The 72,089-nt window shown below is 39.4% G+C and overlaps 3 protein-coding genes across 6 annotated transcripts in view; 2 read left to right on the plus strand and 1 right to left on the minus strand.

The window, feature by feature from the left end:
* The first annotated feature begins 4,465 nt into the window (after positions 1-4,465).
* ivns1abpa (influenza virus NS1A binding protein a) lies at positions 4,466-19,895 on the plus strand. Of its 2 annotated transcripts, none has more exons than XM_020656090.3 (15): positions 4,466-4,626; positions 8,865-9,164; positions 9,323-9,458; positions 10,590-10,759; positions 10,848-10,923; positions 11,028-11,201; positions 13,066-13,191; positions 14,820-14,930; positions 15,358-15,499; positions 15,667-15,891; positions 16,260-16,381; positions 16,650-16,776; positions 17,379-17,510; positions 17,697-17,870; positions 18,654-19,895. In XM_020656090.3, exons 3-15 carry the CDS (start codon positions 9,348-9,350, stop codon positions 18,914-18,916), a joined length of 1,953 nt encoding a protein of 650 aa, XP_020511746.1. In that variant the 5' UTR covers positions 4,466-4,626; positions 8,865-9,164; positions 9,323-9,347; the 3' UTR covers positions 18,917-19,895. The 2 variants fall into 2 exon arrangements, with proteins under 2 accessions (XP_020511746.1, XP_065811648.1); XM_065955576.1 differs by lacking the exon at positions 4,466-4,626 and adding an exon at positions 8,413-8,596.
* Positions 19,896-21,538: 1,643 nt separating this feature from the next.
* Positions 21,539-48,864, minus strand: swt1 (SWT1 RNA endoribonuclease homolog). Of its 3 annotated transcripts, none has more exons than XM_020656097.3 (17): positions 48,739-48,864; positions 48,287-48,389; positions 47,500-47,573; positions 46,276-47,194; positions 46,001-46,121; positions 44,790-44,891; positions 44,117-44,308; positions 43,068-43,161; positions 42,405-42,643; positions 42,004-42,143; positions 40,838-40,976; positions 38,616-38,779; positions 38,324-38,454; positions 35,933-36,079; positions 30,208-30,262; positions 30,022-30,089; positions 21,539-23,355 (listed from the first exon to the last, which is right to left on the minus strand). In XM_020656097.3, exons 2-17 carry the CDS (start codon positions 48,353-48,355, stop codon positions 23,268-23,270), a joined length of 2,742 nt encoding a protein of 913 aa, XP_020511753.2. In that variant the 5' UTR covers positions 48,356-48,389; positions 48,739-48,864; the 3' UTR covers positions 21,539-23,267. The 3 variants fall into 3 exon arrangements, with proteins under 3 accessions (XP_020511753.2, XP_065811647.1, XP_020511751.2); XM_065955575.1 differs by having other exon boundaries at positions 46,276-47,371; positions 48,287-48,387; positions 48,738-48,824; XM_020656095.3 differs by lacking the exon at positions 21,539-23,355 and having other exon boundaries at positions 30,018-30,089; positions 46,276-47,371.
* Positions 48,865-55,935: 7,071 nt separating this feature from the next.
* The window catches only part of anos1b (anosmin 1b), a 54,111-nt gene continuing 37,957 nt past the window's right edge, over positions 55,936-72,089 (plus strand). Inside the window, exons 1-2 of the mRNA XM_065955577.1 lie at positions 55,936-56,261; positions 71,703-71,750. Coding sequence (XP_065811649.1) covers positions 55,953-56,261; positions 71,703-71,750 — 357 coding nt within the window. The 5' untranslated portion in view covers positions 55,936-55,952. The remainder of the gene's footprint in view (positions 56,262-71,702; positions 71,751-72,089) is intronic.

Consider the following 72,089-nt stretch of genomic DNA (forward strand, 5'->3'; position numbering starts at 1 on the left):
CATATAACAAATACTTCAGAGCGTTGAATTTTTTTTTTAATTACTTTTTATTGTCATCATGTCTCAACATACAGTACACATATTTTATATTCAACATAAGGATGACAATATTTTATACTTTTATAAGTGGTGTGGTGTCAAAAAGGTCGTGTCCCCCCAGTGATGTGGAAAGACTAAAAATAACACTTACAACACAGAAACATGATTTACAGTTTGTTTAAAGTAGCTTGAAGTCAAACTGAGGTAGCTTGGCTCTGTGTTACATAAATACATAAAATGTTTCCCTCCATCGAAACTGAGCACTTCAAACACACATGCTTTTTATTTATCACACTGCTTTTGTGTCCTCTCTCGTTTTCTGCTTGTTCAATTAATCCAAAAAAAAGGGGTTTATGGCAATATATCTCCTATTGGATACCGATTTGTTTTTGTTCATTTATTCAGAATTTAATTGTTCTGGTCAAGATCCAACTCCTTAAACCGCTCCTGAGGAAACTATTAAGTCTGGCTGGGTTATGTTGGCTGAACTCCATCGGCTTTAATCACCACTATCTTGTCTGAGGCCGTGCTCACTGCTTGCCAACGATCTTCACTTCATTCACTTTGCAGACAGTAAACATGATTTTAGAGGAGACAAAACTTATGATCAGTGAGACCCGATGCAAAGTGGAGGAAGTTGTCTTGTTTTGGAAAAACATATTCTGTAATTCTTAGACTCAACTCATTGCTATTGTAACAATCCTCCTGTTTTGTTATTGCAGGGATCTAACATGCAATATATATCATACTAGTATTTGTTTTGTTGAGAATGTCCTTGGTGGTGTGACCTTGAGCTGGACGCTTTCCAGGCACACGTGACCTGCAGTTACAAAAAAAAAAAACAGAAAAGAAAAGAAAAGAGAGCGATAGAGGTGAAATACGATGCAGGTGACCATGCTTGGACGGCAGCCATGTTGCATGTGAGCCAGCAATAACTTCTTTCACCTTGTCAAGAACGTTCCCCCGCCCTGCATGGATGACATCAAATCGTGCATGTGGTGGTAATAAAAAAAATACCAGCACCAAGAGCAGCTATGTAGGGATCACCTTGTTTGGATAAACCCTAATCTGTGTTGACTGGACGCCTGGCTTTGGTTGTTATCACTGTGATTTTTCAACACAATGGTGGATAAAATGCTGTGCAGCTGTCACGAGTCACATGCGGTGCCAGACGTCCACAAACAACATCACAAGAAGACAGATACAGACATGAAAACACACACACTCATCATGCAAATACAAAGGCTGGCTGACACAGTGCTATTGATACCATTCTTATCCTCTAATCTAATTACTGATGCACTGATGTAGCCTTTAGCTTCACACCATGACGGCAGGTGAATGGGTTCTTCGCCCACTAGGTGACGTCTGTGCAGTGGTAGAGAGGGATTTAGCCTGGATCTTCTTTCTTAAGCCTTTGACTTCCACACTAAGAAATCCATTTGCAAAAAAATATTTGTTGGTAAAATTGTGTTCCTGCTTCTTCATTAAGCAACATTTCAGGTTATATTTTTCAGATTACCCAATCAGGAAGCAGATATGCAGGTCAACCAGCTGGTTGACTTTAGGGTTACTTTGGGCAGGAATGTATTTCTTTCATTTCTGCAAGAAAATGTTTAGTTTTTTCATATATAAACATCACAGAGAGTAGAACTTGTCAAATTGAATGAGTAGAAAAGGTTAAAAAAGGTGAACAAAATAAGACATTAGTGACTTGAGCCAGGCCGTTTCTGAGGAATCGTAGATATATATTTTATTGTCAAATTTATTTCCTTCAACTAAAATATGATTGTTAGAGGGTCTAAAAATTATATGTGAAAAGATTTTTTACCCGGACGTTTGCTCTTGTTCTGTGAGATTTCTGAGGAGCTGTGCAGCACCGGGTCACTCCTGGTATTTTCCACAGTTGGCAAGTGAATCTGGATCAGTGACAGAATAAATCCCATGGTTAATAATGCATTCAAAAAAGAATAGACTCAATTTGTAAAACTAAAGAGAATTCAATACAGAAGTGTTTAGCAAAAGGCAAAGGAGCAATGCTAGCTAGCCCCTAGGTCAGGACAAGGAGCAGCGGGATTAAATTGAACACAGAAACTCTCTCTTTATGTAGAGTCTGTTAGCAATCTGCTGAGTCCTGCTGGCCACAGGGGGGCTGTTTCAGTCACTCATCAGCTCTCTGACATGCAGGCTCCTGGATAATCATTACCTAATGCATTTAAACCATAGATTGAAACCAGAAATCTATACTGAAGTACAAAGAATCTGTAGCCATGCATTGGTGATAACTGTGGGGCAAACATTTCATATGAATTATATTTTAATTAATTCTAATTAAACAATATATTACCATATCCATCTATCTATCTGTCTGTCTGTCTGTCTCTCTCTCACTCTCTACCTACCTATCTATCTATCTATCTATCTATCCCTAAAGAATGAAAGACACTATGAATGAACTATTTTATAGGCTTGTGAAGTTATTTACACACTGGAAATGAAAATGAAAATCACTGAGGGCAAATATGTAATAATCCACCATGATTGTTGCCATTGCCAAAGCTAAATTGAAAATGAAACACACAACTATGTACAATAAAGAGAATAACACTAATTATATATTAAAGTGAAAGAACAGTGCTTTAACTTAAAAATACAAATTGAAAATAACTACAGAAAACTTAAAAAACATAGACACCCACCCTACAAGACAGAGCGCTACCGCAGGTCGTTCATCCCATCTGCCGTCAGACTGTTTAATCGGACTCTTTAACAGCATCACCACCTCATGACTCATATCAATAATGATACACACTGTGTGTGTTTTTAATAACAACTCTTTCCACAAGTGGAAGTGTACATACCTTGTATTATTCTATTATTGTATTTTTTTCTCCCTTTATTTAACTGGTGTAAATATGTTTGATTTTTAACTTCTTCTTATTTTTAATAATTATATTCCTGTTTCCTGTTTTCTTGAGCTGTTGTAATGCAAAAATGTCCCCATGGGGGATCAATAAAGTTTATCTTTATCTTTATACAAATTGAACGTGTTTCTTCTTTTTAAAACAAAGTATATTTACAGCTCTATTGTCTGTGTGCATGAACAGCTGTGTGCAGAATAAGTAGTGTCTCTGTGTGTAGCCTACAGTTGTGTTCAGGGATAAGAAGTGTATGTACAGTTACAGAGATAGGTAGTGCAGATAATGGTGCAGTGATACACATATGTTAGAATAGAATAGAATAGAATAGAATAGAATAGAATAGAATGACTTTATCGATCCCAAACTGGGAAATTGTGGCGTTACAGCAGCAGGTTATCCAAACACACAATATGAGCAAAAAACACAATATTAGCACATTTAAACACAATATAATATTAAATACAAAGTAAATAAGCACTTAAAATATCAAAACTAAGAATGGGAATATACACAACCAGAATTTAACTAAGCATTACTTGTCTTAAATATGAAAGATTAAATGTAAATGTGCAAAAACAGAGTTGTAAATGGGCAGTATTGACAGCAGGCAGAGGAGTGTGTTCAGTGTTTCACAGACAGACTTAAGAACTCTTTTGTCCCCCTGGTCGTACGTCTGTTCAACACCTCACAGGTATGGCAGGGGAAAGCAGCACACACTTTCCATTTCCCATCGGCACAGCTGTCCCAAGAGTCAGCCTCTAGTTGGATACTTTAATGATCCGCACAATTACTTAAATAGCACCTTTAATTTAATGTTTGCTCTGCCTGGTATTTAATGTCTGTTTTTTGATAACTCTGCACTATCTGCTTTTTTTTTTTAAACATTGCTGTACATATATAAACAACACAACTTCAGAAGGTCAACACTTTTTTTATTTTTTTATTTACTAATTACAGATTTTTTTTCCTCAACTGTTTTTAGTTTCTTGTTTAAATTTCACATATATTTTTATCCCTGCACGGGTTATGTTCATTTCTTGTATAAGTCTATTTTTAATTGCACAGTTTAATTTAATTTTGTGGTTTAATTTGTAACAAATGTCTCATGTCATGTCTTTGTAACCTGCTACTGGATGCTTTGAATTTCTCTCGGGATCAATAAAGTATCTATCTATCTATCTATCTAGGGAGCTGTGCAATCAGTGATACTGTAAGTTAAAGTGCATGAGTGTAGACATATTAGGTCTAGATTAGATTGTATTGTTCCTGATGAGTTTGAGCTTTTAGACGGTCATTTCCGGTTGTTGTTTTTTTTCCACCATTTGAAGGCTGGATATAATTCCTGCCTTTGACGTGACATGCTCATATGCTTTGTACGAGTCCCTCGATTTCATCACTTTCAGAGTAAGAGAGTGGGCGTTGTAGCTCCGCCCACCAGCGATTGCGTCACAGGAGGGGGGCGTGGCGGCAGCTAACCCAGCCGTGCCGTCAGATCGAGTCCAGACTAGACGCAGAGCGGACGTGCTTCTCCTGCAGAGAGAGGAAACCGACACCCACCGACTACACCGTGCCTGAAGCCGCGTCGCGCCTTTCTTCCTCCCCGAACCAACCAAACTCTGAATTCACATTAAATATGTCTAATATCGTTTGTTGTCAAACGCCTCAGGTAAGACTTTTCTTCTTCTGTTTCTTAAACATGTAGGAGGGAAAATGTGTCTTTGTCATGTAACGTGGTTTGGTGACACGGGGAGGGACCGTTAAATCCGAGATAAAGTCATTGTCATCCTTTAGACGTCATTGTTCGTGTTTGTATTAAATGCTGGCTTTTGTCTTAACTTGATACATTTATATTGAATGTGGCTTTTTGTTCGTGGCTCCCGCATGCTCACTGAGCAGCAGCAGGTTGTGTAGTCAAGAGGAGCTAACATGCTAACACAGCTAGCCTCTCCATCTCTTATCACAGGGTTATCAGGTTGCCTTTAGCTAAACGCACATCACGCTTTAGCTCAGGTATTTCTATTATCCGTGTTAAAATCACGTTAATTGGATTTTTTTTTGATCCGGTTGCTGACCTACTTTCTGGTGGCGGGATGTGGGTATATGAATCCTGGCTCGTCGCCATATATCATGGCCCTTTGCACGGTGGAGGAGGAGGAGGAGGAGGGGGGGAGGCAAGCAGATTAATGGCATTGCTTTGCAGCGAATAAGCAATCACTACATACTGGGGTGGCCCAATTGTAAGACTTGTAAGTTGCTGGCCATGCCATGACACCCCCCACCCCTAACGTGGGTACACCCTGTCCTTTACGCGCTCTCCGGCTCCTTTACGCACCCTCCACCTCCTTTACGCACCCTCCACCTCCTTTACGCACTCTCCGGCTCCTCTTTACGCACCCTCCACCTCCTTTACGCACTCTCCGGCTCCTCTTTACGCACCCTCCACCTCCTTTACGCACTCTCCACCTCCTTTACGCACCCTCCACCTCCTTTACGCACCCTCCACCTCCTTTACGCACCCTCCACCTCCTTTACGCGCCCTCCGGCTCCTTATAGTGCCCACATTGTGTGTCAGACATTATGGGCTGTGGTGTGACCAGTCTTGGCATAATATTGAGGCCTCTCTGATGCAGTCGACGTTGCGCCTTATTGGCTTTTACTGAATTGATTATGTAGTTAAGGGAGACTAATAAGTCGATTCTTAACGTTTCAGATTTCCTGAAGTGACTTGTGGTGTCTCCTGGCTGCAAGTTGCTCTAATGCCAGGCTTTTTGTCTGATGAATGGTTAATGTTAGGTAGTCATGCTAAGACATTGTCATCCCCTTGTGTTTAATGTTCTGTAGATTCAGTTGAAATATTAGTGTTTCTAAATATTATACTGCTTTTTTTTGTATTTTTTAAATATACTCTAGCAACACAATGTCACAGCCTTCTTGTTCTATTCATAAATAATTAGATTCCTTTGCTCATGAGGTGATACATTGAAGCAGTACATTTCCACACAGCAGAAAGTGGGGTGAAACATCCAGCAATGCCTCTCTTTACCGCTAGAGGGCTGACTAACAAGCATTGATTGTTCAGCGTCAGACCTGCAATTGTGCCTGACTAATCAGATGGGGGTGGAGAGAGAGAGAGAGAGAGAGAGAGAGAGAGAAAGAAAATACATTCAGAGTTATCCCTCTGTGACAAAGTTGTGAACAATCTCACGCTTTCTCTTTTGTATTTCTCTTCTTTTGTTCTCTGGCTTTTTGAGGCGTGTGCACATTTGTCATCACACACAGCTCACCAAGTCGGCCTTGCTTTTTTTTGACTATATATTTAAATTCCTATGAGCGAAGTCACTAGGTCTAGTCACTCTGACTTCTTCTGCTACTCCATTGACCAGAAGGAATATTACTCCACTAGAACAGTATGTAACCCATGTGCACAGCTTGATATTTATAACATGCTAAATATAGGGGATCCAATATAGACCTGCTTCATCAGCATCTGATTTACTATAGGACAACCTTGGGGGTGTGCTGGCCTCACAGAGTGTGGGTCATTTTTACTCTACAGAATATACAACAAATGGCAAAGCCTAAAAGGTTTTATAAAGTAGAATTAAACTGTTTTTGACACTGACAATATTTAATAGTTCTTGCCTTGTTATTGTTTCAGTTGCATTGCTTCAACAATTAAGCTAAGAATTATTTGTCTAGATTTTTATGCATCTATCCAGCTTGAAAAGCTCAAAAGTGATTGCTTTGAATTGTGAATCTGTTGGGACACCAGCGACATTCTTAGCAGTGGAAAATACAAAAAAATATAAATGCTGTTTATGCATCTGAAGTCCTGCATAAACCTGTGTAGTATACAGTCAGAGTCAATTTATGATTAAGGGGTCTCAATTGTCTTGGAGGTATTATCAATTAAAATGTAGGTATTGAATCACTGCTGTGATTAAGGCAGCAACTCTGAATTAAAGAATCATCTAGCAAGTTGAGGGTGTGGCTTGTTGCCCTGCAGAAAAAGCTGGTTAAAGAGCAATATGAAGAAACAGGCAACAGGCAACCAACCATGTGGAGGAGTTGTGCTTTTGAGCCTTAACAAGGGGCCTTCTGCCAGATATTGCATAACCATTAAAAAAACTGGGTCAGTGTTTCCTCCGTCCACACAGACGGGATGAATTATCGCTCTCCATGCCAACTTTGCTATAAAGGCTGCTCAGTTCAATACAAGAAGTCTGTATTCTAGCATTGTGCATCTACCAATAAATACGTCTTGTACAACACCAGCATGTCGTAGCTTAACACATCCGCCTTTCACACGTCTAAACTGTAGTGTTGTTGTTTTCTTTTCTTTTTTTGCATGTTTAGCATCTTTTTAGTTAAAATACTCCCAAACAAAACTCAGTAAAACACTTTCAAATGGTGAAAGGCACTTTTTTCTCACATGCTAAGCAATTACATTTTCATGGTTTCTGTATTCCCTCTCCCCCTGCAGACCTTTACTTGTTGTTTTTTCTTTTCCATTGCACTGAGCTGTGTTTCAGTGTTGGGGTTCTTTTGCTATGTTTTGTTTTTTTATGCTTTTGCACTTTGCAAACCGATGTTTTAAAGGCACTATATAAACACATTTATTATTATTATTATGTGTGGTCATTTGATCAAATCTGAGGCTATGTAATCCAGTCACAGTATAATTGTAATGTTTTATTTCTTTTGATACCCAAATCAAATAAATAAAATGTAGAACATTGGACAAAAAGAAGAAAAAAAAGGACAAATTTAGAGAGAACAAATTATTTCAGTACAGAGGGACCTTTTTACAAGCTTGGGTTTGTAAGAATGTGTTTTTATACCTTTTCTTGAAGCTGTGTGCACAAACTAGGGGGCTTTTATTTGAAAATTCTTGTCTTATGATTCACACGCGGCCACTGAAATGTGCCACTGATGGAAGCTAGAGTAACGAGTGAATTATGTGTAGGAGCGGAGTAAATCACAGCTTTTTTTCAAATGAGTGAGAATTACATGGGAGACGATTAAACACTGTCCAGGTAAGCCTTGACACATGTGGTGCAGATAAAGTTTCAGACTCGGGTTCAGCTGCTGTGGTCAGTCTTGTCAAAATGTCTTGAGATGGGAGGGCTGGTATTGGAAGGGACACATGTGAGTTGTGGGGGGTGGGGCTTATACACCACGGTTGTAAAAGTTGATGGAGTTCCTATGGTGGCTATGAAGTCGCGATACAAAAAATAGAAACCGATGCATCTCAAAACTCAACTGGCTGTGTTAAAACTGTCACAAATTGTTCCCTCCTTCTTTTTCCTTATAAGTTGAGGCGTTCCTGTAGGGAGGAGCCAGTGAAAGGGGCTTGTCACATAAACTAGAATTAGAGGGGCCATGCTGCAGAGCTGAAGGCAAGATATGGATTAAGCAGTCATGTGTGTGGCTTAGGTTGGACATAGATACAAAGGTGTGAAGATTTAAAGCACTAAAAGTATGTTGTGTGTAAAAGGAGTGCCAAAGACAAGGACTTGGCTATCAACGCTGTATGCCTCTTGGTTTTAGGCATGTAAGGATTAAAGGCTGACTTTTCATTCTGAATTCAATGTGGATATTGTGACTGGATTGTTGACCGATGTTTCCTGAATCAGGTAGTTTTACCTCTAATTACTTTTTTATGCATGAGGGGAATTTAAAAAAAAAAAAGTCTTGTTTGAAGGATACTAAAATATTTGAAGAGTAGAGGGGCGGGCCCTGATCTTAAATGCAGGCTGCCTTCATTTACCACGTGGAGTGACTCATGTTACCATTTTTATGGTTGTCAGGAACAGAAGGCATCGATTTTCAATGTTAGGTATTTCTTTTCCTCCACTATATGATAATAAAACTAATCCTTTTTCTTTTCTGATTTTCTTCTAGGTTATAATGTATGACAAACACAGAATAAGTACAACTCTATAGCCAACGGGATCCTGAGGACTTGATTACAGTCGCTTCAAGCCTGATAGTTTGTCCTTGCGGCTGCTCCCCCTCTCCCTTCTGCTCAAGCCGGGTTTGGTCAACTGGCATTTCTTCTAACAACTTCCCCATCCCTCTCCTCGGGCGAAGAAGACTTGGAAATCTTTTGTGATCTCGGTCTGCTTTGCCTGTTGCCTACGTTAAAGTTCCTGTTCTACTCATCAGTGGCACTTCCCTGGATTTACATTATACTCCCATTAGGTAAGGCCATGACTAATGCATGTGGAGGATTATCATACACAATGCTTCTTGCAGCCACCTAATCCTATTCTGCTCTATTCAGCTTTAAAAGTGTTGCACATCTTGAAGTATTTTGTATGGCTCTCCTTTTATTTATTTTTTTTGTTTTTCCCCTGCAGACAAACCTTCAAAATTCAAAACAAGATGATTCCAAACGGCTATTTGATCTTTGAGGATGAGAGTTTCCTGGATTCCACCGTGGCCAAAATGAACGCTCTGAGAAAGAGTGGCCAGTTCTGCGATGTTAGACTGCAGGTATGTTTTATTCAACACACACACACACACACACACACACACACACACACACAATCTCACACAAGGGCTGTGGAACGTTTTTAGTCGAAGCATTGGAAAGAAAATGAAAGAAATATGACACACAGACAAAATGCACAAAGTATAAGATCAGAGGTGTGTGTTATGAGCAGAATGTTCTGTCTGACTGATGAATGGTATGTTTCTCTGGTACTCATGTTTCTCATTCCAGACAGTTTAGTTTTGACTGTTTGCTGCAGTGCTTATTGTTTTCTCATTCCTTTCATATCTCAAGTACAAGAGTCTGTTCCCACCGTCTTCAGTAGAGACTTAGTCGACTTTAAAACCACTCAAGTCTGGAACAAAGTTAAAAATGATCAGATACCGAACAGTATCCAAAAGTTTTTCCAGCAGAGGGACAGTAAACACAATCTCAGAGGAATATTTATGTTAAAAAAAACAGCAGTAAGGACCAACATGAAACTACACTGTATTACAACGAAGGGTGTTCATTTATGGAACAGCTGCAGTGATGAAATGAAAACATGTAAAACATTAAGACAGTTTAAACACATTTTCAAGAATAACATAATTAACAAATATAAAATTGAGCAGTCAATGGGAAAAATTGAATCAATATCAGTTGTAAGGTCTGTACCGTCTATCAATTAATGTGTGTGATACATTATATCTGTTGCTTTTGTTACTTTGTTATCTGTATTGTTCACCTTTATTTTTTTAAAGCTTAGTCTTGGATTAATTTATTAAGATAAAAAGATAAAAGGGGTTGGACTGGATAAGTTATTTAACTTCATCCTACACCCTTTTCCAACATGGACTGGTTAAGGAAAAATAATCGAGCCACTACAGAAAGTCTGCTTTGATTGCTGTTTGCTTTGTTTGTAATGTTTTTATTTTATTTTGTTTGAGAAATGTATGCAGTTAATCAGCAACGTGTGTTTCGATAATGCCAAGGGAAATTAAAGTCTTTAACTATTAGGTTTTCCTTTTTGCGATAAGCACATCAGTTTTGTTTCTTCAGTGTTCTGTAATGTCTCGTAGCAGTTGTTTCCACTTTAAAACAAACTCTTCCATGCACTAACTGTTTGCCTTTCTCTTGTCTCGTCATTTCAGGTGTGTGGTCATGAGCTGATGGCTCACCGTGCTGTTCTCGCCTGCTGCAGTCCCTACCTGTTTGAGATCTTTAACAGTGACAACGAGCCTCACGGAGTCTCGCATGTTACTTTTGAGGACTTGGACCCGGAGGCTGTAGAGATCTTGCTCAACTATGCCTACACTGCCCAGTAAGTAATGTAGCACCTTTTTGGCCTTTGACCTCATCACTTCAGAATTCTCAAATGTTCTGTCTCTTGTCTTCTTTGTGTGACACAGGCTTAAGGCAGATAAGGAACTGGTCAAGGAAGTTTACTCTGCTGCCAAAAGGTTCAAGATGGAACGAGTGAAACAGGTAAACACTTAACTACCCCAATAGTGCAATTTTCTCACACTTGGATTTCACAGGCTTCAAAGAACTACTCAGTGACTTCCAACAAACCCGTCTCACCTCTTTAGATATGTGGCGACTACCTGCTGTCTAAAATGGATTCCCAGAATGCCATCTCTTTCCGAAACTTTGCCAGCTCTATGGGAGATGCGAGAGTTTTGGCCAAGGTGGATGTTTTTATCCAGGACCATCTACTGGAAGTGTCCGAACAGGAGGACTTCCTCAAACTTCCCCGCCTTAAGGTATGAATTTCAAATTTGCCAAAAAAATGTCATTTATAGATAAATGGGATAAATTCAATGATCACAAAACTACCATGCAACACATGTTGAAAGATCTTGTGCATGTGCAAAACTGTAAGGGCATAGCAGAAGATGCAACTGAAAATACATGGGTGACATGTATTTTCCCCCCAGTCCTGCATTAAAGGTCTTAGGTTAAAAAAAAACAGACAGGATTATGATTTGTATTATTACTTTTCATCTTGGACAAGAGATTAACATCACTTTAGAGTATGAACATGTGCCTTTTTATAGATTTCCCTAAGTCCTGCTAAGGATGTATTTGGGGCTGGGGTTTACTGTGAGCAGCTCTATGTTCAACATGATTTAAAGGAGAGCTCTGCAGCCGAGGTTCTGCATGTGAGACAAATAAATGAGAGGGCCGTGTTGGAATACAGACGTGTGTGTGATGGTTAGCCTTGATGGTGCTTTACCCTTCTTAAGGGGAAGTGCTGAAATTATTGACTCATCATTGTGATTATTTACAAAACTGCTGTTTTTATAAACCCGGGGAGAAATTTGGTGATTTTGATAGAGCAGCATTTCCATGTTTTGAGAATTTCATTGGCTACAAGAAAACAAATGCTCTTCAGAAAAGGGAGCTGCTGCACACACCCTTTCAACAAAGGCCTCTAATTGGCTGGTGGTTTCTTTAAAAGGTCAGCGAAACAGCTGAGTTTTTTTTTTTTAAGCAGGCCGTGCATATTTATGGATTTATTGTGTTTGGATTAATACTTTCACTGGATTTGAATTGTTTTGGTGGATGACTTATGATCATGAGAGTACAGTAAATCTTCAAATGGTAAATTAAAAGGCGTTGTTTGTTAGTGGTCTGACCCGCCCGCACACACTGGGCTGTCAGTGTGTGTTCCTTCTGTATTGGACTATGTGAATATGGAACAGTCAAACCTGATTCGTCAGATTTTGTCTTTGTAAATCCTTAGGGACAGGCTCAGTAATAGGCCATATATTACTTATGAGCCACAAACCTGACCTATATTGATTATTATGAGTATTGATGACTAACTGCTATGTGGCCCATTCGCTTATTACTGCTGTTTCATCAACAATCCACAGGGTTGTTTTTATTTAATTTTTTGCTGCCAGACAAGAAATTAATTCAGTGAGGCACACTTGGCCTAAAATATTCATATTGGAACATTTAAGATGCATTTCAGTCTGTGTTTAATCCAAACCTGTTCACTGGATCAATGGGTTGTTTCGGCAGTTACCCTGGAAATGAATACAAGCGAAGATGGATGCTGTCACCATCCTGTAAAATTAAGTTATTATGGAGGTGATGAATCACATATCCTTATGTCAGGTAAATTAATAATAAGGAAGTGCTATCAAGTTTTCCAGTGAGCAATAGGACATGGTATTAACCTTCAGACTATCTATTTAAAAAGGAACGCTAAGCGTCCTCGTGGCAAAAAATGGCAGCCGTTCATGAATGGCAATAAAAATATTATACAGTGATGTTTTTTCCTACTTTGATTGACTTCATTTTTTTAACCAACTCCAGCTCTGTTGATTGATATAAAAAAAAGTATTCATTTTCAAGATTTTAACCCTTTAAATGCCAATTTGAGTACTTAGCGCCCCCTGTAAGTTTGTGTGTAAAAAAACACAAAAAATGATTATTTTTCATATACGTAATGCATATTAGATTTCTTTAAACGGGATTAAGGGAGCCATGGATATATCAAAGATGAGCAACAAATAAGATTTAAAATGCATTGTTAATTGTCTCAGTTAAGCAGTCACTTTCTTCCATTCTGTATGTGACACTGAACCCTGTTTCCTCCCCTTTGTGTGTTTACAGTTAGAAGTAATGCTAGAAGACAACCTGACTCTGCCCAGCAACGGCAAGCTCTACTCAAAGGTGCTCAACTGGGTGCAGCGTAGCCTTTGGGAGAACGGAGACCAACTGGAACGTCTTATGGAGGAGGTCAGTACTGGGGCGTGCAGTCTAAACTCTCAGGCTGATATTCCTTCCCACCCTGCCCCCATTCCCCTCCCTGTGATTCCTCCTGTGTTTGACATTAAGACGTCATGAAGGAGGCTGAAGTAGAAATGGCATACCAGTGTCATGCTGCTATGTCAGGATTGTTGTTTTTTCCCTCTGATTTGTTGAGGTTTTGCAGTAAGAAACTCTGTACCCCTGAACCATACTACAAATTAGAGGTGAGCCAAAAAAAGAGCTGCTGTTTGCTCTTGGTTTTTTTTGTTTCTCTTTTGAGTATGTGGTGGTTGGTTTTCGCACAACCCCATTTTTGAGTATTACAGTGCTCCTCTCCTCTGAAACACAAATCACAGGTTTCTCAAAGGTCCTTCAAAAGGTCTGACCCTTAATTCTACTGTTTTCAATGCCACTTTTACTATCTGAACAGGTGCGTGTTTGTCACTCCAGCACTAACAGGCACTCCTCCCCGTTGATTTATCTCTCCTGTAGGTTTATTAGCAGCAGCAGGAGACCAGACTGAGGAGCCGGGACTGAGCCACCAGGGTAATGAGTCAGAGAGAAAAGAGAGGGGAGGAGAGGAGCACTACTGCCTCTCAGCAGCTTCTCTTTGCAGCCAAGCAACACTGTGCTCCCATCTGTCCATGCCACATATACAGATGCATCCCATTTCTACATTTACCAACACCCACTTATCACCAATCTTCAGCAATAAATACACCACAGTCTCCTACTACAGGCTTACTTTACTGCACATAACATCACATTCTTACTGGCTAAATCAAGCCCAACTCACTGGCACTGGACAGAAAACGACATTGCACATAAGCATATTGGTTTGCTCAATAAAAAAAAATATTTTTTAGCCCTACTAAAAATAAATTAGTCATCTTAAATGTTATATTGGTTCCAGCAAAATCTACAATATTTTTCCCTTTTTATTTCCCCCGGTGTTGGACAACTAAAAAACTTGCGCATCCTCGTATCGTTTTTTTTTCCTCCACAAAAGAACATATTTGGTTTTCCTTTTATATCTGATTTGATCATTGGGTAAAGATGGAGAAAAGCTTGATGGTTTCTAACAACAGTATGCTGCACTAAAGTCATCTGGATATGACATCCCATTGTGGTTTACAACACAATGACCCAACTCCTTCAGCTTTGACGACCCGGTTCCAGGGCAGCAGGGCTGGAAAGAGAGCCACCACACAAGCAGCCCCTCCCTCCTCTTCCTAAACTCTTCACAGAAGATCTTTCCAGATGCAGCCTCACATTCTTCATTAGCTCCTTCTTTTTTTTGTTGTTTTTGTTTTAGATGCAAATTGAGGAGATTCTCTCTTGTCTGATACCTTTCTAAAGCGTAAAAACTTGACCCACTCTATGCAGTGGCTGCAGCGTGTGTGTCTTTTTAAAGGAAGCTTTCCATCCAAGAGGCTGAAGATACAGACCTTTGTCGTCCCCCCCCCCCCCCCTCTTCTTCCTCTTCATAGCACTGCCCCCCACCCCCTTCTTCCTCCTCCTGCTCCCTTAACTTCTTTCCCGTCCTCATACTGGGGCTCTTGGTGTGTTGCAATGGAGACAGCCACATGGGTGTGTTGTTGCTGTTTGTCTTGCAGGTGCAAACGCTGTACTACTCACCTGACCATAAGCTGGTGGATGGAGGGCTGGTGATAGAGGGGCACAGTGAGGTGTTTGGTGGCGAGGAGGACCACCTTCAGTTTGTGCAGGTACTCAACAGCTCGGGGCCTTTGTGATGAAGTGTTCATCACATTTTTACTTGGCAGTGTCTGCTACCTCAGTTACCAAAGTTTGTGCCTGGCAACAAGTAGACTCATTGAATACCACATTTCAGCTACAATGTAAAAGACTAATGGCAGTAGATTACCTACAAATTAGCCATGATGCCTGTCTGGCTATGCCTTCGAGCATATATTAAAACCATGTTTGAGTTTAAACTAATCTTAACTAGTTGTCTGTCTTGTGACTGAACTGCTTGTAATGTGGTCTGAGGCTGTAGTTTGCAGTGGTGTGTTGTTTGGATTGAAATGGCTAGGTTAAGACAGCCTGATCAAAGTGTCGTTGAGCTGGTGTTGGCCCCCCTAGTGGGCCCCGTGGTGCAAGCTTGGCTTCTGTAGCTGCACTGTGCTCTTGCAGAAAAAACCTGTGCGAGAGAGTACCCAGAGACAGATGAGCTGCAGCTCCTCAGGAAGCCTGTCGCCCTCCAACCAAGCAGCTAATGCCCCCAAACAGACGGCAAGGAGAGAATGGAAGTACATCGCCTCTGAGAAGACCACAAGTAAGTCTGTGTGTGAATGAATGGTCAAGGTACTGTTAGAAAGGAGTGTTTCTTTAAGATATATCCTTAGAATGTATGAATTATTTTAACTTCATCCAAAATCTAGAGCATAATCTCAAATCTCTCTTCCCCTGAAGCGGTGTTAACATTTACCCATTCACCCTTAGACAACACCTACCTGTGTCTGGCTGTGCTGGATGGCGTGTTGTGTGTGATCTTCTTGCACGGCCGCAGCAGCCCTCAGACTTCTCCCTCTGCCACCCCCTGCCTGATGAAGAGCCTCAGCTTCGAGGCCCAGCCCGAGGAGCTCGAGGAGCAACCGCTGTCACCCATGCATTACGCTCGCTCTGGCCTGGGCACGGCGTCTCTGAACGGAAGACTCATCGCAGCAGGTGAGCACTACAGAGGGTTAGAAGTGTTTTTTATATATATATATCTGTCATGTGTGTGTTAATGGAGCTACCAAAGAGATTGGGATGCACAGGAATAGATAAACTTACCTCAGGGTGCTCGGTCTTGATGTGTAGCTCAAGGGCCGTCAATTCCTGCAGCAGAATTGTCACCATGGTCTGTGTACTGTTCTGCTTAGGGTAAAGATGGATGCATGATTTATCTGAGCGTCAGTGCTTAAAAAAATTAGATAATTAATCATTGTTGGAAAAAAAAAAGGTAGAAGTGAGTGCTGCACCGGGTCAGAAAAATGTAGAGGGAAAAGTGGGACCACAGAGCTTTATTCCAAGTGATGTTAATGTTCCTGCAGGAGGCTACAACAGAGAGGAGTGTCTGAGGACTGTGGAGTGTTACGACCCCAAAGAGGACCGCTGGACCTTCATCGCTCCCATGCGGACTCCGAGGGCTCGATTCCAGATGGCCGTGCTCATGGTACGGTTTACGATCCGTCTTTATCTCACATTTATTATTGACTCTACAGTAAACTGACACATGTGCTTGAACAACCGTCTTGTGCAAACACTCACACACTTACCTATTATACTTAACTACCCCCCCTCCAAATATGACAGATAATTGTGTATTTACTTGTTATCAGTGTGTATGTGTGCGTGTAGTTTCAAATATACCCAGAAAACAAAAAATGAAATGAGTGAAGTGTTGCATTATCTAATCCTTTTTCGGTTTCCTCCCCTCTCAGGGTCAGCTGTACGTGATTGGAGGCTCAAATGGACATTCTGATGAGCTGAGCTGTGGGGAGAGGTACGATCCACAGGCCGATGAGTGGGCTCAAGTGCCAGAGCTCAGGACCAACCGCTGCAACGCAGGTCAGTCCCTCATGCCAGGATTCAATAACTCACTGTCAGGAGTTATTCAATTCAACATCCACTGTTAGAGCCATAGAGGACAACAGGTTAATAAAAATATAATTTCCCCATTAGTATAATTTTGTGTTTATAATTAAGAGTTTTTGCTTTTTAATTTGAGAATTAATTTACATTTTGTTATATTTATCACGTATTGAAACATTGTGTGTTCCTGCTGTAAAGCGCAGCTAATTGGCGTAAATTGCCATGTGGGGGTACAGGTGAATAAATACTCAGACGAGCAGGACGAGGAGCACCAGTTTTCTGACCGTCACGTTTTTAGTTTTTGGTCGAATCCGAGAGGTTTTCTTTTCGTAAACGCGTGATATTTATAAGAGCTTAATTCTTTTTTTGAGGAATAATTCGTCTTTAAATCTGCCTCCTTTCATTTTTGGATTACTTAAAAATTAGTATTTTGGGAAATAGCCTACGAGTCAGAAACTTCTAGTCCTGCAAGAAGTGGCAAGAGGATTTTTATGAGTTGTTACTACAGCCTCTCTGTTGCTGACTGGAGCTAGTTTACCTCTTTGGCTCATTCCTTCTCTGTCTCCTCTTGTTTGTAGGAGTCTGCTCATTAAACAACAAACTGTATGTGGTGGGAGGCTCGGACCCCTGCGGGCAGAAGGGCCTGAAGAACTGTGACGCTTTTGACCCGGTGACCAAAACGTGGTCCAACTGTGCCTCCCTTAACATCAGTACGTGTGACACACTATTTTACCTTTCATATAAATAACAACAAACATTAAGCTGAATAATGTTTTTAAGTGATGTCAATGTCTGTCTTTGGGAAACTGGGCTGTTGGAACAGAGATAACCAAAGTAGGCTAACAGTTTTATCAGAGAACCTCTCGGTGGTCTCATTCAGTGAATTTTGATTTCAGGGAGGCACCAGGCTGCGGTTTGTGAGTTGGAAGGCTTCATGTACGTGATTGGAGGGGCGGAGTCGTGGAACTGCCTGAACACTGTGGAACGCTACAACCCAGAAAACAACACCTGGACCCTGATCGCCCCCATGAACGTGGCTCGCAGGGGGGCCGCCGTTGCTATACACGAAGGTGAGACAGTAATTCAGAAGGTTTCATATCTGTGGGAGCTTCTTTAGTGTGTTTGTGTGGGACACCGACCAATCAACATGCTGACAAGATGCAAACTTAAGCCGGGCTCACACTGTGCGATTCTTCCCCGATTGTATGAAAGTTGGGGTGTCATGTCAGCTCACACTGTACGAGTGAAATCAGGACGGAGCGTTGACAATTGTTAATAAAGTTTCATTTTTAAAAAACAAAAGACGACGGTTGGTGAAAGAGAAGGAAGTGGAAGTTGTTGTAGGATATAGAAAAGTTGATACAATTGTAGATATATGGAGACAAGTTTCAGAAAAGTGCTGCACTGATGATCTGTACTGAAAAGTAAAAAAAAGAAAAAACACTGGGTTGCGTCCTGCCGCTGGTCGCCATGACGACAGTCCTCCCTTGTCTCTCATGATTATGTTGTAGTCACACACGACTTCTGCCGGACCCTTTCATGACGTAATCATCAGGATTTTAAATTCTAAATATCAAACATGTTTGAAATAAATCGGGGCATCGCCGGGCAGATCGGGGACGTTAAGATTGGATCTTTGGACCGCTCACACTACGAGATAATCTGAGCAGAGAATCGGGTCCGAGCAGCCTCGAGTCGGGAGCGACCCTGAGATTGTCGGGAAGAATCGGAGCTCAAATCAGCCCGATGATCCTGCAGAGTGAGCCGGGCTTCAGAGTCAGGATTTAACTTCTGGATGTTTTCCTCTGTGGTGTCACATGATGCTTAACCCAGCGTCTCTCCCTCCTGCGCAGGCAAAATGTTTGTCGTCGGCGGTTTCGACGGCTCTCACGCGCTCCGCTGCGTGGAGATGTACGACCCCTCCCGCAACGAGTGGAGAATGCTGGGCAGCATGACGTCATCGCGCAGCAACGCCGGGGTGGCCATGCTGGGGGAGAACATCTACGCTGTGGGCGGCTTCGACGGGAACGAGTTCCTCAACACGATGGAGGTGTACAACCCCGATACAGACGAGTGGAACGACTGCACCCAGACCCTGACTCCCCTCTCCGACTGAGGAGGGGAGAGACAGGCAGACGGGTTGGGGGGCGGGGGGGGGGGAGGGGAGTTTCACAGTGCTTCACCTTTTTCCAAACTAACAGGCTTAGTGACGTAATCGTGTTTCGTGATGTTCTGTGTGTATGAGCGGATACGTGTGGGGGGGAGGGGAGGGGGGGAGGGGATGAGGGGTCTTCAGTGAAGACTGGCTTATATTTGGCGTGCGGGGATGAATTGGGTTGCCCAAAAGCGACATTGACGCCTTTGCAAATTGCATACAATGTTTGTGTGATGTTGTACATATTTTGTTTCTTCCTCATTTTTTGTCATCTGCCAACATTTACTACACACTTAGTGCTTTTCTTTTTCCTCCTAGAGTTGAAGGTTTGTCACTTTGTCGAGGGGGTTTTCAGATGAGCTAGCTATCAGTGGTCACTTGGAAGGTAGCAGGATGGAGTGGTTACAAACTGACTTGAAGATTCAAAGTTATATTTAAAGAGTATTTCTGTGGTGGAAATGTTTTCCTCACATATTTAAAAGGTCAGCGGTTTGAAGCCTTAGTGATGAGTGCGAGTTGATTAAAAACACCTGTCATGGCTTTTTGTGTCATTTTTAAAACAAGCTGGAATTGCTTTTTTGAATCTTAAACAATGGCCTTTTTTATATTTTTTATACACTGCTGATTTACCGAAAGAAGAAAACAAAAGTAGTAGCAGACGGCTTCGGTCAGTGAATCTAACCAGTGCCAGTTTTTAGTTACGTTTTTGTGCACACACACACTACACACACATGCACAACCATGCTTCTGCTAACCAAACTTTTTTGTTATTGTGATTCAACTAATTGATGTATGTAGAGATGCAGTTTACTGAAGATCCTTTTTTTCTTTTTAGTGTTTTAAAGTGTCGGGCATTGGCAGATTCTTCTGGAAGGAATGTTAAGAGTGAGAAAAATATCACATTTGTAACATTTCTTAATTAATAAATCATTTAAATCTACTTTGTTTTGTCTTTTGCCTTCTGTCTGAAAGTCATTAAGTTTATGTCGGGCAATAACTTGGTTGTACTGTTTATCACTGCTAGTTTTTAGAGATTTGTAAAAAAAAGGGATTGAAGTTGTTAAGATGTAAAAACCTGAGATCTTTCTGGTTGGTTGTATTTTATGCTTGAGCACTTTAAAATCAGAGATCAGCAGCTGAACCAGGCGCTGCAAGCCTGAAATAAAATTCTCAACAGCTGAAATTCTGACCCTAAATTTAGTCTTTACAGCCTCCTTGTGTTACTCATAATGTTTAGGAATTACTGCGTCCTGGTCACTGCAGTAGCTCTCATTGCCACCATCTTCCTCAGGGACTACTGCACTAAGCCAGGTTTTGTTTTCTGCTCCTCTTAAGTGTCTTTTAGGAGAGATTATACTAAACTGGCTCACAGACCTCAGCAGGAACGGATGTCGCCGGTCTCTCAGAGTGTTTAAAAATAGGACCAGCTGCATCTGCACCAGCCCCGACACCGCAAACAGACAGACAGACTGCCAGTCAGTCAGTTTTTTTTCCTCAAATCCCCGACCTGCTCTCATTCACAAGTTAGCCTCTGGTAATCTCTGCTGACACACCTGAAAGTCACAACTAAAACAGGCGGGCGGCATATGGGCCACGTGCCACAGGAAGCAAGGATTTAGTACTTAGACACTGATGAGTCTGTCCGCTGAGCTTTTATTCCTGCAGTGTGTGAATGCAAATGTCCAGTAAGCCGTCTCTCACACAGGAAACAGGAAACATGATCTGCGGGCTTCCTCTTTTTAATTTAGAGTGTACAATTGCCAGAAGGCAGGAAACTAAACCAAAGACATGGTGAATTCATTAAAGCAAAGACATGTAACTGGTGGTTAGGGCTGGGCGATATGGACCAAAACTCATATCTCGATATGCCTTTTTTTTTAACAGTGAAAACACATGAAAAATAAACTTCCTGTTGTGAATTTAAAAAGTAATATAAAATAAAAATGTTACTTAAATACAATAAAAGAGAGAGAAAGGAGGAGCAGGGTGAAGAGGGACAGACAGTCAGTCATCATCAGTGAGATGAGAAAGGTGACCTGACACCTCTGTAACATTATTTTAATGAAACATAAACTATATTCATATTAACCATGTTGTCTTACCCTAGATCTTGTTTGTAAATATATCGATATATCTTAAAAACTTGATATATTGGGTCATGTAGAAAATGTAATAACACAAAGTTGTGTTGTTTATTTAGAGATGCAGTGCTCTAAAAACTTCACCACATGCTGTTATGAAATGCTTAGGTGGTTTTTTTCTGTCAGCATACGATAAACAAAAATGTTGAATTGGAGCTGCATGTTAAGTGTCCAACTCTGCATTGATTCAATGACATACAAAAGGTCGGGGACATTGCTGACCCTCATTATTCTCCCCGCGTGACATCTTTAACTCTTTTTAACTCTTAAGTGTCACAGAGGCAGAAGTTTGTAATCTCTGCCTGTCTGCTGGCGTCACTTTAGCTCTAATCCCCTTAGCTACCACACACACGCACGCACGCATGCACGCACACACACACACACACACACAGCTGAGCCTCTCCTGAAAGTCAAATGTACCACAAAGAAAGCAGGAAATAAGTCAATGCTTCAAAATATATATTTTTTTTTACAAACATTTTAACTCCTTCACATAAAATATATTTTACTCTGAAAATTATTTACATTTTCACTTTAAATAAAACACATCAACACAAGCAGAAGCTGAAAAGTTTGCTGGTTTTGCAAAGTAGACGATGTAAATGTTGTGACGATTAGCGCTGTAACACGTCTCAGGCTCACCTTTATTTAAAACAAATAAGAGCCAATCAGTTGCAGCTTCAGAGACACATGGACAATCCAGCTTGTTGTTATACTGGCTATGAAGTTAGCTTAGCTTAGCTTAGACTGGAAACTAAAAGTCTTTAAAAAAGTTTTTTTCCCATGTGTCACTACCCTTTAGCAATCTGTAAACACAACATCATCATCACCCTTTGTGGAAAACGGACATTTCAATGCAGCAGGCAAAAAGTAGAATACATCTACAAAGTTATTTTATGATTAAAATTAAATCAATTATTAATTTTTATCCTCAGGCCAGACCATTTTTAAATCAAACATTTACACAGACTGTGATCGTCGGTGCATTTTAATATTCTGTAGAAATCCATCCATGCAAACTCCACACAGAAAGGCCCTGTCCCATGGGGATTAGAACCAGGAACCGGCAGTCACAAACTGGGAAAATGTCGTCACAGTTATATAAAGAATTACTGAGAGGGTGAGTGGGATCATTAAAATACAAATGTATTTATGACACAATAATAAAATCAAAACTTCAAACTTCTATGAAAAATAAAACGTTTATTACCCCTAAGATTTGAATAGTGTAAGCTATAAAACAAAGTCACTGGTTGTCTAACAGCCTCACAGAGACAACAAGATGATCACAGCCAGGAAACAGTCAGCACATATTTATTTACCAAAGCTAGAAAAATATGGCGGCAGTTCATGTCAATAATTGAGCTGCTAGGTGGTCTTCTGTTTCCTTTAAACAGAGTTTAGTGGTTTCAACCTGCCTCCAGTGTTTATGCTTAACTAAACAAGAAAACGAAGCTAACCGTCCCTTAGCTCTAGCTTTATATTTAACAGACTGTCATCAAAGATCATCTATTTCTCAGCAAAAAAACCATCAGTACCAAAATCTGTATTTACCAAAAAGGCCAACCTACTAACTTAAGCCTAAAGGTTTTGCTGAAGTATAAGAACCATCACTTTAAAGAAACAAGTGTTTATTAGTCCGGGTTGAAAAGTAGTGAACACAAAATATAGAAACTCAAATAGTTTAAAAGCTGATTGTCAGAAATCGTTGCCTACTGCACATTCAGGAGACTCACTTTTAGCTCATGTTACAGTTTTACATGAACAAAATGTTTCATGAACAAAATGAACACAATAAATTAAAATACAGCATTATGAACACTTGAAATATAAAAATACTGTTTTATATGTACAGATATGCTTCTAGACTAACTGAACTGAATGACATGAAGCCCTGTGACGTTTCTATTGGAGAACCTGATACAGTTGAATTCTACAGCCAGATACAGAAGATAGCGCTCTAGCTAACAAAAGCATTCAACCCTATAGGAGCGGTTGTATCACCTCGTCGGCAAAAACATTTCTATGGCTGGAAAATGAAAAACAAAATGTTTCAGCACTGGTGAAACAGAATCGTCTGAGGTCCATTGAATTTACAGTTCAAGTTTAGGATATCAGTCTCAGAAGGCACCTGTGTGGTTTTATGTGCAGACTCACTGATTCTGGTCCAATCAGGACCGAGAGGTGAAGGTCCAAACACACTGATCCAGGGCCCCTTTCAGCTCCATTAACAGGTTTCCTCCAGTTCTCAGCTTGTCCCTGAGAAGACATGTGAAGAGGCATGAGATACAGGGACATCAGCTGACTCCCGGATCTCACTGGTTCTAGATGATCTAATAGATCAAATGTAATGTCTGTAAATTGTTCTGTGTCTTTCTTTGTGTCTCTGTCTGTAACTCTTGCTGCTGCCTGTCTTGACCAGGTCTCCCTTGAAAAAGAGGTTTTTAATTCCAATGGGAGCAATCTATGGAAGCCCATTTCCGCCAGTTAAAAAAATAAAAATGAAAACTTGGCTTTGTTGAGATTTGAGATGTTGGAAATAATTAAATAAAAAGTGGAAATAATGACATTCAAGGATGCATCGCAGTCACATTGAAGACTACATTCAACGACTGTACATACAGGCTCCTGGAGCAGAAGTCACAGAATAAACCACTTGAGCATGGGACACGATAAACAGAGAACATTTTGATCTTTATCTCATTATTATGACTTTATTATCTCAGAATTTCAACAACAAAAGAAAATCTCAACGAAGCCAAAATTTAAATTTTTATTTTTTTAACTGGCAGAAATGGGCTTCCATAGAAATCTGGTTAAATAAAGGTTAAATTAAGAAAAAATCTAACTCTTTCCCCCTCAATCATCGTGTTTCTCAGGGTGAATCACTCCTGAATGAACACAACAATTCCTGAAAAAGATTGGATGTTTTTTTTTGGTTATTTCTCATAACAAAGTTTTAGATAGGGGTGTTATTTTTTGGTTGGGGGTGGGGGGTTAAATTGGATGGGGCTCTGGTTGAAAACTGTGATGCTTTGAATCAACAGTCAAACTCTGTGGAGAATAGTGGAACTGCTGATCACTTTCTATGTGCTGACCATGTTCAGCACGGAGTGTCCATGACAGACAAAGAGCCTCTTTGTACGCTGCAGCATCCAGAAGCTCCGGCTCACACTCCCTGTTCTCCAGTTGAATCACATGTTTCTGGTAACGACCACATCACAGAAATGCATGTTTAACACACATCTACGCAGTTACAAGTGCACCAACTTAACACACTTAACAGTCTTTGAGCACAAACACAAATGGGACACTACTGTCTTGGTAACGGCTGCTTAGCAGCAGAGACACTGAGGGAGCTTGTTCCTTGTTTGTTTCCTCCTCTGCTTTGTTTCCATTGGTGCGTTACATAACCTCCAGCAGAAAGACGGAGGAGAGAAAGAGCAGAATGTGCTGGATGTTGAGGCCCTCTTTTTTTTTCCTTTTCACTCTACATCCACTCCAACAGTGCAGCTCCCCACAGCCATCAAACAGCCCAGCTATGTGTTTTCATAGCCCGGGGAAACGGCAGGTCGAGTGTCGTCTGTTCACTCTTCCTGGGTTTATTTTACTCCCAAAAAAGTGCTGCTGGTCTGTCACTCATGACCCACCTCAGATTCCAGCGTGTTCCATGCACAAAGGGACCGTGTGACATGTGTTTGCATTGACAACTATGGAGTCATGAGTGAGACACACAGGTCATGTGGAAGAGCATCAGAACCTCTGAACGCATTCACACAAAGCGAGTGACGCACAGAGCCACTGACCCACATCCACAACGTATACACAAAGAGGCAGCGCTGTGTGTGATATAACAGCCTACATGTGTGTGTCAGGTAATTAATGGATGTCCACAGGAGAGAGACAACGATTTGGACTGAATTGAACAGAGAACCACATGATGCTCTGAGATGACACAACTGATAACTGATGTCCAACAAGCCATTCCTCAATCACATGATCACAATCTACTCTTTAATTTGATTTACTCCTCTATCTCCCCCGTGACGCCGCCATGGACTCGTGGGTCATCTCCACTGCAACTAATCATAGGTGTCTGAATCTACTGTTTGACATCAGAGGAAAAAAGAAATACAGAAGTGGGAGAAATGTGCAGGAAGGTGTTGTTGGCTTTCTTAAAAATATTGGAGTTCAATTCTTGAACATGCTTGGATACATTTTTTAAATATATTTTCACCCATTATGCCACGTCTTCTTTTGTTGAAATCTTCATTCACACTTTGATTCCACAGTTGACATAAAATCACTTGTTTCATTAGATGTGGATTTTAAAGCTGATTAGTGATCTTCAGAGTGTCTCACTGAAAGGATTGTGAAGTAAAGACAGTTAATGAGGCACAGGGTTGGCTTGTAAGATGTTTAATGTAGAAAGACTTTAAAGACTTTATATGCGATTTTTTGATCCAGCAGATGTCGCCCTTGAGCACCAGCATGAAACCAAAACAACTCGCGCTGCATTGTTGTGTTAGCATGCTAATGCTAGCGATCTTTATTATGCTCGTATCTTCACACTGCATGTAAATTTACCTGAAATGAGCGTGATCTAGAAACACAGTTAAGCAGTGAGTACAGTATGTTATTCTTCTTTTCTCTAGTCCCTCAATTAAACAACTTTTATACATGAGGGGAGGAGTCAGCCGGCCGTCCGGGCGATGTAAACAAACTGAGGATAGGACTCTGAAAACTCTGAAAGCATCACAGACAGTGGGACTCGGGTGTTACACCCATTGTAGACAGTCATGACTCACAGAGTTATTTTCAGAGGATAAACTTGATTTCTACATTTAAGTGTGAAAAATCACAGATAAAGACTTTTGGTGCCTAATTAGCGAATGATAAAAAAAAATATTTCAGTATTATAATAGAATAAATGATTGGAGAGGACCTTCTATCTTGGTTTCCATTGAGTTTAAACCCATATCCATTTTCCTTTTAACTGACTTTTGAATATATTTAAAGATAAAATTAAAAGACTGATATGAGAAACAGCAGAGTGTGAAGAATGATCTGTTTCTCATTAATGTGGAACAGAAAAAATGATTTTCAGGCTTTGGGGATTTTGTTATTCAACTAATCTTTCTCCCTAAAGGACGGTGAGTTCCACGAAACAGTGACACAGTGTTTTCTTGGTCCTTCAGTTTGTTACATAAAGATAATGTGCAAACCGTGTGATCATTGCTGACAGGGGCTAAAAATAATCTGGTGTTTAATATTGAAGGCTGCAGGCATTAATTGTGTAAGAAGGAGACACGCAAGCTAAATAATGATGCTAACACCAAGACTTGAATTCACATGATTTCAATAGAAGAGGTTATATGCTTGTTTAACCTGCAGATGAGCCACCATGCATAAACCCTAATCACACATCCACGGGTGAAAAGAACTCAGAAAACCACAGACACTTGTGAAAACAGCACAAGTACGGTAGGTCATAAGAGATGCATGTCTGATTATAATTAAATATTGGACCTGAGTGTTTTCTAGAAGAAGGCCAACGGAGCAGAGAAACAGAAATTGAATCATTTAACATTTTTTCACTTCCTCCCCCTCACCTAAAAAAACAAAAACGTAAAATTGAAATATCATTCAGAAATGAGCTCAATGTAGATGCATGTCGAAAGTTGTGTACTGTAAACAAGGCATTTCTAAGTGTTCATGTACTGAACCCTACCCTGTAAAAACACATTATTGGGTCTCTTCTGTATGCTTGGACCTTTCAGAATTCAGGAGTAAGTAAACGGCTACAAAAAACAAACATTAAAGGCTTTATATGCGATTTTTTTGATCCAGCAGATGTCGCCCTTGAGCACCAGCATGAAACCAAAACAACTCGCGCTGCATTGTTGTGCTAGCATGCTAATGCTAGCGATCTTTATTATGCTGGTATCTTCACACTGCATGTAAATTTACCTGAAATGAGCGTGATCTAGAAACACAGTTAAGCAGTGAGTACAGTATGTTATTCTTCTTTTCTCTAGTCCCTCAATTAAACAACTTTTATACACGAGGGGAGGAGTCAGCCGGCCGTCCTGGCGATGTAAACAAACTGAAGATAGGACTCTGAAAACATCACAGACAGTGGGACTCGGGTGTTACACCCATTGTAGACAGTCATGACTCACAGAGTTATTTTCAGATAGACTTGATCATACACCAACATGTGTCTCTAGTCCGTCTACAAACCCTCCAATGATGAGAAAAGTCTTCGGTCTTAAGCCTGCTCCACTTTTCAGAAAATGTGTGCTCAAACAGGCCGTTTGGTGATTTTCCCTTTGTGACATCACAAAGGGCAGTAAAATATCTTAATACTGACAGTCAATACATTTTTTTTTTTTACTTTAAGCCAACATGTCTGTGTGTTATTAGAAATGTTTAACAAACACAGAATGCTCTTTATTGACATGACATTATTAATTTGATTAATTTCTGTTGAGGCTGCTTCAACCAAACGCTCGCCCATCAGTGAGCGCACTCGCTGCTGAAACCTCCTTAAGGCTTTATATAACTAATGACATCATACCAGGGCACTGAACACAGGAATCAAATATTTAACATGCGGATAATGCTCTCACTAAGTAACGGCCTGCACAGTGAATGTAGCAAATAAAACATTTACAGTCACAACACAGCCAGATGAACGCCATCTCTCAGTGGCGACCTGATGTAACAAAAGCTGGAGTGACGTGCGCTCTGAGTGCCCACAAAGCTCTCCCGCAAAGTGACACAGCAGATGTTGTGTTTAATACTATATAAACCCCTTTGGTTCCATTATTCAACAGGAAGAAAAGAAGAGCAGTACAAATAACTCTGTTTATCTGCTTTCTGATGTTCATACTTGGTCGCTATGACGATGTTTTAATTCAGAGTAATCTTTGCTGAAAGAGATATTAAATTAGATCTAAAAATCATATCGTATTGTATCTTATCAAGAGTTAACAGCTGAATTAGAGGAATTCATGAAAACTGGAAAATAGATTATCTGATTATTTTTTCTCACTGTTGCTTGTTTTCAATGACAGCTGTTTATATTTAGAACCATGTTTATGGACCTCTTGTCGTGGGGTTAGTGATACTGAAACTATTATTTTTAAATAATACATCAACGTTAAAGAAGCTCCAATAGTTCAGAAATATGCATTTCCTAAATTTGATGAAAAATTAAGCCGTCTCAAGAGTAGTACTTCTTGATAAAAAAGTAATGGGAACAAACAATAAAATAAAATGGTGATACTTTATTTTCTGTTAGTCTAACCAATCATATATTTATGGTTTCATCACTTCATCACAAGAGTTTTATGGCATTTCAGTTAAATTGTCTGATATTTTCTTTAACAACACAGGAGTAAAATAACAAACTATGTCAGTTTTATCTTAATTTAAAGTAGTGTGCAGCTTATGTTAAACCGTTTCATTTTCTGAGTGACAAGCATAAGGAGCCAAGAATAAGCCAGATAAATGTGACTGTGCAGCTTGAGCCAAAGAGCCAAAGAGCCAAAGGTCAGAGGTCACACTGAAGTCCTTAAATAAATCCTTCAAGCAACTCGGCCTTTTTTTTTTTTTTCCAAGCTGCAAACAAATCCCAGCACCTCCCAAAAATAATCTGGTTAAAATAAGCTATTTTTACAACGGTTTACAGCGACCATGGCGTCTCAAAATGACACATATTTACTTCCGCTTTGACCCCGGCTAAGCTGGTAAATCAGCACTTTCTTCATACTATGAGAGTTTATGGGAGTCCTTCAATGAGCGGTAAATATACTCTGTTTAACATCGATCGTTTAAATAAAGTCCGCTAGTAACGTAAAAAAAGAAGTTGGTCAAAGTAGAAGTTGACAGTGAGACAGCAGGACACTGTCAGAGTGTGATGTAAAGACGTTATGAAAAAAGCCTGCAGTGAATAAAATACATTAATTTGCCCTTTTTAGGGACATTTTTCTTTCTATTATATCTTTGCTTTAATACAGTGTATAACTTCTGTACAGTTTATTTTAATTCACTTAGCTGTTACTACAACTTATTTATTTGTATTTATTTATTGGTACTGTTCTACTCTTTTTTTCTTGTAATGCTGTTCTATCTTATATATAATCTTAACTTTTTTGTAGAAGCTGACTCAGGGAGAAATGCACAAAAATTCCAATGTACCTGTACTGTCCTGTACCTGTGCACATGGCAATAAACATCTATTCTATTCTAATTTATATTCGTCAGTTAATCAGATTACGTGATGTTTAATTATATGATTGTCTTGTGATATATGAAATATCTCTGATTTACAAGGCCACTTAAAAAAAACAATCTTAAAATAAAACTACAACTGCCATTTAATTGTAGTCCATGTAACACAAGCTACTGAATAAGACAATGTGTGTGATAAGGTTTCAACCCAAACAGCTGATTTGTGATCCAGAAAACTTCATTCAAGCATCATGTGAACAACTTATTATATATCAGTGTGGTTGTCTAGTACAGAAGAATACAGATCTATTAGGCATTCTTTTAAATAAATTCCTGAAATCAGTGCGTGACAACTGTTTGACATGGTTGTCATGGCAACAGTTATTGTGAGAGTACCGCTGGGGACATCTATGAGCAGGGCTAAAACAACACTCACACCTGCCTGGGCATGCTGAGACAAAGAGGACAAGAATTCAAAAGGGCCTTAAAATGTCTGAATGTGAAATGTATCTGGTCAGGAGTCAGGCGAGGGGTCGTTGCTAAGATGCAAACAGGAAACTTTCAGGACACATTGAGGAGGTGCTGGATCTTTTTCTACACCTTGAAAGTGTTTCATCTTCAGCTTTTAGAAATAAATTCTGATTTGTGATTTGATTTAATTTGTATGTGTCTTTGCGTGTGCTTCACCTGTAGTCTTGTTGTGAGAAGCAATCGTGAAGGTGTTGGGCTGTCAAACTGCAGTCCACCTCGACAATCTGAAACAACAATGATCGTGAGGTGAGCTAAAAAGAAATGAACGAGTCGAGGCGAGCGTCACATAACAGAACAAAGGGGGAAAGAAAAGGTCAAATGACTTTAATTAATGTCACCAACCTCAATGGAGTGGATGATGCTGAGCAGAGTGAGGGCTTCCTCTGAGGACAAGATGCTGGGATGAGCAAAGAAACACAGACGTTAAGACACGATGTCTCTTCAGGGTGCAGCTTTAGAAGATGTAGTGTTTTAGTGTTTATGCTCGTACATCATCATCTTTTGTTTCCCTCATGGAAGAATTTAAAAAAAACATCAGTAACAGTCTAAAAAGGGAGAATGGTAAAAAAAAAAAAGTAAAAAGAGTAAAAAATTAGAGATGTAATCTGTAATTTGAGGAGAGGCCTAACATATAAGAGGGAGAGAGAGAGAGAGAGATGAGGGAGGGAGAGAGAGGGAGAGAGAGAGAAAGAGAGAGGAGGGAGGGAGAGAGAGGAGGGAGGGAGAGAGAGACAGAGAGAGAGAGAGAGAGAGAGAGAGTAGGGAGGGAGAGAGAGGAGGGAGGGAGAGAGAGAGAGAGAAGAGGGAGGGAGAGAGAGGGAGAGAGAGGAGGGAGAGAGAGAGAGGAGGGAGAGAGAGAGAGGGAGAGAGAGAGAGAGAGAGAGAAAGAGAGAGGAGGGAGGGAGAGAGAGGAGCGAGGGAGAGGGAGGAGGGAGGGAGAGAGAGAGAGGAGGGAGAGAGAGAGAGAGAAGTGTGTGTGTAGAATGAGTCATAGCTAGGCTCTAACACGTGGAAATGAGACAGGCTGTCTCCTTGGCAACCGCGCTTCAGGAGCCAGACACACACACACACACACACACACACACACACACACACACACACACACACACACACACACACACACACACACACACACACACACACACACACACACACACACACACACACACACACACACACACACACACACACACACACACACACACACACACACACACACACACACACACACACACACACACACACACACACACACACACACACACACACACACACACTAAGATTCCTGCAGTCAGAGATAAATATAGCCTAAAACACCGAGGTATGGAAGAGTATCCGGCACAACTGGCATGTTGTCTTTGGTGCAGATGCTGAAAGCTTTGTGTTTAAATTAAAAAAATGTTTAACTATTATTTATGCCTTGAGGTGTTAAACATGTTTTCATTTCATCTGCATGCAGCTCAACATTTTTTATGTCTGGCTCGAGGCAATTTCAATTTTCCAAGCAGATGTTTGTACACAATTTAGCTCAATTAGCTTCACACCAAAACAGATGTGTATTCCTATGCACATGTACGACTTTCAGATACTTAAAAAAAAAAAGAAAAGAAAAGAACAACAGACCAAAAGATTCAAGCAAAATCACTGCGACAAACTTAGAGGAAATGCAAATCTAACAAAATCTGGTTTAAAAAGACGATGCAGTTTTGTCAAATGCCTGCGTTTAGGATTTCCGTAATAACAAAAAAATCTGCACAATTAAAGCTCCAAATGAACAAAAAAAAATAGTATCACCATTAAACCTAATGTTTTGAGGACAGTGCTCCTCTTTAGACTGATTAACGTCACACAAGAATTTACAAAAGCAGCTCCATCTGTACCATCAGTAACGATCTATTAGACACACACAGGAAGCACACAACTTCAAATCAGCACTCAAACCTTCCAGATATGACAACAGGAAGTCAAACTACTGAAGTCATATACGATGTGGTAACACAATAAACGAGGGAGCCGTAAAGGCGCAGAGTATTGAAGTGGTCATAAAAGCACCTCAGACACAGTAAAGAGTTTAGAGCGCTACAATCACTGTTTGTCTGTTTTAAGGCCTCTGAGGTGAGAAAGTGATGCACGATAGAAGATCGTCTTTGTCTCACATTATTATAGAGATAAGTAAGTAAAGGCAACATGATCTTGTGGTTAAAACATTATTGTTCTCCTGAGGCGCTGGTGGAGCAGTGGTTAGTGCACACGCCCCATGTGTGGAGGCTGCGGTTTGAATCCGGCCTGTGGCTCCTTTCCTGCATGTCATCCCACACTCTCTCTGCTGTCCTATCTCTCCATTAAAGGCACAAAAACCCATAACATGAAGAGATGGTAAGATAAAAAGAATCACCAATAAAAGTGCAGATTGTTCAGGGTGTAGTGGAAAAATACTATCTGTCTGTCGTCTTCGTTTGAACTTAAAAGATTAGGATGATCTTGCGTCATTTAGCAATTAGAAACTGTTTCTCTGTGTGGCCTTGGTCTGTATCTCCAACAGGTACGCTCCTCAGTATCTGGGTACAGCATGATCCTAAATCAGTGTGCCCTCCTGACAAAGGAGTTTCTGTTGATGTTAGATAAATCACCAGGCAAACTAGCAGAAGGCGTAGTCACTAGGGCAAGCTGAAACCAATGACGATGTATCACTCCTGTATATGTAATATACCTACAGCCTGTGAAAGTATAAATATGCTCTGCAACCGGGACTGCCCCGGGAATCTTTGATGCACTTGTGACTGATGTTACTTTTGCATCTGATTACCCCTTTTGCAAAAGAACTCTTTACTATATGCAATAAAATACACAAAGACAAAAGACTTTGACTTGAGATCTTTCATTACCAACAGAAAAATCCAGAACAAGGGAAAAACGGCAGAAATGAGTGACATGCTGACATCTCAGATCTTATTTAATAAAACAAACAAACTGACTGATTGATTTTTTTTTAACTCAACTATGCACAACCCAAAGGTTATTTACCGGAGCGTGTCAGAGTCAGCTAAAAAAGTCCTCTGTACTAGTTTTTGCACACGGTGAGAAAATGAGTTCAGAGCGACTCCCTGATAAAACCTTGCCCTTTAGATGTCGGTTTATTGTTTCCTGCCGTCAAAGGGACACAAATGTCACCGAGAATCCAATCCTGGAAATCAATAATGGACTGACTCTGACGCGACTTTAAGTTTGTGTGATGTCTGGATGGAATAGTATGTGTGTGTGTATGTGCGAGTAAAGGAGAGAAAAATATGAAATAAGACAAAAATAGTGTAAAACAAAATAAATAAAGTCTAGCTTACAGGATTTGCAGTATATTGAATGTAATATGTGGAGTTCTCAGAAGATTGTTGATGACACAGGTGACCTTTAAGTACAGTCAGCATCCTGTTGCTGTTCTTTGTTAGCTTTACACCTTTCATTTTGCAAGCATTATTACAGTTAGCCAGTTAGCTGTCATTTAGCTTAGCTTCTACATCAGCTTTAGAGAGCCAGAGCTAAAGGCAAGCAAACGACTTTATGAGCCAAATCTTCACTAAAAGTTAGGATACATTTACTGACCTTGTCAACTAAATACGACGGACGATTAGGGCCATGTTAAAAAAATATATATTTTTAAAATTTTGAGATTAAACTCGTAAATTTACAAGAATAAAGTTGTACATTTACGAGATTAAACTGTAAATTTATGAGAATAAAGTCGTAAATTTACGTTCAACTTACAAAGTCTTACAAGTTGAAGTGAAAACTTCTCTTGAACTGTTTTTACCGACTACACAAGGAAGTATCCTATTTCCTTATTAGTGAAACCTTTAGGACAAGATGCTCCATGTTTGTCATTTGAGAACAGGATGCTGCTGCTCTTCTGATATAGACTAAAATAATAACTTTATTCTTTTATTCTTTAAAGACTTTAAGAGTTCAACTTTCATCATTTTCGTGCAGGCTGGTCTCAAATTTTTTATTTTTTTTTAAATTTTGAGATTAAACTCGTAAATTTCCGAGAATAAAGTCATAAATTTACGAGATTAAATTTGTAAATTGACGAGAATAAAGTTGTAAATTTATGAAAATTAAATTGTAAATTTACGAGATTAAATTCGTAAATTTACGAGTTTAATCTCGAAATTAAAAAAAAAAAAAAAAATTAACATGGCCCTAATCCTCAGTCGTAACTACCTGCTACATTATCTAATGTATCAGTATAGGACACCAAGTTACAGATAGCTACAAAGACCAAATGAAAGGCCCCTTATAATCACATCAGTGCAGATGATGAACCTCGTTTTCCCTCGTGTTCAGTCACATTGGCTACACAAGCTTTACTCGATAAAACGCTCTGTATTTTGTGAGTAGCCCTTCATTGTTGAGGTTTTCTAGTGTTGCACACTGAATGTACTGGAAAGGATGGAGCATGCTTCTATATTCCCAATCTTTTGACTTCATTTTTATAGAAATGAGTCTCACACAATCAGTTCACACGTTATTAACTCAAAAGCATTCAAAACAGTTCCACATTGTATCTTTCTGTGAGCTGGGATGTCATCTCGCTCCTGATAGGACAGCAACAAGAATCATCAACAACATAACTTCATCGTGAGAACCAAGGTGTGTTTTCATTAAAGCCCACAGAGGAAGAGCACAAAGCCCCCATAGACTCCACCAATACATTGTCTTTTACATAAAGAGAGTCTTAATAATGGATGTTTCAGAATGTGAGAAAATGCCATTCATGTATTACTTGAAAAGATAATTGAATACATCTTTTGGTTTTTACTTTACATGAGAGGTGTTTGTTTAACCTGGGGAAGTTTTGGGGATTTATTCAGGGAGTTATTATGAACATAAAACTGAATTTGCATTTAAAAAAATGGCAAAAAATATTTTCTTTAAAGAAAGAAAATCAGACTGGCAATAATCTGAATCAGCCGAATAAACTACAATTAGTGCATCTCAAGCATTGCTCTCCTCGACGACACATTGAGAAACCAAATGCTGCTACCGTGTGGAGCTGTCTGTTGCGTCATGGGAAAGGTGATAAGGCAAAAGCTACAAGGTCGAGCAGATTACAGCCTGGCCAATACTGCATGCCAAGTAGGTCCTGAGAGCCATAAGAGCACACACACACTCACAGATCCAGAAAAAAGAGGGAGAAGGAAAAAGCAGCAAAGAACTCTCAAAATGTCATCACTTTTCTCGAGAGCAATTAACAGATTATTTTTTCCTTGTTTTTCTTTTATAAACAAACAAAAATAACTGAAACAAAAATTCATTGTGCATGATGTTTGCTTTCTTCGTTTTAAGGATGTAATACTTAACAGGAAGTAGGCTGGTCATGAAAAAAAAGGACAGCTTAAGAAGGGTCATGTGTCCTGCAACCTCAAGACAAATAAAATGTTTTGGGTCATCACCAGTTGCTCCGGGGAAATCTGGTTCTTTATCTGTGATTGTTAACTTTTCCAGGAATTAGGGTGCAGTGAGTTTTTTTTTGTTTTTTTTGAGAGCTAGGACAGTGGATAGAGTCAGAGATGGGGGAGAGAGAGAGATAGTGGGAAGACATGTTTGAAAGGAGCCACAGGTCGGATTTAAACCCGGGGCCGCCTGCCCAGAGCAGTTTAACTAACTTTCTCAAATAATGAAGTCAACAATGAGAACAACAAGTAATCATACTAATCCTTATACATCCTATATATATTTATATATATATATCCTTATAGCTGCCCCCTCCCTCTGGAACTCACTCCCTACACACATTCAAACTCAGACCCTCCTACTTTCAAATCACAGATCAAAACTCACCTCTTTAAACAAGCTTTTGATTTGTGTGTAATGCTGCAATGTGTGTTAGTCTCTCCTCACTGTGCTGTTCTTTCTGTTTTTTAACTATTGTACAGTGTCTGTGAGTTTTTGAAAAGGGCTTGTACATAAAAAGATGTATTATACAGAGGGGAAATAAATGAAAAGGTAGAGAGGCAGGATGTCTGGTGGGATGTTTAGACTGACAGGCTGTGATGTGAGTGGGCTGGGATACCTGCTGAAGCCTTGGAGCAGCTGCGAGACCACAGAGGACAGTTTGTGTAAACAGACCAGTGCGTCCTGTGGCGGTGGAGGACCTCCCGCTTGCTGAGCTCGCTGCATAGTTTGAGGGTCAAAGCCCAGAGCTTTGAACACTTCCAAGCTGAAACATGACAGAAAATAACGACCTCAGGGGTCAGCATAATGGAGAAAAAAACAACAACATAGTTACTACAATAAACAGCATCTGAAGTGTTGTTTTTGTTTCCACAAATTCTAACCCTAATGTCCTCCCCTCTGTCTATAAGAATAAGGCGTCTTAACCCTCATGCATCACTATGGACATTTCTGTCCATTTGGTCAATTGTTTCCTCTTCATCTGGTCATCATTTTGTCTGTTAGTGCATGTGGCACCATTTTTTATAAGAAAGACACATTTTGGAATGCAAATTGTATTTTTTTTAACAGATCAATAGAACACTGGGAAACATGTTTACTACCCTCGTAAGTCACTAAGGACTAAAATATCCACTTCCAAAAAACTGCTATAAAAATAGAACAGATTGATGTTTATTTCTACTTTTTGCATATATCTCTTAAATAACTCCAAAATATTTGAGCGTATATAAAACGATATATTTAAACGTTTTGAGCAGGGCTGGAGTTGTTTAAGAGATGTATGCAGAAGAAAGTAGAAAAAAATATGAATCTGCAGTTTTTGTAAATTAGACATTTTCACCCTCCAATGTCCAAACAGGGAACTACATTTTAAATCTGATGCTACACAAAAACTAACAATGCATCAAAGTCAATATTTTGGATAATCTTTGACATATCCAAGACTGATTTAAAAAAAGTCCCCCAGCCACCAAATATTTGTTTAATGGAAAATAACTCATTTTTGTGTTTTTTTCTTAAATAACAACAGTGACATCAAGTAATCAAACTGGCATTTAAAGGGTTACATTCCTAAAAATGATTGAATGTTTGGTAGTTTTGAGCAGGGCTGAAGTTGTTTAAGAGATTTATGCAGAAAAAAGTAGAAAAAATCTGTTCTATTTTATAGTAGTTTTTTGGAAGTGGACATTTTTGTCCTTAGTGACCTAAGAGGTTAGTAAATTAAACTGATGCCTGAGGGTAGAAAAGTCCTTGCAACAGGATTCCTTATTCACTGAACAGGATGTTTCATTGTGGTTAGAAGTCAACCACAATTGTTGACTGTAATGACAAAGTCCAGAAGGGTTTTACTTCGAGGCATATTTAGGAAAAAACTGGCCTTTTTACATGTTTGCTAATTTAAGTAAAAAAGGTCAATGTGTGATCAAACTGTTGAAATGTTTTCTTCTAGCTACTGAGATGTCTCCTGTTGACATTTATACACGTTAGATATAAAGTGCGTTGCTGTTATTTGGTCAGTTGTGCCTCACAAACCTCGACAAGTAAGACTTTAATTAGGTTGATTAAACAGTAAGCGCTCTGCAGTAACATGGGCTCTCCCAAGTTAGAATACAGCATTCAAACATTTTCTGATATCATCGAAGCTAGTGTTTAGAAACTTTCAATCACCCCGTGTCTAGAGGTTTAAATCCTTATTTATTAATAGATATAAATGAACAAACGTAGGCTTATGTAATACAGATCAAAAGGTTAACTTATAAGATGACTGAGTATAAAAAAAAAACATTCCAGGATGAGTCTGTCTGAAGTTATATTGGGGAGGGGTCCACCACTCTGTAAGACTGTGCTGGAAAATAGTGCAACACTCTGAGAATAATGTTTTTAACAATAAATTGCAAAATTTCTAGGTAGAGAATTTGAAGAAAAAAGAAGTTTCAAGATTTTTTTTTTTTTTACGAAAATGGAAATATACTGGGAGCTGTGTTGCTCGATATACATAGTATTTTACTAGACTTGTTTTTTCCTTCTCTTCCTCCTTCTCTGTACAATAACTAGATAGAATACAGGAGAACAAAAAAAAAACTAGTTTGGGTTCTTGTGAAGTCTTTTGTTGTATTTATAAAACTGAGGTAACAATTACCTCAGTTTTAACATTTGATATGTTGTCTGTGTGACATTTTCAATTAAATATGCAGATTCAGTGTTTTTGCAAATCCTCACAACCTGTTTAATTTACATTTTACAAAGCCTCTCTTTGTAGTTTCATGTTGCTGATCGACTCTTCTAGACCACTTCTGGACTCTTTATATGTGCACAATGATAGCTTAGCATTGCCTGGCTCTAGAGCTAATGTGGATTAGACTCGGATGAATTGTGTCAGTGGAACAGCTTAAATCTCAACGAAAGAACCCCACAGTCGAAAAATGTTAAAAACACATCATCGCTAACTGTTCTCTGCAGCATGATGATCACCGCAGCACTGCATTTAACCGAATCCCTTTACACCCACCTTGTTTGAAACACTTTGTCCCAGATGCTCTCAAACAGGGCCCACACTTCCTGGTGAGAGACCTGAGCAGGCGTGGGTTGTTTTTCTTCATCGTCGTCATTCATGACAACATCTTCAGCAGGAGATTCCCCCTACACATTCATGCACACACACACACACACACACACACACACACACACACACACACACACACACACACACACACATATTTAGCCATCATACAATTCAGAAAATGTATATTCTTAGTTGTTTTGAGCCCTGGATATGGTTTTAACATAGCAGTTAAACTTACACTATAAATCTGCTTCTCGCTGATCTGTGGTTGCAGCTTATTGAAAAGGTTGTCGAGTTCAGAGATAGCACCGGGAACACGGTTGGAACTTTTCCCAAAGGCTTTCACGAGCTCCTTAGCTTCTTGAAGCGCTGCCTTTGTAGCAGTGCAGTTGACTGTTATACCTAGAAGTCAAAGCACGAGGGATACAAAACCAAAAATGACAAAACAACACATACCGTACGTTAGTCTTCGTTTGGTACACCTTTGCATGAATGGATAAGGTGCTACATTTTCCTGAGAGAATGTTTTGTGAGTAACCTCTGAGGAGGACTGTTATGAACACAGAGATGGAAAACAACACAGCCAGGTAAAGAGAAACTGTGGCAGCTCAGACTGAGCTTGTGTTCAGTCTACCTCTATTTTGAGACTTGAAAAAAACCTTTACAAAAACAACCATGTTTTCAAAAAAACTTGAATTCAAGTGCTTAGACCTTCTACTGTATGCATAATTCATAAAGCTATTCTGAACTCTTGAAAATGAAATTGCATTAATCCTGTTTTTGTCACTGTTGTAGCAGGCTGCTAAGAGTTGTGTCCTCACAAGTATAGCATGGTTCCCCACGCCCACGTCCTGCCTAAAGTGAGAGCTGGAAATCACTTGCAGTACTTTTCCACTCCTAGATTTGTTTTTGTTTTTATCCCTCCTTCCTTTCCTCTTCCTCCTCCTCCTCCTCCTCCTCCTCCCCCGACTCACACAGGTTTGGCACACAGCCAGGCTGCGTGGTACCAATAAATTCAGAATCCTATGAGGTGTCCTAAGGATACACACAGAGCAACGGCAAAACATGTGGTTGTTAAAACTATTAACATTCTTGGGGGGGGATTTCTAAAAGTATTGCGACACTGTTGTATCACTCACACACACACACACACACAGGTGTACACTCACACACACACTCAGCATTGTAAGCATAGTGGAATTAGATCCAGAGGAAGAAGAGCTGCAGCAGGTGACTCAGCATCTTTCTGACACACATTTGAAAAATCCTCTTTCAGCAGTTGACCTGGTTCTGAATCTGGTTCTGTGGGGTTCTAGCACAGTGCAAAGACATACTCTAGAGCAGGGGTTCACAAACTTTTCAGGTCGTGGAACATAAAACACAAAATAATACAACTGTCTGAAAACATTAAGAAATGTACACATTAATTTCACTTAATGTCTTATATGACATTGGACTACTTTTTGTATATTTACAAAAATGGGTAAAAATATATACTCTCTCTCTCTCTCCCTCTTTCTCTCCCTCTCTCTGAATATGGTCTTTTTACCTGCTTTTTGTATTTGTATTTTCACGATAACGGGTAAAATATGCCATTTAAAATCATTTGAAATTTTGGTTTATGTTTTTAGAAGGTCCATATGCAAGGCCCTGGTGGGGGTCCCTACCCCCCACTTTTGGGTACCGCTGCTCTAGAGGAGGAAGACTTTCATCTGAGGGATGACTCAGTACCTCAACAGCACAGAAGAGGAAGAGGAGAAGCACAGCGTACAGTCTCAAATCTGTTTCAGTGTAACACAGAATATCTCTGCATATATAAAGCTCCACAAAACAGAAAAGTTATGACCGTTTATCTCATATCATATATCAGGTTTGTTTGTTTGTTTGTTTGGTAAATGTGTTGTTCACTTTTAAAAGGAGATTAAAATCAGTTCCCAAGAAAGTGGCATCAAATCTCATACGTTATCATGTCTTCAGCAGAATCACAGCCACAGGAAAATGATAAATAAACAATTTCAGAGGAGTACACATTGAGAACTTGGAGTTGATGTTCTGCACACACTGTATGCAGTAATGTGACTCACGCCTTTTTTAGGGTAGTTTACACTTTGTTTTGTCTACTTTTCTCATCCAGTGATTAGACAGCTCACAAGTGCCAAGACAGACAGACTTGTTTACAGCACCCTCCATTTAAAACATCCCCCTGTTATGATTTTATTTCTGTTATTAAACATTTAGACATGAGTCGTTTGTATAGTTATGTGCTCGGGTAACCTCGAGGATTACAGGAGCCATAGTTGATCCCAAGATTTCTCACCAGTCCCCCAAACTTGTACAAGAAATGATGAATGAGGTAAAAATATTATTAAACACTATATATTCTAATTTGTTGAGAAAACGAACATCAAATATGTTTGCTGATAAGAAGACGTTTTTAAAACTAGTTACATTCCTAGTTACCTGATTTGAAGAAGTTGATGAGATTTTGAACAGTTTGCAGCAACCTCCTCGAGACTATTTGTCCAAAGACGGCGATCCAGTGCTTCTTCAAGCACAGCAGGACATCTTGAAGAGTCCACGGTGGTTTCACATAAACTATCTGTTAACAGACAAAACTCTAAATTACTCTCAGAAATGACTTTTTTTTAATGTATGACAATCTCTCCAAACTCATTTGGAACATGCAAACAGACTCATCTAAGATTATAAACAAGATACCCTAAGACCAGGGGCGTATCCAGACTTTGTAGACTGGGGTGGCTCTGACTTGTGCAGGGGTGGCCTGAAGTTTGTGTGCACACACGTGAATGAAGAGCAATTATTGACCCCTTCTGTCTGCACTAATCAAATCGACTTTTAAGTAACACAGGATAATGGCAACATGAACATCTTCTTTGCTTAATTCTCATGGACTCAAAACAATATGCGCGTCTAAAGTCACAATTTAAAGTATTTAAAAAAACTGCAAACACACATCTGCACACTGAAAACTATGAGCTGCCTGTTGCAACACAGCCTGAATAGTTGATTTCAACAAGATACCCTGGCAAGGCAAATAGCCAATAACAGTTAAGGATTTTGGGGTGGCCTATAAGATTTCAAGGGGGGAGCCCACGCCACCCCTGGCAACCCCTCTGGACACGCATCTGCTTATGAACTCATGAAAAAGTTAAAAACCAAATACCCCGTCTCCAATCATTTCATATATACAGTGCATCTGTTTGATATTTTTTTAATGCATTTTAAACCCTAATCAAAATAAATTCTGAGTGATTAAGTGAATTTCAAATACCACAGTTATTTAATTGTGGGGTTTTCCTTGATTCTTTTTTAAATTAAATTTAATATGTGTGTGTATATATATATATATATATATATTTTTTTTTTAAATGTTTAATTTCATTTAATTTCAGTTTTTGGTTATTTGTTAAAAAATGTAAATCTGTAAAATACAAAACCGGTTACCAACATTCTGTGTCGTGTGTTTTAATTAATTCTCCACCAGCTCCAAGAGTCTAAACTTGCATTAGCCCTGTACACATTAATTTGTTACATCGTGATAATTTATTATTTCTAAATACATATTTTATTCAAACTAAATTTTGTATCCTGAGTGTTACATTTACCTCTAGCCAGATGTCATCGAAAGCAGCCTTCATCTCCACCTCTAAGACTTCAGACAGCACTGCACGCAGGCAGTCCTCCAATGCGGACACACATGTCGGGCCCCATTCTGCCCGCTCTTTATCCTGCTCTTCTTTGTAATCTGTGACCAGGTACAGACATTAAATGTTGTGAAATTATTACCAAAATTACACATTCTGTTCTTCCCACAAGATGTTTGTGCCTCGTGTGTTGAAACTTTGAACGCCACACATTGGACTTAAAGTAGAGGAAAGAAAAACAGGAAAATTGGAAGGGGTGGGCAGTGTGCATGGACAGTATGTGCTGTTAATTATTAGACTATCGCGGAATATGCCAAGTAATTTCCTGTTGTTCAAGCAGAACACAAGTATCCTCGGCTCACCTTTTTCTACGAGCTCTACAGAAAGCTCTGCTCTCTCTCGCCCGGGAGGCTGGACTGTAAAGCTCCTGTTCAGAATCGTTGATGAGACCTGAGGGCTGATCCGAGGCAACGAGGAGGTCTTAATGTTTTGCAGAGGATTAAAGCCATGTCTGGTTCTTACAACCTCTTGCTCCAAATCAGTCTTGCTGAGGGCCTTAACCCCACTCAGGATGGCTTTACTGCACAGGTTCTTATCATTACTGGAGAAGACACAAGATATAACAAAACAATTAAAACACATGGAGGTTATCTGAATCCAGAATTACCTTACCATGTCCCTAAACAACACTAATGCATTGTCTAATTAAGTGATTTGTCCTTTTACTTAATGATAAAAAACATCTGGGCTAAAACAAATAGGTCAAAGGAAAAAAAATAATGTGAAACAATAAAATGCACAATGTAAGCCAAGTTAACTAAAAAAATTCCCGACTCAGCATTTCTATTCTTGTACAGTTTCTCTGTCTGGCCCTCTCTTTCTCTCATCCCCACTGGAACTATCTGGCTGGACCCACTCCCAGTCACATGCATGTGCATTTTAGAGGACACAACACTCTGCAGCAGCAGCAGCAGCAGCTGAATAGAGTGAGTGGGACATGGAGGAGGGGGGGTAGGAGGACTCACGTGCATAAGATGAGAGCACACTCTGGGTACAGAGTCTGGTATTGCAGGCAGCACTGCAGCACTCTGTCGTCATTATTCTCGGCATTCAGATCATCTGGGGACAAGTAGGTGCAAAGAGGAAGAGAAACATGAGAGTCCACATAGGGACAAAAAATTGACATGTTTCATTCTTGACACCAAGAGCTCTAAGTAAGAAACTTCACATGCTGGACTATCTGTCTTTTGTTTTAAACACAGAAGGAAAAAAGTTATATGAAAACAAAAAACAAGATGCTGAAAGATAGAAGGTCTCTTTCAAAAAATGTTAAACTAAAGTATGCTCATGAATTGTTAATAATGAAAACAAACTTCTCTGTTAATCTCCTTTATCGCCCATCTCTTTTAAGTAAAAACACCAGAAGGGAAAACAGAATGTGTGATCAATATTATACACCACTTAGAAGTGTGTAACCTTATGCTGCCCTTGAAGTGCAAACACATCAAGCTACGATGATGAAATGTTGAGGTCCGACTTTGTGTCAGTGCCACCTAGTGTTTATGTCCTCGTTTGTCACTGCGAACACATGTGAGTGTCCTTGGGAAACCTGTGAACCGGTGCCACGCTCTTATCAGCATTAGTGTTTGAATTCATCTGGGAAAAAAAAGACTTTTATTTACTTGAAGGACATTTTATGTAATGATTAGACAAATTCAAATATGAATGTAAGAGATAATTACCAAAAAATACATAATTTTTAATTTCTACAATTTCTAATAATAATAAATATCTAATAAAATGTTAGAAATTAATTTTCTTTCTTTTTTTCTTTCTTATTCTACTGATAAAATGCAGAAAGCTTTTTTTAAGTGTTTTTTTGTGATGTGAATGCTGCTCTTTTGTAACCAAAGAGACTGAGAACAACAGTCACCTTTTCAAATCTGATCAGGCCTCATGAAAATGTTATAGAGAAATCAAACACCCCAAACCCCTAAGAGTACCTTTAGGTTTAGTTCATTCATTCAATGCAAAAACAACAAAACATCACATGTTTTTCTGAATCAGCACTCACTGCTGCTCGCAGCGGCCTGCTGCATAGACTGTCCCCAGAGTCCGGGTTCACGGCTCTTCAAAGAGTTGCAAATGTACGAGATGGCAGGGGTGGCCCGATGAGCCACAGAACCTGACAGACCGTTCCCCCTTTTTAGGGAATCCAGCTCCTGAAGCACCACCCAGGGGATCAGGACTACAGGAAAGCCGAGGGCTTAGAGAACAGAAGGGAGGAATGTGTGTTTCATAACAGACGTTCATTTTATGATGGAGAAAAATGCACTAAATGTGGAAACTTGCTTCAGAAATATTTTTCAAATAAAATTCCCTGATTATGATGTCATTTACAACTCGTTTTATTTAAAATAAAATGATGTCTTTAAGCGCATATGCATGTTTACATTGTCTTTTTTCTGCCTTTTTATTAACTTGATAAAACCCTGCTCATCAAGTGTGTTAAGGACTCAAAGCATTCTTTATAGCAAAGGATTAGAGTTCTTCCTGTTCTCAACAAAGCTCTTGAATATTTCTAATAAAATGTTAGGGCAAGGCTTGAGAGCAAAAATGACACAAAGAAAATGAGTTCCAACAAACTCAGAACCTCCTATGAAGACAAAAGTCTTCATCAAGTTACACGTGCAACAGCCAGAAGTCACCCTAAAAGGAACATCAATAATTTAAATCATTAAACATACCTTCAAGGCCGTGAGATCTGATCTTTTTCACATAGTCCAAGTGACTGATGAGAATGTTGGTGTCCAAAACAAGGAACAGGTCCTGCTGCAGGGGTTGTTTACCTGGAAAAAGGAAAGTTCATAAATTATGAGTAATGCCTGAATATAATTAATTAAACTGTGCACGGCTTTAATTCATTTTATCAAACTGATTTAGGTGATGACGTTGTTAAGTGATTAAAAGTTTGTTTTAATGTCTCTATAATCCTCTGTGGGGGGATTGCTCTTTAACTTTAACATGATCACACTTTCTAGAATAGGGCAAAATCCTGATCTATATTAGATTACCTGATCTCAGAAAAACAGGGAGAAATGTTTAAGTTGAGCATTTCAGTCGTAGTCATTATATGAGAGCTGAGAATATTGAGATTTTTAAAGGCAGTCTTAAAACTCATTTATTCAGTCTGCCTTTTATATAGTGCTTAATATAAATTCAAATCTTAACATTATTGTATTGTCTTTTTTATCCTACGACAATTTTAAATATTCTTCTCCTATGTATTAATTTTAATATCTTATTGCTTTTATGTTTCGTATTTTATTTTCATTTTTATATATGTATTTTTTTTTTAATTCTTATTGGTGTGCATTAGTCTCTCAATGATTTTATAAACTGCACTCTTGTAAAGCACTTTGAACTGCAATTTAATTTGTCTGAAAGGTGCTATATAAATAAAGTTTGATTGATTGATATGGGGAAAATATTTATTAGACTCTCAGAACAAAAATGTATCCAAGGAGTGAAATAATTTAGTAGCTGTACCAAGAAGACGATAAAGCAAACAACTGCAATAATCTACTTTCATGTGAGATACAGATACTATATAAAAACCAAACGTTTACTGAATCAAGGAGAAGCCTGTGGAACATTATGATTAATGTGCAGGTATTGCCTTTTTTTAATGTATTATGTATATGAAGAGTTTGTTTGTTTCAGTTGTTTTGTTTTGAAATAAATTATTGGCACAAATTTTGTTCTGATATGTTTTGATTTTTGGAACCAAACTAGTAGTGTCTTAAATGATTAAATAATAAGATTTGTAACAAGGGTAGGTGTAATAAGCTAAAGCTTCAGCCTAAACCTTTTCGGCCGAAATGTTTTTGTTTTTTCTTGCGACCGAAATAAATGATTACTACTTACTACTAAGAGTCTACAGAATTTGAAAACTTACAGTGAGATTCTGCAACTTCTTCTGGAGGGTCTATTTCCATACAGGTGAGCTCCCCATAGCTCTGCATCACATTCACCTCCAATCTCTTCTCAGAGCGAGCAAGGTGAAGCTCCTCAGCCACCTGCTCCAACATGGAAAACCAACACATTTTTAAACATCTGCATCAACACATGACTGCTGTTTATGTCATCATTTAGCCAACGGAAATTTCTGCATGAGAAAACTGGGGAAAATAACAAATACACAGACTTGTTTGTGAGGACGATTTTGATCACCTGATTACACCACGGCTCAGTGACGGTATCAAACGTAGCCGGAGGTTGGCCTGACGATGAAGGCCTCTTATCTTGTCCTTCAGATGAGACACTCGGTGTAACGGTCACACGGCTGGGAGCTGTTTCTCGCACAGTAGTTTCCTGCTCTGGTTTGCTCACAGAGGCCTCAGAGTTCAGAGGCTCAGACACATTTTTGATATTTTTGTCGGTAGGAGAAGTTACATTATTATCAACAGTGCTGTGTGCTGGCCTTGGTTGAACCTTTTTTGGAATCTTAAACTTGAGTAGTGCAAGAGTGGATTTTTGTTGCTGAATAGATGATGGCTCAACTTTCTGAAAAGACACTGTTGTAAAAGTCCCTTTGATTGACGCGGCATTTCCCCCCACTTTGGAGCTACTAACTGAGGTAGTGTGATCGGCTGAGGTGGACGATGGCTCTTTGGTAGAAGCAGAGGAAGGTTTAGCTGCTGCACACAGGCTTGTTTTGGCCTTTAACTTCTTCTCACTATGCCTCTGACACATCTCCTCAAACAGCTCCATTTTCTTCTGATTTTCACAACCACTGGACGTGTGGGAGGACTTGTTCGGTTCCCCCTCTTTGATACTGTTTCCGTCATCCGCCGTCCTCGGTGGTGGTTCTTCAGCTGTGTGCTTCCTCTTCAGAGCATATTTGACATGTTTTTTGTGCTCATCAGACACCGAACTGGGACTCGTTAGCTCCTTTTTTAATTTGTCTTTGCTCCTCTGGGAAGACGTTTCATCTGGGCTGCCTTCAGATGTCTTCTCTGCTCTCTGAGGAGCAGCGTCTGCCTTGTTGGTGTTCAAGGGTTTTGCGGTTCCCCTATCCACAGTCTTACTCCCACTGGCGGTCTTAACTTTCCCTGAAGTCTCATGTTTTGCTTTACTAGAGCGATGTTCCCTATGGGGAGACACAGTGACACGTTTAGTTTTTCTGTGCTCCTCTTCCTTATTAGCAGGTTTCTTGTCAGTTGCATGAGTTTCTCTCAGCCTGAAGACAGGCTTTTTAATCAGACGAGTGCTTTGGGAGACATCTTTAACGGCAGCAGAGGCACTTCTTTCCCTTTTTTCTGCACTGCTACATGTTGAAGTACAGACATAAAATAACAGTTAGAAATTATTTAAAAAAAAATTAAACCAAATGATGATAAAATCAACTATATATACAGTATATGTAATTAAAAAAAACATCAGACTGTATCTAACCTTTCCTGAGTCTTCACACGGTGCTTCTTCTCGGCCCTTGAGTAATCTCTGGTAGCATCTCGTTTTTTGGATTTCTAGAAGAAAATGGGAAAAATGAATCTCTTTGTTGAACATCTTGTAGTATGTGGATGATAAAACCATTAATTACAGAGTAACGTATGGATGGTAACGGTTGCCTTTTACACTTATAAGTAGTTTTGATTTATTTGTTTTGGTAAATATTGCAGAATATGTTTTGCAAAGTTGCCTGAAAAAAAAAGAAGCCATCTGAAAATGTCACTTTAGGCTTTGGGAAATTGTTAGAGCCATATTTAACATTTTCTGAGATTTTACTAAGAAAATGGTTGTGGGTTGATTCAAAAAATAATCCTTGGGTTATTCTATTTTATTTTTAAATCTATCTATTTTTTTGTACATTCTTAATTTTATTTTAATTTAAACTGTACTGTGTCACTTTCTGTTTGCAATCTTTGCTGCTGTAACAATGTAAATTTCCCCGTTGTGGGATAAATAAAGGATTATCTTATCTTATCTTATTTTATTTTATTTTATTCATAGTTAGTTGGAAGTCTGAGATTATGTAAATGTGTGTGCAGGCAGTTTGCTTTACTATTTACTGTTATAGCAATCACCTTTATAATCCTGGTCAGAGATTAGTGTATTAAACACTCCAAATAAAAACATTTATAAGACAATACTGACATTTTTCCTGTGAATTAAATGCAGCACTTTGATTAGTCTCTACATTAAAAAGAGGATTAATAAACATGTATCCAAACACACTCACCTTCTCGTCTTCTTCACTTGAAGATGAAGACAACCTTTTGCACTTTCTCTTCTTAGACTTCTTTGACATCTTCAGTATGTTGTTCAGTGAAGATACAGAATCCCTTACAGAACAAACAAAAACATTTTTTATTAAAATATTTCCTGCTAAAATCCCTCCATCACACATCTCATGAAATTGTTGACATATAAAGAAAATCTTTTCCCTCTAACTAACAGGGAATGTTTGTTTTCTAAATGAAGGCCCCGGATGTAAGACGCGATAGTGTAGCGTTAATTACTGTGTCACTAATTAGTTTGTACCCCCAACACGTAAAAACACAGTTTTCACGGTGTAATTACACAAATATGTGAAATATTCTAGAAACATCCACTAATCTCATTTTCAAGGTGAAACGACAACAAAACATGGTACAAAACTTAAGCTAAAGTTACTTCAAAACGTTACTTTACCTCAATGTTTTAGGGACTAATTTCCAACGTTGTAGCTCATTTTGATGCCGACTGCTTCAAAAACAAAACATCCGCCTGACTTCCGGGTTTTCTTCTTCCACTGCGACTATTAACGCGCTATTTGCTGTGTTATCGCCCCCTACAGGATTGGATGTGTGCACGCTTCCTGTGATAAGTAAACGCACAAACTTTTAAGTGTTGTCGTTGTCCTGTTATAGGAGAAGAAACATCCAGAATTTAAAAATGAGTCTTCTGAAGGGAGAAGCAAAAAAGGAGGTCCGTCCTAGTGGAGGAGGAGACCAGCTCAGTCTCCATCTATGTGGATTGTCTTGACCTTGGTTTACAAAAACACACGGGCGAGAACACACAGAGCTTGCTGTTTCTGCTCGTTATCCTAAACTACAAAGTCATCTCGCCAAGATTACATTTTTCATTGGAAGGCTTAATTAACAGAAGTTATGCCAGTAAGTTTCCACTTTGAGAAAATGTTCCCACATTGTACTGAAAAACAACAAAGTAGCAGAGGCCTCACTCAGCCCTCAGGGTGACCTTCAGAAATATGGGGATGTTTTTTCTTCCTGATAATGAAACAGACAAAAAGAAATCTCTTTATATGACAAAATAAAACCCCTGAGATCCTCAGTAAGAAGATGTTTTTATTTTCATAACCTGTCACCTCTGCTGTGGGATAAGGTGTCCCTTGAGGGGATTTTAAAGCAGGCTGGCAAAACAGCATTTTACATTTTTTGCAAGCGTGTTCTGAAATTTCATGTTCTGAAATCGATCACTAAAGAACACTAAGAGTACATTTTTGTCAACAGGGGGCGCCAAAAGCAATAAAACCTGAACGTTTCTCACATGAAGCTTTAACATTATTTGAACTCATATCAATCTGTGTGTCTATTGAGGCAGCTCTCAGTTGACTTACTACATAATAGGGCTCTCTCCTGGAGTGTTAAAATAGGACAGTAAACCATATATTAATTAAAAGGAGGACACAGACTAATCAAAGGGAACTTATGACTGTGACATAATCAGCCATTTGACTTTGTCTTATTAAATATGACTGCCCTTCCCTCATTAAGAATGTAACGATTGCCTTACATCATGTATAAATAACCACACGGGGAAAACATATCTGCCTTTAAGAAAATAATCTAATACAAAAAAGTCAAAAGTGTCATATCTAAGCTTCTTACATGCAAAAACTTTCTGGTTTGATTATGTTTCTATATGACAGCAAAAATGATATATTTGGATTATGGAGAAAAGAAGAAATGGGAGGAGGATGATTTTCAAATTATTTTTTTATTTTTTATCTTGTGACCCAAACAACCAAGTAATTAACTGAGAAAGTCTTAATCATTGCTGATGATGATATCAGTGTCAAACAATGGAATACGGCAACTTTATAAGTCTACATTCACTATCAATTTGGTCAGCTGATACTAAAAGTCAAAGCATCTTGACTGAAAAATGTAGATTGATGAATCCTGATTTAAAACCAATGATTTTATTTATTTTATTTATTTTATTTATTTTATTTATTTTATTTATTTTATTTATTTTATTTAATTTATTGTATTTATTGTATTTATTGTATTTATTGTATTTTATTTATTTTATTTATTTTATTTATTTTATTTATTCTATTTATTTTATTTATTTTATGTATTTAATGTATTTAATTTATTGTATTTATTTTATTTTATTTTATTTTATTTATTTATTCATTGTCCTTTACACAACCAATATTAAATCTGTAATTACTGCTTTATGCCACATAGTGACACTGTAGCTCCATTCATGACCCTCTGTCTTTGAAAACAGTTTTTTAAAGACTTGAAGGTGAAAGAAATCAGACAACCAACAGATGAGCTGTGAGTAGTACCAGCTGCAGGGAATCATTTCATACCACCTCAAAGATCTCAGACGGGAACAATAACAACACACACTGATGGTGACAGAGACAGTTAGACGGATTAGGATTCAGTAAATGACACTGAATATTTGCCTCGAGTGAAATTGTTATAAAAAGTATTTATGTTGTAAGTTGTGTTGAAGGTCTAGAAGTCAGATTTCATCATCAGATGGGCACACAAAGCCTTATAAAGCCTTTATTATAAGCAAAGATAAAGACACTTTAAGTCTCCTCTTACACTAATGGAAATCTGTCTTCATGTCAGTCTCAATAATAATAAGATTTAAGATCTTGCTTACAGGATTTTTATGAAAACTTAGATCAAGAGTCCAAAGTAAATGTTTCACATGTGGGTGAAAGACAGGTATGTCTTTGAGGTTTGATGTCTCAGCTTCACAAGTTTTTATCTGCAGGTTTTTATCTGTTTTCAACAGAATAAGTTATAGTTAGTTTGAAATGTTTAATTCTTCTTTCAACTATCACATTTATAAACAGCTAATAGATTGATGGAGTGATTTCATCTTTTTGGCTAATCTTAATATTTCCTTGTTTTCTCCAATTTTATGGACAATTTACAGAGAACACAGATAACAGATTAATGTGAAACGTCTAGAATCCATTCTTTCCAGTCGCAGCCTGATTCCTAAAGAAACAAACCGAGATTATTTTGTTTTTTTACCTTTTCAGTTCTCTTTTCACCTTAACACTTGTCCTCCTCTGTTTGCCTTTCTTCCTTTCTTTCTGTCTCTCTATCCATCGTCTTCATCTCCCTCCTTTTTTTCATGCAGTTCAAAGACATTTGGCTTTAATCAACGAGCACATTTGGACAGACAGGGGCTGCTTCTGTTACATGTGTGTGTCAGTGTGTGTGTATGTGTTTGTGCTTTTGTGAGCGTGTGGATACTGTGAGATGTTTGAGTATGTGTTGTAAAGAGTCTTAACTCTACTAATGGTTTATTCAGTAACCTGAGCAGGTGTTTTATGAACATGTAAAGATATTCTTTCAGGCATTTAGATAATGGGTAACTACTGTGTGTGTATGTGTGTGTATATATATGTGTGTGGGAGAGTGTGGTATGGTGAGTTAAGAATTGATTTTATGCTCTTTGAATTAAGGTCTGTCACAGGTCCTCTGAGGTCAGGTACACACACACACACACACACACACACACACACACACACACACACACACACACCTATAGAGAATTACTCATTCACATTTTTTTTTTTAATGTATTGTACTAGAACAGAGTACATTTCTGTTGTTCCAAACATAGTATGAAAATGGGTAGCTTAGGCTATAGGTCAGGTAAGGTAAGGTTAGGTTACAAACACAATGGCCAAAAGACCAAAACAATAAAAGATATTTTGTTGCTATAGCAACCAGGCAATATTGCTACAAGCTGTTTTTCAGAATGAAGCATTATTATGTTGCTTTGATTTATCTTTAAACCTCCAAACTGGAAGGAAGTCGCCTAACTTTACATGCATAGAAGTACGTTGTTGTTGTTTTTTTAAGACAAATATCAATTCTGATTTTGGTTGAAAAATGTTTCGATTACCAATATGGTGGTGTGTATATAGTATGTTTTTTAACAGGAACAAAATCAGTCCTCTTCTTTGTAGGCTGTTCAAAAATCTTGCACCATATGAGATTATACATCAGTACACAGAAGCCTACTTATCAATATATATTTTTTAATGAATATCCAACATTGTTATATATTACCAATCAATTCTATCACTGACCACGCTCTGCTCAGTGGTGGTGTTCTGCTAGATGTGTGGCAGACAGTGCTGAGAGTCAGAGCGCCCTCTGCTGGACAAACTGTGTGATGACAATCCTTTTTACATCACCCCAAACATTGTTCACTGTGTTATCTGCACTGTAAAACATGTTTATCAAAGCTCTCTGCATAGTGAAAAACACATCCTGATACTCATATATCAGCTGTTTATTTATTTTATTTAATTCAATGAAGACGGCCTGATAATATTCGCTGCCTGATTTATCAGTCTCTACATGGTATCAAAGATATGTGACTGCTGTCATCCTTGAAGGCCTTTGCAATCAGATACCATTTATTTCTTTAATCTGTTGAAAACTCTGTCCACACTAAGGCAATAACACACAATGAATGTGCACATTTTTTAATGTTAACACCCTTAACATTCACAAAGCCAGACTTTAACGTTGTTTTTAAGTTGTTGCTAGTTCTGCTTCATTTCCTTGTTCATTGTTTAGCACCAATACACCAAGTCAAATTCCTTGTATGTGTAAATGTACTTGGCAATAAACCCCGATTCTGATTCCGATTGAAATATGTGTAGGCAATGTCCCTTTTTTTTCTGACATTTAAAAAAAAAAGCACGAGTAATGAGAACATATAGGTCACTTTGAGTGTTAACTTTTGGTCCTGACTATATGTCTACATACAGTATGCAATCCTTACTATACAAAGACAGAATTAAAAGTCTACTTTCCACATCAGGGCCAAGAACAGTCCTCGCAGTCCTCACTAAATATTTATACATCTTCATTTCCCCTAAATCAAAACCTAGGTGATTCTTTCTACCTCTCGTTGCCAGCAGAGACGTCTCCTCCACTGCGATAAAGTTTCATATAAACAGATAGAGCTTTCAACCATGTGTCCTGAAACATCTTGCTTTGGCTCTGGATCTAATAAGCCCCACTTGGCTCTGCAGCTCCAGCTGAAATGTGGTGACTAATGCTCTGACTGGCTCTGTGACAGACACCTACCTCAACACATTCTTTAAGTCTCTTTCCCCATTAATAAGTGCTTGTTTATTGGTCTGCTTTCATAAATACCCTCGGAGAGTGTTCCCGGATTATAAAGGGAGGTTTGTTTTACAGAATGTGAATAGGGAAGTGTTAATAGACCTAGAACAATAGCCTGCAATGCAAAACATCAGGCTATAAATGTATTCTCTCTGTTTATCTGCTTGTTTTTATCTATTTATAGCAGCAGCTTTATTTTGAACAATATGCTCATTGTTTTTCAAACTAATTCAGTTATAAGTTGCTATATGTGAGGATGGTGGAGATGAGGAAGGAAGACGTGAGTTTAAGGTGATGTAGGTGACTAAAGAGAAAATATTTAAGATAATAAAAGTCCTGAAAGTTCATGTGAGTTCACCAACAAAGACAAGAGAATAGATGTGATGTTCATCTTATTGTCTAAGCACCAATCATATGAATTCATAAAGAAGGTAATAATGACTATTGTAGTGTTTGATTTAAAAATGCTGGCATGAAGTTTGATTATTTGGTTAATGGTGACGATAATGACCATGATTCTACAATTCACTTAGCAGACGCTTTTATCCAAAGCGACGTACATCAGAGAGTAAGAACAACACAAGCAAGGATCTAGAAAAAAGGGAACAATGTCAGTAAGAGCAAACGATCAGCTTTGAGTCTGATTGGACACACAGGTGCTGACAGGAAGTGACCAGAGGCAAAGCACAACATTGAGGGCAGTTCTTGAGAGCTCTAATCAGTATAGAAACCATCTTATAAGTCGTCGTTATCAAACAAAAACCATCGTCATTACCATCATCATCATCAATAATATGGAGACCATCATCATTAAGTTAGTAGGTATTCATGAAAGAGCTGGGTCTTTAGCTTTTTCTTAAAGGTGCAGAGGGACTCTGCAGATCCAATGGAGTTTGGAAGTTCATTCCACCACCGGGGGGCGACAGAGGAGAAGAGTCTAGTCAGCGTCTTAGGACCCTGTTGTGAAGGTTGGATCAGACGCCTTTCATTGGCAGAGCGTAGTGGGGGGGAGGGAGTGTAGACCTGGATCAGAGAGTTAAAGTAAGGAGGAGACGTTTCTGTGTCTGTTTTGTAAGCGAGCAGCAGAGTTTTAAATTTGATGCGAGCAGTAACTGGGAGCCAGTGTTTGGAGACGAACAACGGAGTGACATGTGCTCTTTTAGGAAGGTTGATGATGAAACTGATCAAGTATTTGAGGTAAAAGTAAAGATGACAACAATGACACACAAACAAAAAGTCCTGGGTGATACAAGAAGATAGCCTATTCAATGCAGCATAATGATGAAGTGCAAAGGTATAGTGTAAAGTAAAGGTGTGCATGTGGAAATGATGTATGTAGAGGAAGGAAAATGATTGGAGTTGGTGATAAGATGCATGGCAGATTTTGAAAATGACATCTTATGGGAAAGTTTCCTTTTGGAAAATGTGTTGACTCATTTTTGGACCTAGTGGGTCAAATAAGTAGCCTAATGATTAAATAATGCTGCATTATGTTGTATATTATAGCCAAACCTCATCGATCTTTTTTTTCGATGAGAGTGATAGGCTATATTTTTATTACTGTTGTTAGAAATTTAACACATACAATTAAGCCTTATATGTTTCGATATGCTGCCATGTTAACCATAAAAGGATTGTGTTGTAAAGTCAAATTCTGCCCCAACAAAGATCCCAAACAAAGATAAGATGAGATCTGATGGATATCAAGAAGATGATGATGACATCTGCACATGCAGGTGATGACAGTTGTGGAAGTTGATATGAAGTTAGAAGACCCACCCAGGGGTGTCCAAACTTTTTTTCTTAAGGGCCAAAATTGTCGTGTTAGAATCGCTCGCAGGCCACAGGTTTTTGTTTTTTAAAATATAGTTGAAAAAATAGTAAAGCTTTGTAGATCAGAATCAAAAGGCTCGCTAAAGAAACCCTTTAATAAAAGGAAATCAAATATTTTGATTTCTTCGTTCTACTTTATTTTTATTTTTTTCTCAGAATAGAACCTGTAACGTGGTTCATTTTTTGGAAAAGCTTTCTGCATTTAGCTCAGGTCATTAAACGGTTAAACAACGGTCCACTTGTTTGCAAAAACTTTGCATACGTTTTTTTCTTTTCATAGTTTACAAAAAAAATAGTAAAAGCTGTAGATTTTAAAAAAAACAAACAACAACAACATGCATGTTACTGAACACTTTCTATTTTAGAAATATTGTTCAGCCCTTGTTAACATGAAAAATAAAAATAAGATAATGTGCCAATCTTAATCGAGGCCTCGGGCCAAAATCTTCTGATTCTTTATTTGAAGTCACGAGCCGCAAATGGCCCTCGGGCCGCACTTTGGACACCCCTGCATTAACCTATAGGCTACAAAGTATAGAAAAGAGGTGGGTGACCTGTTGGACAGGGATACTACATATTGAGAGACTACTATAACTCCGCGTGGCAGCACGTGTACCGGTGGTGGGAGTGTCCGCGTGGAGCGTTGAGCTGCTTCCCTCCATGCACGCGCACAGTGTTTTCATTCTGCACTTAAAGGGTCGCGAGAGCAGGACGTTGACGAGGAGGAACATTACCTACAAGGTTTTATTTTCCTGTAATATCCCCCCCCCCCCCGGTGTGATGTCAGTGTGCCGGACCGGTTTGCTGCTCGTGCTCCTGTGCGCGGTGTTTTTTTTTGCGGTGTCTCGCGCCCGCAGGAGTTCACCGGAGCTCGAGGATGTTCAGGAGAAAATCTACAGCGCGAGATGCACGTCCAGGTGCCTCAGTCTGCACATGAGCCAGCTGACTGCTGCCTTCAGACACCTACAGGTACAGTCACCTTGTTCTTCATCCATGACGTTTTCCTGACACCGGGTTGAAATATGACGCACAGTGAGCGGCAGACATGAACCAGAGTACACACAATAAATTAATGAAATAAAAAGGCAGATTACGAGTGAATGACCTGTTTCATGATAGGTGCCTCTTAAATCTGAAGCTTAGCATATTAGTTTGACGTGTATTTAAACCCCTACGTGACCCTCAGAGGTAATTTAATTCACTGATTGAGTTGTTGTCAACACGCTCTACCCTGACACCCTGAAGCAGGGGTGTCCAAAGTGCGGCCCGAGGGCCATCTGCAGCCCTTGAGGGGATTTTTTGCGGCCAGTGACTTCACATGAAGAATCAGAAGATTTTGGCCTGAGGCCTCGATTAAGATTGGCACATTATCTGATTTTTCATGAACAATATTCCTAAAATAGAAAATGTTCAGTAACATGTATGTTGTTGTTTAAATCTACAGCTTTTACTGTTTGTAAACTAAGAAAGAAAACTTGCGCAAAGTTTTGCAAACAAGTGGACTGTTGTTTAACCATTTAATGACCCGAGCTAAATGCAGAAAGCTTTTCCCAAAAAAAAAAAAAAAAAAAAAAAAGGTACAGGCTTGATTCTGAGAAAAAAAAAAACAAATAAAGTAGAACGAAGAAATCAAAATATTTGATTTCCTTTTATTAAAGGGTTTCTTTAGCGAGCCTTTTGATTCTCATCTACAAAGCCTTACTTCCCCCCCCCCCAACTATATTTTAAAAAACAAAACCTGTGGCCTGCGAGCGATTCCAACACGACAATTTTGGCCCGCAAGAAAAAAAAAAAGTCTGGACACCCCTGCCCTAGAGGGTCTTGACGCCGTAAGTGGTATCAAGTAGGCAGTTTAGCTTACAGTAGTCTTAACTTAGCCTAACTGATGTTTTATTTAAATTATATTTAGTTAATTTATGTAGGCTAACAGCACTTTTACGTCTCTTGAAACAGCAGAGAAGTAAATGACAACCAAAGAACCGACAAAGAGTTGTTGTTATCAATGAGAAAAGGTTTATTTTATAACAACAAAAGAAAACTGAATTTGATGAACAAGGTGGAGAGTGAGGATTGGACAGAAGTGGATGTGCCAAAGAAATAAACTCAACAAAACAAAATCAGACCTAACTAACTTCTCTACAAATATTGAAAGAGACAAACCACACTTACTTAGTGTTTCTAACAAAGTTAACTAAGTAAGGGTCGCAAATGTAGGGGAAACCCCAACTTACCGAGTCCAACCTCACCACAAACCTTTCAGAACAATGATCCAAAACACAAACACTGACACTGACAGAGAATGATGATCCAACATGAGTGGCAGAGAGCTGCAGAGTTGGTGTGTGTTTATGTGGAGCCTCTTAGGTGCTGAGCCTTCAGTTGCTGGGTGAAACAGGTGAGGTTAATTAGGTGATTACCTAGAGGAGCAAATCCAAAAAGGAGGGAGGTCTCAGGCTGTCAGCCATGTAACAAGCACAATCCTCTAAATTGTTCTAGGAAGATAATGAAAGGGGACATTTGAAGGGAAAGATGAGCAACTTTTTGAGCAGGTGGGATAGCCATTCTGTGGGCTGAGGCTTCCTTCAATAATATGATAGAAATTATGAAATAAGATAATCCTTTATTTATCCCACAATGGGGAAATTTACAGTGTTACAGCAGCAGAAATAATACATTCTCATAGACAAACATTAACTCTGGAGAAAAAGCCAAGCCGACAGGTATGAACATGGTTAAATCGCCTGTCCCTTAGTTGTGTTTTATTAAAGCACTTTCCTCTGGAAGGTCTGGAAAGAAATGTCAACTTAATGTGTTATTGTGCAGTGATTTGACTTGAGAAAAGTACATTGGAGCACTGTCAGCCTTTATAATTCATCAAAGTAAAAAAGAGTGATATTGAGTAAAAACAGTGACTGAAAAAGTAGGATAAAAGTGTTGTTTTGATGTCACTCTGATTCCCCTGCACCAGTCATCAGAGGGTTAAATGTGACTTTAACATTATTTAAGTTGTTGACAAAAATTAGTCATCTCTGTGAAATCGCTGGCCTGTGTTTCGGTGGCCTTTGTAGTGAGGAATGTAAGATTAACAGGGACATTAGGACGTTACCAAGTTTTGAAAAAAGCCACTTATCGTTAACGGCTTCAACATGTGCATGCTGTGTAGTGGGTGGGAAAGTCATTAACCGCAGAGTTTAGCCCCAGTGGCTCTGAGGTGTGTAGAAGAAAGTGTGTGCATATCTGTGTGTGTATGTGGTTTGTGTTTGCATATGGTCGTGTAAAAAAGTGAAAGTTTGGTCTGTTCCTAGTCCATCCAGAAAAAGACCTCCGCCACCTGTGCATTGGATAATGAGGGTGGCCTCTGGATGACTCTCTTGCATTGCAGTGTGTGTGTGTGTGTGTGTGTGTGTATATGTGTGTGTGTGTGTGTGTGTGTATATGTGTATGTGTGTGTGTGTGTGTGTGTGTGTGTGTGTGTGTGTGTGTGTGTGTGTCTGTGTGTCTGTGTATGTGTGTGTGTGTGTGGAGTTTCTGGAATAGAGGTGTGAGAAAGGGAACATTTGGTTTAAACTTTTATGAAGTGAAGGGCAGTAGTCAGATGTTGAGCATCAAACAGCAGCGTAGGAAACAAGACCTACTAACTGGGAGGCAGTTAAAGACTTCGGTTTAATCATCAAATGTGTGTTCAGGACTCTTAAGGTCTTAAGGTTAGGTGCACCTAAATAGTTTGTACACTTCTGTCTTTTTTCTGATTTTTTCTTCAGTGTTGCATTTTTGATTTTCTGGCTTTTAAATTTGGTTAAAAAAAAGTTTCTTATTGACACATATCCCAAAACATATAGGCTATACTTGTAAATCTATGAAAAGACCATGAGCCATATTGGTCCTGATTATTTTAGGCCAGTGGATGTATGGGTTTGCCTTTATGAGACAATGAATGTCATTCTGCTGTGACTTCTATCTTTTTGAAAATTTATCAAAGTGCCAAATCAAGAAATGCATCCATCCATTTTCTTCCGCTTATCTGGACTGTTTTCTAGCTCCTCCTGGGGGGATCTTGAGGCGTTCCCAGGCTGGATGGGATATATAATCCCTCCAGAGAGCACTGGGTCTTCCCCGGGGTCTCATTCCAGTTGGACAATAACCAGAAGACCTCCAAAGGGAGGCGACCAGGAGGCATCCTAATACGATACCCGAACCTCCTTAAAGGCTTTATGTGATTTTTCACACTTAAATGTAGAAATCAAGTATATCCTCTGAAAATAACTCTGTGAGTCATGACTGTCTACAATGGGTGTAACACCCGAGTCCCACTGTCTGTGATGTTTTCAGAGTTTTCAGAGTCCTATCTTCACTTTGTTTACATCGCCGGGACGGCCGGCTGACTCCTCCCCTCGTGTATAAAAGTTGTTTAATTGAGGGACTAGAGAAAAGAAGAATAACATACTGTACTCACTGCTTAACTGTGTTTCTAGATCACGCTCATTTCAGGTAAATTTACATGCAGTGTGAAGATACCAGCATAATAAAGATCGCTAGCATTAGCATGCTAACACAACAATGCAGCGTGAGTTGTTTTGGTTTCATGCTGGTGCTCAAGGGGCGACACCTGCTGGATCAAAAAATCACATATAAAGCGTTTAAGACATAAAGGGCCACTGAAAATGTTGTATTTTACAAAATTTGAAGAGCCTCTAACTTTGAGAAAAAGTAAACAAGTGCCCTCACAGCCACTTCCTGAGGAGTAGCATCACTCCTTTAATATAGAACAGTATCACATTAGAGAGTGTCTGGACAGACTGTGTGTCTACACTATACACATTCATTCATTCATTTAAAAACATAGAAAAACCTCTTGATAACAGCTCCAGTAACTATAACATCAGTGACGATAAATAGGTCTTTACTCATCCTACTCATCCACCACACTCTGACACAAACACACACAATGCTTCCTCTGGCTTCATGTGGGTGAACGCTGAGTTTGTGTGTGTGGTTAGTGTGTGTAGCCACTAGAATGTGAGTCACCAGTTTTCTATTTACACCTCTCTTTCTACAGCTTCTCTGGGCTTTCCACTACTTTCCCTTGTATGGAGTAATATTGTAATTATATCTGTTTGTGTGCACATGAGCATATATATACTGGTATGTTGTCATATTCCAAAAAATTCCTCCTTGATGTAAACTCCTAAAAATAAGGAGAAGACGTCCGCCTCGCCTGCAAAGCTGGATCTGTGTGCACATACGTAGTTAATCAGATTAGACTGCGTGTCTTAAACACTCACAGGTCTGCGGTGATGATGAGCGGATGGTGAGCAGTTCGAGCCAGGTCTTTAGAGCCAGAGCGAGGCTGAATGAGCCGCCTGTGCATTCATGTTTACGTGTGAGTGTGTGTGTCCCGGCTGCTCTGCGGTAGGTAACTCTAATCAGCCCCGAGGTCGGTCAGCCAACCAGTCACGCTCTGAAAAAGACCAGAGACAACGAGCGGGTCGGGTTGCACAGAGACAGACGACGGCCCCGATAAAGGCAGGCAGATAGATGGACAGGCATTGGACGATGGAAAGACAGGTGGACACACAAACAGACAGGTGTTACAAACCTGATAAAGTGATACACGGGCTCATGCAGAGCAGGCAGACAGGAGAGCAGAGAGACAGGCAGCAGGGTGGATACTGCAGGAGACAAAGGCTTGCTTGATTCTCCTCGGAGATAAAGCCTCTCTCTGCGGCTTTGTGACTCTACTGTCATTTGATCAGGAGAACCACACGGTGATAAAATTCTGGCAGCGTAGGAGTGACTCTCACCTGAAACCAGGATGAGAAATTCCAAGGCAGTAAATCACAGCTGGGATGGAGAAGCATTAAGCGGCATTGCTTTGTTCTTTCAGCTGAAGAAAGAGAGATGGATAGAAGAAAGAGTCTTCACCACTTCAAAACTATGGAGGCTTTTATATCTGATACTGATACTGCCAGGTATTTCAAGTTAAAAAAAACACCAAAAACAACGAGGAGACGGCTAAAGAAAGCCTGTAACCAAAGGTAACAATATCAACCAGGGATGGGAATTCACAGTAATCCCTGTACTCGATTACTTGAATTACCAAATGAACGAGTACTCAAGTACCTGCAGATTTTTATTTTTTCTCCTGGACCGGAATTGTAGACTTTATGCCTGTAAAATGACATAAACATCCAATATTTAAACATAAATATAAATAAATAACCAACAACAGAAAGCGATTTCGATTTCAATTTCAACGACTTGTTAGCGACGTGTGCTAACAGGGCTAGCGAATGACGTGATGTGAGACTGCCTGTTTTCTGTCTCCGCTGTTTTCTACTTGTGCTTTAAGCGCATGTGGTTAAGCATCGAACTAGTATTTCATCACTTTCCTTGACTGACATGTCGCAGGTGTAGCAGACGGTTCTGTTTCTGTTAATAACGGTGTAATAATATGTTCCTAGAGAGTTGCCGTAGCTGCCGTAAAGCAGTTGTTTTTGCTGAAATCTGGCTCGGTGTGTACTGAAACTGAAGCCGTGGCCGGAGAAGTCATACCTTCCTATCCTGTTAATTATTTTCCTACCTAGTATATTCAGTGAGGCGAAAACAAAAAGCTGGGTCACAACATGTAACGCTGTGAGTTCAAGTTTTGTAGCCTAAAGCAGCGCTTGCACAGGTGAGCGAGTAGCAAAATGTTACTCGAATAATGGGGTCAATGGCGAGTACTCGAGTCCTAATATCAGCCTACCAGCACATGTAAAGATGTGTTTGGACTAGTGGTGGGCGGTAAACTGGTATCAACACCGGCACCTGTGGGGCGCTGGTGGCCCAGTGGCCCAGGTTCAAATCCAGCCTGTGGCTTCTGTCCCACATGTCATTCCCTACACTCTCTCGCTCCCTGATGTCCGACTCTATCCACTGTCCTGTCTCTCAATTAAACACAGGCACTTGGATTTTTTTGCAGCAGTGTCATCACCGGTTTGAAAACACGTTTGGTTATGAGGCACATTTTGCATGACAAGATGATCTACAAGGCCGTTAGCAAGAAACAAAATTGTGTGAAAAAAAACCCGACCATTGCTGCGATATTCCTGATGTCCTATGATTAAAATGGTTGATTCAAGCTCCGTTAAATTTACAAGAAATGTAAAAAATATATATATTTGTAATCTTGGCCAACCTTCCTGCAAACATTTATTACAGTGAAATCACAGAGAAAATGTAGTTTAATAATATGATTTGGTGGTTATTCACTATAGATGCTCTAATGCTGTGAAGAAACTCAGGTTGTAGTAGTTAATGTGCACCGTCCCCTCAGAAGGATACAGAATTAACTGAGCTATTTTGCTCTCATAAGTGTTGTCATGATGAACTCAGATTTGACAGCGTTTGATTATCCTACAAATGTGGAAGTTATTGTCTAACAAACATCAATAAAGAAAATAATCTATGGAATAATTCCACAAGTAACTTAATGAGATTTCTGTCTGAACACATCTCAAAACGCCAAAATCAACACACTGAATCTCATAGAGTTGACTGGTGCAAAAATAAAGATAATAAAAGAGGAATTGCATTTTTTCATCGAGTTGAAGTGTCTAACTGTTTCTTGGTCAGGACCAGTTATTCTCTGGAGTCTCTTCTAGTTGACAGGCGACTGTTTTTTTCCCCTTTAAACAGTTTCTGGCAGCTTCCAATTTAAAGATTCAAAGTCGTCTTATTCTCCAAAAGTTGGCGATTTGGGAAATATTTGTTGTTTATTTGTTGATGTTTTTTGCACCAATGGGCTCTCAGACATGCTGCTGTCGGAAGTGAACCGAAACCACAGTCCAGTGCCAACATAGCAATCGGATGAGGCAAGGTCCAGGACCGTGTAACGACCTCGCTCTTTGTTGTGACCCTTGTTGTTTACGGGATGGTTCTACCAGAAAAACTGAGACTGATACACACACACACACACACACACACACACACACACAGCAACACACACACACACAGCAACACACACACACACACACACACACACACACACACACACACACACACACATACACAAACTAATTAAGGGCTTCTGTCTGGAAAATTCAGACCTCAACAAAGGCTTTTTTGGAGCAACTTTATATTCCATTTAGTGGTAGTTAGTCATGATACATTCACCGCAAACACACTTACAGAAACAGCACACACACACACACACACACACACACACACGCACACACACACACACTGTGTTTGCTTCTGGTCATCTGGGTGTGATTAGGAGAGTTAATGCGTTGTGTTAAATAGACTTTCTACTGCACCTCACCGCAAACACTGACCACAACACACACACATAATATGTGCACACACCCTCTCTCTCTCTCTCACTGTCTTTCTCTCTAACACACACACACACACACACACACACACACACACACACAGGCTCACTTTTTATCGCTGCATCTGGCCAAAGTGTGATTTATATCTCACTCTCTTTCAAACACTGAAGGGTGTCTGCAGCTGTGCGCTTGCATGTCGACCGTGCACATGTTCCTCTGTGTTTATGCATGTTGGGTTTTGTTTCTCTACCTCTTTCCTGTTGTTGCATCCAGTAGTATAAGGTTGTTTTTGTCTTTAACAATGATTACTGTGGACGCACCTTTCACCACGGACCATGTGGAAGTCCTTTTGGTGCAAGTGTTTCTCCCACTGCGGAGGGTCAGTCATGTTTCTGACAAGTCTCTTGTGTCGCAGATTCAGGGAAAATGTCTCCTTTCAATCCCTCTAAGGATAGAAAAGTTTAATACCATGTGCTCGCTGTGTAATCCAGCCATATGGAAATCCATCGTTAAAATGAATTCTTTGCACTTTTTTTATGTTTTAAGTCATATTTCACAAGTTGGGTTGAAGTGAAATTCTCTGGATAGTTTTCATGCAAGGTACCTTGTAACGACTGCACAAGGATTTTTATTCATCCATGAACCGTAAATGCTCAAAAGACCAAAGAGCTCGGTTCTCATTTCATATCGGTTTTTTATGTTTTCAAATACATAAAAACTTACGCACAGCTTCCTCTGTTTCTACAAGTTAAGAGAAACAATAAAAGGTTTTTACATTATTAATAACGTTCTTCCACTAAGGATGAAAACACACTATTAAAAGTTGGCTTCCCATTATTAAAATAACCCTCGGGCCAGATGAACAGCAGTCACCAAAATTTATTGCGTCCTGTTTCATAACTAGTATCCACTTCTTCCTTGCCAGTGTCCTCCCCGCTTCTATTAACTAATATTTATTTCCATCTTTCACCTCCTTTTTGTCCGCCTGCCTCTGCTCTTTTCAACTTCCTCCCTCACTCCCATTTCCTCTCAGTCCCCCTTCATCCAACTTCTTTTCTCTTCTTTCAATCGTCCCCTTTCTTTCCCTGTCGTTTTTTTGCAGCTTTATGCAGCTGTTTTTGCTGCACAGACACACACACACCAAACTCACACACACATTTTGCGACCCATCAAAACTCCACTTTGACCACCATTTGATCTCCACATGACACAGGCCCATCAAATATGCTGTGATTGTTTATGTCAGCAAATATGTCCCATGAAATTGACTTTGCAATGACTGTTAAAATCCACTTTTGTGGGGCGCTGGTGGAGCAGTGGTTAGTGCGCACGCCCCATGTATGGAGGCTGTAGTCCTCCAAGCGGGCGGCCCAGGTTCAAATCCAGCCTGTGGCTCCTTTCCCGCATGTCATTCCCCTCTCTCTCTCTCTCCCTGATTTCCGACTCTATCCACTGTCCTGTCTCTACATTAAAGGCACAAAAGCCCAAAAATAAATCTTTAAAAAAAAAAAAAAAAAATCCACTTTTGTGTAAGTGTGCATAAATGTGTGTGTTTCAGAGGGAGCTGGAGAGGAGTGACAGAAAAAGAAGGGAGGGCAAAAAGGACAGATTCAAAAGAAAGTGTGAAAATGATTAAGAGTGGGGATGAAGATGTGAGGCCAGCAGGGGGGAGGGGGCAGCTTTGTATCTCCTCAAAAGAAAATCTGGGGATGCTTAACCAGCCTTTACACTGTCTCTACAGTTCTTTGAGTGAAGCATCTTCAGTATGTCATCACAGGGGGTTCATGTCTTCTCCAGTTCATTTTTTGACAGAGAGACAGAAATAAATGTTTGTGGGCTTTTTCTCTGTGAAATCTGTTTCAACCATCATAAAGAAAGAAGGAGTTAGAAGCAGAATCATCTGGATTAGCCAGGTCTGTTTTTACCAGGTCTGGACAATTTTATACCCTTTGAATAATAATAATAATAATAATATAATAATAATCTTTATTTATAGAGCACTTTTCAAAAACAAGTTACAAAGTGCTTTACAAGAACAACAAATATAAAAACAGGCAGGTCATAGAATAATAAACAAGGCAATAAAAATCACTTTAAAATATAAAATCCCTTTTAAAAGAACTGTAAAATACATACAATTATTTTAAAGGAATTCTAAAAAGTGAAAATAGTAACAATTTAAAATCAACAAAAATCAGGAAAGGCTCTCCGGACAAAGTGTGACTTAAAAGAGATGACTGATTCTGTCGACCTGATCTCCTCGGGCAGGTCGTTCCAGAGTCTTGGAGCCCTCACTTAAAAAAAAAAAAAAAAAAGACTTACCTGCTATTTTTGGGCCCTTTAGATATGAATATGTTTAAAGAAGGTTGGTAACTATTTTTCTGCCTAAGGGGAAACCTTGATGAAGTGTCTAAGTGAAGGACACACAAGAACATTAATGCCAAAATGAAGAATATGTTTTACTGGATACCTTGGAGACTGTTGAATTTGTATATTTTTGGGGGAGTTTGAGAGCTCATTAGGACTGCCATGTAGATTTGATTAGGATTAATCTGGATATGATTAGCATTCAAAACCATTTTTGTGTCATATTAGTCAGCTGTAGCCGTGTAAGGAGTTTGGAAAATGACCTCACTGAAGTCGGTCTTTAGAAAAACGGAAAAATATTAAACTATATTAAATATTTAAATAATCAAACTCCTGTAAAGCAAACTTGACATTGTTTAATTTGGGATCATTAACTCCCTGGAATTTTCCCTCTTAATAGAACAAATTACATTTAAATAAACAAGTTGATCATTTTGTTCACACAGTTATCGGGAGAATATCTTTATGTGGCTGTATAATCGGCTGAGATTGATCATTACTTAAAGCAAGAACAAGACTATGATGCCTTTAGGAGCACGATACGGAGCGGTCACACTGGCCATCCGTACCGTGCTCAAGCACGCTTCAACCCTAAAGTCCAGTTCGTTTTGCCAGTGTGACCGCTCCGTGCCGTGCTCAGGCACGGTACACTTCCTTGTCTTTAGCACACTTTGGAGAGGTGTCTTCAGCACGGTACACTTCATGCACGAGCACAAGAACGCTGACAGCCTTCATCATGGAAAAATCCAGAGTTTCATGTCTGTATCTGACTAACATGACTCAATGTAAGACACAAAGTAGCTCTCATGTTCTGTGTTGTTCTCCGATGTGCAAGTCCATTTCTCTCTCTCTCTCTCTCTCTCTCTCTCTCTCTCTCTCTCTCTGTCTCTCTCTCTCTCTTGTCCGCTTGTTTGTCAACTGAGCACGTTTCATAACATAAAGCGTGCATGCGTTGTATTACGACATTATGTACAAGAGGAAATCGTGCTTAAGCACGGATAGCCAAGCAGTTATTGTGCCTCTTACAAAACTACAAGCTTCTTTTTACAGTTTCTTTCTGGCTGTCGCTGCAGACTTGATATTATTGGAGGATTATGCATCATCTGGCCAACTGGTAGACGCTGTTTGCTCCCTCTGATGCACTGAAATGGTAGTCATAACAGCTTCTAAGTATGTGTTCTCGGCTATGTCAGTGATACTGCTACTATAATACATGGTCATGGTCTTGAAAACAGAAGGAAAGAGTCATGTGGGCAGAGAAGGAGGGTGTTTTTATGTCTCTGTAGTGATATCATGGCACCTGTTCTTTTGTCTCTCCTTACATCGATTTTCTCTTTTTTCATCCACCCTTCGTGTAACTACTTTATTCATCAGGGATTCAACCATTACTGTAATGCTCTACTTATTTCTTCCTCTTCCCTCTCTCATGCATCTCTATAGGAGGCATGTTTACCATCAGGCATCAGTTTAATTTACTACCCTCTTAAGTCACTAAGGACAAAAATGTCCATGCCAAAAAACTGACCATAACCCTTTAAATGCCAGCTTGATTACATGATTCTGGCATTTAAAGGGTTAAATTCCTGATAATTATTCAATATTTAACATTTTTGAGCAGGGCTGGAGTTGTTTCTGAGATTTTGCAAAAAAAAGGTGAAAAAAATATCAATCTGTTTTATTTTTAAAGCAGTTTTTGTAAATTGGACATTTTCGCCCTCCAATGTCCAAACAGGGAACTACATTTTAAATCTGATGCTACACAAAAACTAACAATGCATCAAAGTCAATATTTTGAATAATCTTTTTTAAATATTTATTTTTGGGCTTTTGTGCCTTTTAATGGAGAGACAGGACAGTGGATAGAGAGTGGAACCAGAGAGAGAGAGTGGGGAACGACATGCGAACCCGGGCCGCCCGCTTGAGACAACAGCCTCAATGCATGGGGCGCGCGCCCTAACCATTGCGCCACCAGCACGCCCCTGTTTTGGATATTTAAAAAAAAAATCCCCCAGCTACCAAATATTTGCTATATGGAAAATAACTAATTTTTGTGTTTTTTTCTTAAATAACAACAGTGACATCAAGTAATCAAACTGGCATTTAAAGGGTTAACTTCCTAAAAATGATTGAATGTTTGGTAGTTTTGAGCAGGGCTGAAGTTGTTTAAGAGATTTATGCAGAAAAAAGTAGAAAAAAACATCAATCTGTTTTATTTTTATATCAGTTTTTTTCGAAGTGGACATTTTTGTCCTTAGTGACTTAAGAGGGTAGTAAACATGTTTCTCAGTGTTCTATTGATCTATTAAAAAAATTAAATGTGCATTCAAAAATGTGTCAAGAGAGAGTCTTTCTTATAAAAAATGGTGTCATATGCACTAACAGACAAAATGATGACCAGATGAAGAGGAAACATTTGACCAAATGGACAAAAATGTCCATAGTGATGCATGAGGGTTAAGCAATGACCATTATCTTAATAAACAAGTGGCACACATTGCTGTTAAGCCAATGGTGTCCACCCTATCAGTATTTATCTAGTCTAGCTTGGGCAAGAAATACACTTGTATGTCTCCGAAGATGACGTCAAACAGTTCATTTAACAGGAAACATTTCTGTTAAAGCTTTTGTTGTGGCCTTCATTGAATGTTTCCTGCTTTCTGTTTGCCCTCCTTTTTGAGAAACAGCTGGACACATGAGGCCAAGTAAGCAGCTGGGGGAGAGTATGAGAGGAATGAGGCAAAAAAAAACGTGTTGAGAACTTGGAGTTCTGACCATTTTCACAAACATTTTCAACGGCTTGTCCGTGCAGAAAGCAGACACTATCTACTGTTGGTGAGTTTTAGAAGTGGGTCCCACCGTCTTAAAGTTAAAAGAAGCTTTTAACTCTACTATCCGACCAGCTCTATTTTAAGAGTGTGTCACGGCTTTAATCTCACCCTTACTTCAGTTTAAATCCTCGGCTGCTCTAGCTGCTACATTCGGCATCTCTACATTCAGCTTTAAAGGGAAATAAATCCTCATATTCATACATCAAAGTCTAATTTGGCTTCTTTAGCAGCTGCTTCACCAAAGTGGTCGATATTCATCTGTTTGGAAAGTGAAATGTGAAATGAGTCAATTCAGCATCTTCTGTACCGTGAAAGCCCTTAACCCCCTAATCTCCAACCTTTAGCCTCTGCACTGTTACCCCAACTCTGACCCTTTAACCTCCATCATACCAGGAGCACAAAGGCTACTTAAAAGAGCACAAGCCCTGAAAAGTGTGTGTGAGTGTGTGTGGACAAAAAGGTGATCTTGGTTCAGGCTAAATACAGCACAGAGTCAGGAGAGGGCTTAGAAGTCGTTAAGAGGGCTTATCCCACACACACACACACACACACACACACACACACACACACACACACACACACACACACACAGAGTCACACACACACACACACACACACACACACACAGCGTCACACACACACACACACACACACACACACACACACACACACACACAGAGTCACACACACACACACACACACACACACACACACACACACACACACACACACAGCGTCACACACACACACACACACACGCGCACACACACACACACACACACAGACACACACGCTCACACGCAGAGTCACAGACACACACACACACACACACACACACACACACAGACACACACACAGATGCACGCACACAAACAAACACACACACACAGCGTCACTCACACTCACACACACACACACACAGCGTCACACACACACACACAGACAGACACGCAGACACACACACAAGACTCTCTGGAGGCACACACACACACACACACACACAAACTAACACACACACACACACACACACACACACAAACTAACACACACGCACACACAAGACTCTCTGGAGGCACACACACACACACACACACACACAAGACTCTCTGGAGGCGCACACACACACACACACACACACACACAGCGTCACACACACAGAGTCACACACTCACACAGACACACAGCGTCACACACACAGACACACAGCGTCACACACACACACACAAGACTCTCTGGAGGCGCACACACACACACACACACAGCGTCACACACACAGAGTCACACACACACACAGACACACAGTGTCACACACACAGACACACAGCGTCACACACACACACACACACACACACACAGACACACACACACACACACACACAAGACTCTCTGGAGGCACACACACACACACACACATACACACACACACACACACACACACACACACACACACACACACACACACACACACACACACACACACACACACACACACACACACAGTATGTTAATGGTTGTTTTGATGCTGGATGATGGCATCATGATTGTGCAGATGATGCGTTCCAAAGGGAGATCAGCAGTTTCCACATCTACCGTGTTATAAGAAAAACCAACAAAGTTTTGAGTTCGGGTTTTAACTTTTAAAATGATGAGAAACAATAGAAAATAATTCTATAAAAGCGACATTACACACAATTTAACATGAGAATAAATGGAGAGAAATTATTTGTCAATTTATTTAGTAGTCAATGAAAGGATAACAAATTCAAAATACTTGCACATTTTTAGAATAATTCTGCTATACCTGTCATGACAACACCGTTAACTTCTATAATCCTAATATACCTGCATACCTAAAGGTTTTTCTGTTTTGTTCAAGCGTTTTTTTGTGTACAACTTTCAGCAGACGGAGGTCAAAAAGCTCCAACAACACTTATGAAGATCAACTTTATTAACAAATCTTCATACTACAAGTGCTGCTGGAGCTTTTTGACCTCTTCTAGCTTTTCACTCTTCATGCACTTTGGTATTTGGTGAAGTTGTGTCAGAAAATCCCGCTCTGCTTCTTTACAACTTTTATCCAACAATATAAGTAAAAAGCTGATGTTCCTCCTGTTAAGATTTGAGAGCACCACTCAAGTGTTTTTTTATACTGTGCTTCAGCCAATTGAAGATCGTTGATTGTTTGAAATTAAGTTTTAAATTAAGCTCTCTTCAGTTTGAGCCAATATTCAGAGTAGAGAGCAGAGACCATTTACTGGAACTTGAATTCACTTTTTTAAGGATAATCTATCCTTTACCAGTTTGATGATGCGATTATTTCTGTTCTCTCTCTTCAGCTGTCCTTTAAAATACAGGCAAAAGGTCCAAAAATATAAAAGGTAAAAAATCTGAAACACTCGTAGTTTTTAAATCGTTTTATTTTGATTGGAGCAACAGTTAAAAAGTGGAAGTCGGGTTAATCTGCATCTTTGTCTCTGTGGTCAGTGATGTCTCCCTCTGTCACAGTGGTTACAGCAGCCACGTTTCCTGGTGCTCTTGACTCACTTAGCAGTAACTACACACACCAGAAACACACATACACACACACATAAACACACATCTCACAAGGTGACGTGCTCTCCGTCTGGTTCAGCAACCACCAACACAATGTGCCACAGTCACTTTGCACCTCAACGATAATTATGTAAATAAGGCCAAGGTTAAGTGTGAGTCTGTCTGCATGTTATGTTTGCTCTGCTTGTCGAGTTTGGTGACTTTTTTTATACAAATAAATATTTTGCTTTCCATGATTACAGGAACGGTTTGAATGAAGACAGAATGCATTACATATTTGGATTAGTCTATGAAACCTTTATTTCTCTGTGTTTTGTTTTAATCCTCGTCCTCTCCTTTTCTTCCAGAGTGACCAAGTTCTGGTTTGGTGTGAAAACCACCGACGCTGCTCTCAGGTAAAAACACACACATCCACACAAACTGTGGATGCTGCATGATGCAATTTCCTGATGGCTAACCAAAACATGAATCAGTGTGACTAACCCCAAATTTAACCACATACTTAAGCTCCTCAAAAACCCTTACATAGACCCTGGAAAACCAAGTGGTGGGAGACGTAGAGAACAGGGGTGAGATAACCTGGTAACACTGACGATTGGCTGGGTTTCCTGTGAGGGTTCTTGTCCTTTCTACTGAAATAGCAACTCTCCTTGGAAAGTTTCTGTGGAACTGGAGGTGATGGCATGAAGCTTCTGTGGGTTACACCTTCCTGGTTAAGCCAATTGCTGGACAGG

This window comes from Labrus bergylta, chromosome 6 (genome assembly GCF_963930695.1).
Source record: "Labrus bergylta chromosome 6, fLabBer1.1, whole genome shotgun sequence".
Taxonomy (NCBI): domain Eukaryota; kingdom Metazoa; phylum Chordata; class Actinopteri; order Labriformes; family Labridae; genus Labrus; species Labrus bergylta.

Coding starts and splice junctions, on each gene's coding strand:
- swt1 (XM_065955575.1), bottom strand. CDS start 48,355: ATGTCAAAGAAGTCTAAGAAGAGAAAGTGCAAAAGGTTGTCTTCATCT. Junction 47,372..47,499: donor CGTGTGAAGACTCAGGAAAG/GTTAGATACAGT, acceptor TTCAACATGTAG/CAGTGCAGAAAAAAGGGAAA. Junction 30,090..30,207: donor GCATCATCCACTCCATTGAG/GTTGGTGACATT, acceptor TTGTTGTTTCAG/ATTGTCGAGGTGGACTGCAG.
- ivns1abpa (XM_020656090.3), top strand. CDS start 9,348: ATGATTCCAAACGGCTATTTGATCTTTGAGGATGAGAGTTTCCTGGAT. Junction 11,202..13,065: donor TCAAACTTCCCCGCCTTAAG/GTATGAATTTCA, acceptor GTGTGTTTACAG/TTAGAAGTAATGCTAGAAGA. Junction 14,931..15,357: donor ACCACCTTCAGTTTGTGCAG/GTACTCAACAGC, acceptor GTGCTCTTGCAG/AAAAAACCTGTGCGAGAGAG.